This window comes from Carassius carassius, chromosome 2, assembly GCF_963082965.1.
Source record: "Carassius carassius chromosome 2, fCarCar2.1, whole genome shotgun sequence".
Classification (NCBI taxonomy): Eukaryota; Metazoa; Chordata; class Actinopteri; order Cypriniformes; family Cyprinidae; genus Carassius; species Carassius carassius.
In genome coordinates, this window is record NC_081756.1 from 772,425 (window position 1) to 844,513 (window position 72,089).

General features: G+C 40.3%; 1 protein-coding gene, 1 long non-coding RNA gene and 1 pseudogene across 2 annotated transcripts; all 3 read left to right on the forward strand.

Moving 5' to 3' along the window:
- The first annotated feature begins 5,206 nt into the window (after window positions 1–5,206).
- Window positions 5,207–24,025, forward strand: LOC132095519 (butyrophilin subfamily 1 member A1-like). The gene is made up of 9 exons (XM_059500602.1): window positions 5,207–5,279; window positions 6,715–6,768; window positions 18,089–18,451; window positions 19,993–20,286; window positions 20,731–20,823; window positions 20,915–20,935; window positions 21,066–21,206; window positions 23,136–23,177; window positions 23,287–24,025. The coding sequence occupies exons 2-9, from the start codon at window positions 6,717–6,719 to the stop codon at window positions 23,973–23,975; spliced, it is 1,695 nt and encodes a 564-aa protein (XP_059356585.1). The 5' UTR covers window positions 5,207–5,279; window positions 6,715–6,716; the 3' UTR covers window positions 23,976–24,025.
- A 9,362-nt stretch (window positions 24,026–33,387) lies between these two features.
- Window positions 33,388–38,077, forward strand: LOC132096219 (uncharacterized). Its single transcript, XR_009422564.1, has 3 exons — window positions 33,388–33,465; window positions 37,118–37,228; window positions 37,946–38,077. It is a non-coding gene; the product is annotated as an uncharacterized LOC132096219 (long non-coding RNA).
- Window positions 38,078–47,455: 9,378 nt separating this feature from the next.
- LOC132095526 (butyrophilin subfamily 3 member A3-like) lies at window positions 47,456–60,405 on the forward strand (annotated as a pseudogene).
- The last annotated feature ends 11,684 nt before the right edge of the window (window positions 60,406–72,089 follow it).

Below are 72,089 nucleotides of genomic sequence, written 5' to 3' on the forward strand. Positions count from 1 at the left end.
CACCTGTTACTAATCCCCCCAGCAGAGAGCGCCATTGAGTCACATTCACACCGCTGTCCTAAAATTACTCGCTTGATTTCTGCTAGGTACAGTATATTCAGATTATATGCAGAGTATATTCAAAGTATCCAACACACTGGTTGTGAAGTATCCTTTCCAGAGAAATATAAAAGGAAATGACTGTGTAAGTTACATTCTTTTTAATGCATTGATTTATCTCTATCAAAATAATCACACACGATACTGTAGTGACAATATATTGTAATCTGTATTTGCTGGAGAATGAGAATCGGTCAAATCAGTGTTTTTAGCACACGTGACGCATCCCTAAACCGGAAATGTAAAGCAGAACAAAGCAGGTTTGTGACAAAAGACAGCTATAGCAGATGCCATATGCATCATGTATTTTTGCTCTGTTAATCAGTTTGACATTATCACTTAGTGCAGTTCAATGTAAGGAAGATACTGTACTACAGACATTAACATGTTTTCTTTTTGCATGTACACCACTTTTTCACTGCCTGACCATCATCCTCAATGTTGTTGTTATATCTAAAGCACCTTGCTCAGTAAGTATTGAGATGTTTCTCCTATCTGTCTCAGTCTAAGCATGATCTGTTTCTGTTGTTCTGATGAAGGAAGCTTGTGTTGGGGAGGATTCAGTGTCTGCTGAGGATCAGGTGAATGTGTTATAAAGTGAGCATCAGAAACACATCCAGACACATGGACTGTTAAAGACCACACGACAGGAACATGCTCCTGGAGACGCTGAGAAAGCACGGAAGGAAAGTCTGTGGAGGATGGACTCAAAAACACCTGCTGGAGTCAGTATAAAAAAGATCATCGACTGTAATATATCTCGAACGACATGGTTAGTTGGCATCAGTTCTTCCCACTAGAGCCTCGCTTTCAATAAAACAAAATCTGATGAAAAAAGAGATGCGTATCTACTCCCCAAGTGATTTTTATTGGTGAGATCTGGAAGTTTAGTAACTGACTGTGATCGTGGATGAGATAATTTCTTGGTAAGAAAGATGAAGGCAAGAGTCGGAAATTCAAGGAGGAAGCTACAAAAACCCAGACCAATGGAAACTGAGGGGGAAAGGATTAAAACATATAAAAATTAGCAAAATAAAACAATAAATAAAAAAAAAACCCTGCTTAACGAGGAGGAATTAATAAATCTTCATGATTTAAAAGATAATCTTGATAAACTCTGTATGAAAAGAGCAAGAGGAGTCTTTATAAGATCAAGAGCCAAACGGCTTGAACATGGTGAAACAAATTACAGTTAATGTTTTAATTTAGAGAAAGATTGTGGTCTTTCCAAAAAATTCTAAATCTTTTTGTAAACAACAATCTTACTTCTGACAACCAAATTATACATACAATATACAATTTTTATAAAACCTTTACTCCTCATCATTCAGTGATAGTGAATGTGAATCATATTTCCATAGAGTCCATCAGTTTATACCTAAAATATCTTCCCTTAGTTTTAATAGCTGTGAAAATCCTATAACTTTAGAAGAGTTAGACTGTATTTTATCCAAAACTCCTTTAAAGTAAAGTCCTGGTCCTGATGGCTTGCCATTGGCATTGTATAGAGCTTTTAGGAGAGACTTAACAACTGATTATCACTGTATTTAAAGATTGGTTAGGTTCTGGTGCATTAATAGAAACTATGAAGCAAGGTGTTATTACACTTCTGCCGAAACCTCTTTGTTTGCAAAAAGATTAAAACCTTGTTCAGAAGATATTATTTCAATAACACAGTCAGGCTTTATTAAGGGTAGACATATTTCTAATAATAGAATATGTTGAACTATTCTGATCTTATTGAAGAAGGTGCCATTATTCTGTTGCTATACTTCTATAAGAACTATATATAGAGGTATAAACAGCAGTGTTTCTCTAGCAGAAGGTACATCTAAGCGTTTCGTACTTAGTAGAGGTATTCAACAAGGTTGTTACCTGCAGCAGAGTTATTAAATCTTTATACTGTTAACTGTTTCAATGTTGAGGCTATAAGAATAGGTGATGATGCTATTTTAACATCTCAGTTAGCAGACGACACTGCAGTTTTTCTTAGAGATGATGTGGACAAAAGAACAGCAAGTGACTCTCTCTTATTTCAGTTTATTTGGAGAAGCAAGACTGAATGTATCCGCGCTGAGGGAGGCTTTACTGCTATTGATTTCCCATCTCTCAGTCAGGTGTTTAAGATCGACTGGATCCAGCAGTGTATGCTTGGAGGAAATGCTCCCTGGTTATTCATCCCTAATTTATCATTTAACCGCTGTGGTGCTTTAAAGTTTTCAAATGCTCTCACCTCACAAAGGCATTGTATGGAATAATCAATATATCATATATAAAAACAGGACGATATTAAATAAAGAATGTGTAGAAAAGAATCTGATATCTATTTCTAAATGTATAAATACGGATGGGACTCTGATTTGTTATGAAGAATTTAGTAAGGAAAAGCGTATTAATACAGTATTACTCAGACCATTCAGTGATACCTGGCCTAAACTTCTCCAGTCTATCAAATCAACCTTACAACCCTCTCCTTTAAAGGAAGACATTCCTCGATTAATGATAGAACATTTTACAGCTTTTTGCTCTCTTGCTTTCTTCATCATTGCTAAAAGCTAACTTTTGTTGGAATATACCACTATGTTTGTATATGTCAGTTGTTACTGGCAAATCTTCCACGTTACCTTTCTGCACGAACACTGCTATATTAGAGATATACATTGCTTATGTTAATGTAGGTTTTCCTCACATAAAGCACATGCACTGAATACTTCACGTGAGTGTATCAACACTCAATAATGCTGTGTTTCCATCTAGTGTTCATCAGAGGAACACATCAGAACATCATAAACATCCTGAATTGGCCCAAACCTGTAGGATCAGCTGAACCCAGTCAGCCTTCACTGTAAGAGCACAACACACTCATCTTCAGCCAGGGTCAAGGTCATGGGTTTGATTCTCAGTCTTTATATGATCTATCTCGGGTATTTGGTCAAGTGTGTGTGTGTCCTGCAGAGTTTAGCTCTTCAGGGTTACTAGAGAATTACAGGCAGGTGTGTTTGATCAACATTCATCTTCTGTCTACAGAGAGGAAAGGTTTTTACAGTCTTTCTCAAGCGCTTATCTAAGACACAAACATAAAGAAGCTTACTGTAACTATTAAAGTATTTTCAATAATATGACACTAGTTTGGTCTTTTGCTAGTAAGAAAACTCAAATTTTGATTTCAGAGTCCACTTTTATTAATAGAAAAGAAAGAATGAATAATATTCTAATGCTATTAGAGGATCAAACGAAACACAGACCTTAAATTCCCTCACAGGAACAGAATTATTAAACTAATTCTAGCTGGCTTCAATCCATATTGTCTTATTACTGATCTACTGTATCCTGTACATCACACACTGCAGGCGTTTTCCTCTTGAAATAGTCATTATAACAGCCAAAAATGGGAAATATGTATATAGCCCTCACATCATCAAAGCTGAAATGAACGCACGTGAATATAATCAAACACCAAAACTGCTCGTGTCTGGAGAATTCAGATGATTTCATCAGATATTCTGTCTCTCTCTCTGAAAGGGTTAAAGTGTAATGCGGTTTATAAAGTCTGGAGAATGGGTGAAACACCTGCCACTGATATTTTCTCTCATTTAGACAGTGAGGAGGAAACAGAGAAACGTTTGTTACAGGAACTGTAGCTGCTGAAGTGACTCGTGCGCTGAAGAAGAAGAACACATGGACAGAACGAGTCTGAACTGGCCTCAGTTCTACTCAAGCTGTGAGGTGTAGAAGAGAACAGAAGTCTGTTAAACTGAACTAGTTCTACCAATCAAGCAACATTCTAATGCTCTGGAGATTCTATCATTTATATGCTTACAGAAGACTGTACTGTAGGGGTTTTGTACTGTTTAAACACAGTATAATTGCAGAATACAGTACATTCACTCTTCTGTGTACAGGAGTATTGTTCTATGTGCTGTATTTGTGCAGAACCGAGAGGTGACTGCCTATGGAGGGCAGATAAAGTCTTTCATCAGAGGACCAAGAAACTGCTAGAATACTGTAAATACAGTCATTGCCAATGCAGTTCAGCTATCGGTTTATTTATTGATCCATCTGTGTGTATTGTGTTACATACCAAACTTTTCAAGTGCTTTTCATCCACTCTACGCTCACTTTACAGTAGTGTAAGGAAAATACACTTTTCTTATAGCTCACGGTGTGTTAGAAGTTAGAGAATCGTTTTGATGTGCAAGTTTAAGGTTTGACACGTGACTCGTGTGCTTTCTTCTACGTGTTCTGAAGTCACTGATCAGGAGGATGTGAGATACCTTTCAAAGACGCTGTTCAACAGGTTGGTCTACATCTTTGTCCTCGTTTGACGGCTGGTTTCCAGAAACATCAGCTGATTGGCTGGATGTGATGCTGTCAGAAGAAACTCCGTGAATGAAGTTTCTGTTTCATGCAACACTGTTTCCTAACCAGGAAGGGTTTGACACATTTGAAGATGAAAATATAAGAGAACAAAGAAATGTCATGATGCTCGTAACTTGTCATGATTAAAGTTGATGAGGACAAAAAATCATTAAAGGGTTGTGAGCAAACCATCAGATTCCTAACAGAGCAGAGCAGTGATTTCTCAGTTATTAATCCTGAGCTGTCTGTAGGTGGCGCTCTCTCTGTCTGTCAGTAAGAGACTATCAGTGTTCAGATCTACATAAATGTGATAATATAGTAGAGCTGGGAATAATGCCATGAATTAACACGCACAAACATTTAAGTTATATCAAGCGTTTTCCTTAATCCTGACACTCTTTTGGTCTTTTGCTTGTTAATATGAACTCTGAACTCCAGTATAACACTGTTATAAAACCCCCGAATATCTCAAATGTAAAATTTCCCACAGCTGTTGATCATCGAAGGCAGGAATGAGGATCTTCTCATAATCTAACGCTCAGCATACAGTATTTCGGTCTTTCCTCTCATGTGATTATCTGCAGGGAAATGAACAAGTCATTATGTGGATCACGCGCCTCACACACACACACACACACGCACATCGTAAAAATCATCGTTCACAATCATATCGCATATAAAGCTATTCATCATCTGACCGAGTAGAAAAGCAAGTAAGACGAAAGGAGCACGCTTGGTTTGGTGTAGCTTACCGTTTATATTCACACTTCTTCTACTTTTGACTTCTGTGATTTACTGTCACGGAGGAGTCGTTGTCTCCGGTGAGTTTGTGTTTCTCATTGCACAGTCTGATCAGGTATGTCTCTGTTAACACGTTTTATTGAGCATCACTATAACTCAGTGGCTGTTTGTGCGTGAGCTCTGAAACTTTCAGATATAAAACAAATAAAACTCATGGAAGCCCCTTTCCGACACGGAATAATAATAATAATTATTTAGTTAAAAAAAAGAAAGAAAGAGCTTATTGCTACTTTTTATCTCCGTTGTTACAAACTATCCTCTACTGGGGTGAGCTGTTACACGGGACAGATTCATTAAGACCCGCACTTTCAATTTATGCAAAGAAAATGAAGAACAAATAATGATTAGCTTTGAAAGGATTAATGATTTAAAGTGACAAAATTAATACAATTAAGTTTTTTAGAAACATTGTCTATTCTTCTCAACCAGTTTCTTATATGACCAAATTGTTAGGTGTGATCGGGTTCCTTCTCATGTGACTCGGTCTGTGGATGATGCCTGATGATGTTACCCCGCCCGAAATCAAATGCTTTAAAGAGAACTGTTATTTATCGTGCCAGCAATCATTGGGATAATTGCCCATTGAATATACAGAAAATGTATGGCAAAGACTCTTTTAGGTACCATCTGAGAAAGCACTATTTCAAATTGTGAGTAAGGAAAGGACATATTTATTTTATGAATGTAATACTGTAATCATTTATTCAGACTAATTTGTGATGATGATGTGTATTGATGTATATAATGTTATAGTGCTATACTGTTTTTATATTAACATTGTGATTTATTTTTGTTTTGGACCCCAGGAAGACTAGCTCGTTCACTTTAGTGACAGCTAATGGGGATCCATTTTACAATAAACAATAAACATTTTATTTTTTAGGACTTTTATCACAAAAATAATTGCCATATGGTTGTTTGAGAGAGACAGAGAGAGAGAGATGTACTGTAGTCCTATCACAGGGCTCTTTCACTATCTGTGTTGCTCTCCACCCATTTTTATGTACATTTTGGAATATCACGTAAAAAACAAAATGCCGGATGAAGATGCCAAGATGTACATAAATTCTAAAAACTTACCTCATTTATTACATAAATCCCTTGATGCACAAGAAAAACCTGACATGGCTTTGCCACAACGAAGGGTGTGTTTGGATAACTGGACTCACTGGGGGTTTTAACTATACAGCTACAGCATAGCAAACTGTTATAGCATGTGAAGTGAAGTAGAGAATTAAACTAGAGATCTTAATCAAAAATACCTTTTTAAAATCCTTTTTTTTTTTGGTCTTAAAATCTACAATGTTGCTCTCAGTCACATGACACTTCCACTGTAAGCTCAAAAATGTGATGGGAGTGTATGATATACATGACAGTGTTAGATCACTTCCAGATCTACACTATCCTGGAATCTCCCTCAGAGTTTGTTCTAATGGAGTCTGTGTATTTTCACAGGCATGTTGTCGATAATTGTCATTTTACTGGTGAATCTCCTCATAGAGACTTCAGGTAAGAACATGCTTAGATTTAATTCATCTTAATTGCCTCTGAGTAATTCATACACATGATCAATTTCTATTGGATATCATGGTTACAATAACATATAGGCTGTACTTATGTTAGGGTAATGTGACCAGATAGTATTTTGGGAGCGCTTTTTTGATGATATCCTCTTTGTTTGGTCTGGGATTGAGAAAGAACTTTTGCAGTTTCATGAGTACATCAATACAATTAACCCTAATATAAAACTATCAATTAAACATCTATTAATTTTTTGGACTTGACTATCTCCATAGATGACAACAATCTTTTGCACACAACAATATATAGGAAAAGCACAGACAGAAACACTTTATTGAGGGCTGACAGCTTCCATCTAAGGAGCCTGAAAGATAACATTCCTTTTGGACAATTTCAGACACATTTGCAATAATGACTCTGATTTCGAAATGCAGGCTCAAGACATGACATTAAGGTTCAGGGCTAGGGGCTACTCACCAATGATAATAGAAAAAGCAATAATAAAAGCACGCTCCACAACACGCTCTGATCTACTAAAGAAAAAAAAGCGGAGGAAAGACATGGCTAATAACAACTCTAGACCTGTCTTTGTTACCCAATATAGTAGTAGTGCCTCTGAAATGAAACAAATAATTAAGTCCAATTGGGGGTTAATTCAAAGTGATTCTATTCTGAAAGACGTTTTTCCAGAGCCGCCGATGACTGTGTTCAAGAAGGCACCATCCATAAGGGACAAACTTGTAAGAAGTTACCTTCCAGGTCCTAGACAAAAAACATGGCTAGAAAAAGGGTTGTGGGGAACCTATAGGTGTGGATCTTGCAGTCATTGTGAGGGTGTCATTCAAAGTAATACTTTTTGTGATCTGAGAACGCAGAGAGAATTTAAGACTAATGGTTTTATTAACTGCAACTCTGAATATGTGGTCTACCGCCTACAATGCCCATGTGGGTGTTTCTATGTGGGCAGAACTAAAAGAAAACTAAAAGAGCGGTTTTATGAACACAAATACGCAATTAGAGTCAATAACGAAGATTACCCTATGGCCAAACATTATAAAGAAATACACCATAGTGACCCTTCATCTTTGAGAATTCAGGGAATTGAAATTATTTTAAAACAGTTATTGCAACGTGAAACCTTTTGGATATGGAGTTTCAAAGCAATGGACTATCCAGGATTAAATGAGGAGATAGATTATAGACCTTTTCTGTGATTTTGTAATATTGTTCTTTCCTGTAACTACTCTTTTCATATATTGTATATGTATATGTGTATGCATATGTATGCATGAAGGTGTATGCATGAATATATGCATGCTACCTGTTGCTTGTGTTTTTTGCTTACATTGTGACCAACAGCTTTATTGCTGAGAATCATGTGAGAGGTGTGCCCTAGCAATATATGCATGAATGTATGTGCATGCTATCTGTTGCTTCATTGTTTATTGTTGTGACCAGCAGCTTCGGTGTTGAGAATCATGTGAGAGGTGTGCCCTAGCAATGTATGCATGAATATATATGCATGCTATCTGTTGCCTGTGTTTCTGTTTATTATTGTGACTAATAGCTTTAGTGCTGAGAACGTGTGAGAGGCGTGTCCTAGTAATTACCTGCAGACCTTCAATACTGATTGTCAGCACCTGTGTGTTTGCTTCTACCTGTGTGTCTTTGTCATTTTAATATCAGTTTTTTATCTGCTTCACTATGCCCTGAATCAGAAGAATCAGAATCAGAATCAGAATGAGCTTTATTGCCAGGTATGTTCACACATACGAGGAATTTGTTTTCGTGACAGAGCTCCGCAGTGCAACATAACAGCGACAGAACAAAAAACACAATAAGGAATAAAAAATACAAAAAAATACAAATAGGTGGGTAAGGATTGACAATATACAAATTGACAATGTAGAAGGAAGAAGGCCCCATGCAGCTACGCGTGGGCATTTTAAAGTTGTCCATTTAGGACATGTCATTTTTGCAATAAAGACATTTTAATTATGGAGTGCCTCGGCTATCAGAGATTTCTTTTTCTCTACACTGCCTCTTAAGATGTTCTACTTTGGACCGAAGAGCACCCAAATCAAACTTAAAAGGGATTGAGCACGCCATTCATCTTGAATCTAAACAGTAAACAACTATGGTTGTAATCACACCAGGCGTTCTGAACCACACTTGAGCATGTTTGACCCCCGGAGCCCAGTTCATTTGACTAGTGTGTATGTGTGCGTGCTCTGTGCCACGATTGGGCGCGGTTCGTTTTAGCCTGCCCTAGCCCGGTTGGAAAAGGTGGGCTGGGGCACGGTACATTTGTGCTCAGTCGTGGTACGCATGCAGTGTAAGCACTAATCACCTGTGAGCATGGAACATATAATGTTTTGTGTGCTCTACTGTTACCATTACAACGCAATCATATTCTATTACAACCACTACACTACACTACAGTTTTCAATACATTTAATTCAATCAAGTATTTTTGGGTTTGTAATATATCTGGTTCTTACCTTGTTGATGAACAGGAAATGTAGTTTGTGAGTAAATTATTTCATTAACCTCAGAAGCCTCCGTGATAATTTTCTGATACATACAAGTAAAAATCAATGCACGGCATAAATTATGAATTAATCATTATTAATTATTCAGTAGAATATTAGTGAAAGTGGTTTTCTCTGGTATTTCATACATGACATATGCGTGCTCTGGCCAGGAAAGTTTAGTGCAAGTGTGAGTGTAGGACATTGGGGAGGGGGGATAATGGTTAGAGAGTTGCACTTGTAACCTGAAGGTCGCAGATTCGAGTCTTGGTGCTGGCAGGAGTTGAAGTAGGGGGAATTAATGAACAGCGCGCTCTTCCACTCCCAATACCCATGACTGAAGAGTCCTTGAGCAAGGCACTGAACCCCTTGTGCTGGATATATAGCTAGCTACTGCTCCGGGGGTGTGTTCACTTCTCACTGCCGTGTGTGTGCATTTGGATGGGTTAAATGCAGAGCACCACTTCCAAGTATAGGTTACCATACTTGGCATATGTCATGACTTTCATTTTCAGAATCATGTTCAGGCTTAGTTCAGTGCAGCCATGCCTATTGTGACTACACCCTCTACTCACATCTCTACTCGTCGCATGTCTATGACAAACAAGACATGTCACATTTATTTATATAGCACTTTTAACAATACAGATTCTGAAAAAACAACTGAACAGCATTAAATAGGAAAAAGAGTGTGTCATTGAATTCAGTGATGTCATCATTCAGCTCAGTTCAAATAGTATCAAGGTAATCATTTGCAATCAAGTCAACGATATCGCTGTAGATGAAGTGACCCCAACTAAGCAAGCCAGAGGCGACAGCGGCAAGGAACCGAAACTCCATCGGTGACAGAATGGAGAAAAAAACCTTGGGAGAAACCAGGCTCAGTTGGGGGCCAGTTCTCCTCTGACCAGACGAAACCAGTAGTTCAATTCCAGACTGCAGCAAAGTCAGATTGTGCAGAAGAATCATCTGTTTCCTGTGGTCTTGTCCTGGTGCTCCTCTGAGACAAGGTCTTTACAGGGGATCTGTATCTGGGGCTCATCTAGTTGTCCTGGTCTCCGCTGTCTTTCAGGGATGTAGAGGTCCTTTCTAGGTGCTGATCCACCATCTGGTCTGGATACGTACTGGATGTTATGTGTAAGCCAGGTTAAAGAGATGCAACAGTATATCTGCCTCCCGAACAATGTTAGGTAGGTTATTCCAGAGTTTAGGCGCCAAATAAGAAAATGATCTGCCGCCCGCAGATGATTTTGATATTCTAGGTTTTATCAAATTGCCAGGTTTTATGAAAGCAGAGGACGTGGAGGACTATTATGTAACAAGAGCTTGTTCAAATACTGAGGTGCTAAACCATTCAGGGCTTTATAAGTAAAAAAAAAGATTTAAAAATCTTTACTAAAACTAAACGTTTTGACGAAGCATTGACAGAGCAGCCATCAAGTCTTAGACAGCGTTCTAGGTTATTACATGCAGAGTTTTTGGTCATATTATTAACACCTCTTTTTCTTCAGAAATTAGCTGTAAGAAATTACTTGTTATCCAGTTTTTTATATCAACTTTGCATTCTAATAATTTTTCAAATTGGTATGTTTCTTCGGGCCACTAAAGAAATATAGAGCTGAGTATTATCAGCAAAACAGTGAAAGCTAACATGGTGTTTCCTGATGATATCTCCCAAGGGTAACATATAAAGCATGAAGAGTAGCGGCCCTAGCACTGAGCATTAAGGTTCTCCATACTGCACTTGTGATTGATATGATACATCTTCCTTCACTGCTACAAATTGATGGCGGTCAGATTAGTACGATTTGAACCATGCTAATGCACTTTCATTAATGACAACAACGTTTTCTAGTTTATTCAAGAGAAAGTGGCTGTCAATATTGTCGAACGCAGCACTAAGATCCAGTAGCATTAATACTGATAGAACCATGATCAGATTATAAAAGCAGGTCATTTGTAGCTCTAATTAGAGCAGTCTCAGTACTAGTGATGTTTGGATCGATACTAATGTATCGATATTTATGATCCCAACGTCTCCTGCTCTAGTATCGATTCTCATATAAAAAGATCGATATTTAAACTTAGTCATTTGGAGTGAGTGTTTATGTTATTATAAGTAACTTGCTGTCACCAGAAAAGTCTAATTATATCTGGTTAGGGGAAGGAACTACTTCTCCTTCCGCTGGTCAGTTGTGTGTGCACTGCGGCTCTGTGACGGAGCTGGCCGCTGCAGCCCTTTCATTTCCTGCAACAAAGACTGCAGACTGCAGAGTGACTATGGCTGACCACAAAAGAAGTCATGTCTGGCTGTATTTTAGCTGTAAAGACAGCAGTGACGCTGTGTGTGATGTGTTTGGAAAGACAAACCTAGCTAAACATCTGAGGATAAGTAGCGGCAGTCTGAGGAGGAGGTCCAGGGCGAGAAGACACAAGGTGCTAGGGCAAGACAAACTTCAATCAGTGAGTCATTTGGCAGCAGTGGCAGATGTTATCCAGGTACAGAGAGATAACGTGATAGTTGCATTATCACTGACTGTGGGAAAGTTATTCACGTCTGTTAAGGCCTTAGTTTTTAATGTTCAAGAGTTCCCTGGAATCCCAGCATTCTTACAACAAGCTAACAGAAAGCAGTTTGTTCGAATAGGTAATTCTAGCTATCCTAATGAAATAAATGCAACAATGAGTAGCTTTCCCGAGATCAGTGATAAGAAAAGTGTATTGAGAGAGGCTGCAGATAGCCCATAGTCAAAGCATAGAGGACAATAGACAAAATAACAATTTCTACCTCCATCTGTATTCTTTACTTGTGTACAAATTATTGGTTTGGTACTATTATTGGTATTACTCTCTAAATCCTGACTGGAAATCCTCACATATACAATTTTTCTCTAAGAAGGAAAATAATTGTGGGATACTAACTTTTCTAGTAAGATTTGAGATCGGTCTGTAATTAACTAGTTCTTTGGGATCTAGTATTTATTTTTTATTTTTTGGCTTAATAACAGCCAGTTTGAAGGTTTTTGGGGACATATCCTAATAACAATGAGAAATTAATAATAGTCAGAAGAGGATCTATGACTTCTGGAAGCACCTCTTTTAGGAGCTTAGATGGAATAGGGTCTAACATAAAGGTTTATACAATTCTTCCTATCCTAAAGTTGAGAATGAGATACTGTAGTTGAGACTCGGACCCACAACCTTAGGGTTAGGAGTCAAACTCTCTTTAGCCATTGTATTGAATAAATACCTGTGGTTGTATTTGTTTTCTTCTGAAAGAGAATAATCTTCAGATCTAGCTGTTTTTTAATGCTTTTCTGTAGGATATGTTACTTTCCCGCCAAGCAATACGAAATACCTCTAGTTTTGTTTTCCTCCAGCTGCGCTCCATTTTTCGGGCTGCTCTCTTTAGGGTGCGAGTATGCTCATTATACCATGGTGTCAAACAGTTTTCCTTAACCTTCCTTAAGCGTAAAGGAGCAACTGTATTTAAAGTGCTAGAAAAGAGAGAGACCATAGTTTCTGTTACATCATCAAGTTGTTCTGAGGTTTTGGATATGCTAAGGAATTTGGATACATCAGGAAGATAACTTAAAAAGCAGTCTTTTGTGGTAGAAGTGATGGTTCTTCCATACTTGTAACAAGAAGTAGAATTTACAATTTTGGCTATATGAAGTTTGCACAGAACTAAATAATGATCTGAGATATCACTTGGCTGAATAATTTCAACACCATCAACATCAATTCCATGTGACAGTATTAAATCTAGAGTATGATTTCGACAATGAGTAGGTCGTGAAACGTGTTTTATCATTAACATTTGTTTCTCTGGATAATGTTATATGAAGCACCATTACTTTAAACAAGTTATACTTAAAGACCACACTTTTGTTTGATGAACATCAGTTAAATTGGTTTGGATGTTTTTTGTATTTTCTAATTCAGGTAACAGACACAGTCTCTATAGTGTGATATCTAAGTGAAAGAGTCTATGTGCTGATAATTAACTAATTTCTGTGGCTTGAGGTGTCTAGCAGATGGTCGGTTTAGCCAGTCTGTCTGCTTTCAGTCCTGGTCAATTATAAATTCTAAGAGAGAAGAGCGGCACCACCCCAGGAGGGATAAAGACCATCTCTTTTTTAAGCAGGTCAGGTCTGCCCCAAAAACTTTTCCAATTGTCTATGAAACCTACAATATTCTGCAGGCACCACTCAGACATCCAGCCATTGAGTGATGACAGTCTTCTATGTATCTTATCACCACGGTAAGCAGGGAGAGGACCCAAGCATAAGTCAAAATGCAAGCAGATTTCTTCCTTAAAGAAATAGCCAGCCAAATAACAGTAATATGAGTAAAGAGCATCTCTTAAACGATGCTTAAAAGCTTGTGCAGTGGAACCAGCATCAGGAATGAAGTAATCGCTCACAGGCATGCCAGAAGTGTGGCACTAAGTCACAGCATCTCATTCTCTCTAGGAAGTAGAGATTTTCTCATTCAGGAACTTGAGCTGGTCAAAACGCCATGGGAACAATGCCACCAGACTTACAAATCCCTCCATAGTGTGGCAGAGCACAGCTAAAGTAAAAGAAAGGAGCCAAAAGTGGCACACAATGCAGGTAGGGAAGTCGTGGCCTAATGGTTAGAGAGTCGGACTCCCAATCGAAAGGTTGTGAGTTCGAGTCCCGGGCCGGCAGGAATTGTGGGTGGGGGGAGTGCATGTACAGTTCTCTCTCCACCCTCAATACCACGACTTAGGTGCCCTTGAGCAAGGCATCGAACCCCCAACTGCTCCCCGGGCGCCGCAGCATAAATGATGCCCACTGCTCCGGGTGTGTGCTCACAGTGTGTGTGTGTGTTCACTGCTCTGTGTGTGTGCGTTTCGGATGGGTTAAATGCAGAGCACAAATTCTGAGTATGGGTCACTATACTTGGCTGAATGTCACTTCACTTTCAGACTTCACACTTTAGGAAACTGTGCCTTGGTAGTAAAAAAACGGCATAGTTTTGTAGTGTACAGTGTCACAAACAGAATGAGACCACCCATTACAAAAAGTGAAAGATAGGCAGAAGATTTCATTTTTTTTTTTAATATATGTGTGTTTTATGTTGAATGTGCCTGTATCTGCATGATTTGAGCGCAAATTAGCATGCCGTTACTGTGTAATCACAGCTATGAATGTGTATGCCAGCCAAATGAATAGAGTGGGATGATTTACTTTATGGTGCATTTATATGATTACCATCTCTATAACTGCCATCTTCACATCAGCACATGATAGTTGACTATATGACCAGAATTCATTGTAAATACTGCATTTCTAGCAATCTCAGGATGTTCTGTAATTGGCATACAAAGTTAAATCTTTTTTATTTTTCTTACTCAAATTATTCCTATTATATTTTTCTAGTGCTCAAATAAATCACTTATATGATATTTCTGTCTATTGTTTTATAATTGAAAAAAGTGGTATGTTTAATATCTAAAATAGTTTGTAGAATCCTTCAATACAGTTAGTAAATATTTTTTATATTTTGTGGTGGGGAGGTGGGGGGGACTTGACATAGCATCAGAAAAATGTTTGCAGTAATCACATTTTTCATGGAATCTTCTTCAGATTTGAAATATAAACTCATGAGACATTTGACTTTCAACCCATTACTTTTCTAGATTGGTCCAGGACTTAATTTATGTATTTTTATATCATATGAAAAACAATCAGTGTGTAAATTTTTTTTTTCTCTTTTGATGTGTATAACATACTGAAGTAAGAAACTGTTACAGTTTTAAGTTAGGTAGGGCACTTTCTGCTGTGAGTCCCATAATGGGGGGCCTGGTTAACAGGTTAACTGGGTTGAGTTGGCGGTCTCCGCACCAAGAATTGGAAAGCTTCTACTTCAAGGTATACATTTTCCATGTAGAGGGAGCTCTGGATTGGAGGATGGTCTCAACAAACTTGGTTGAGAGAACAGAAGCTACGAGTTGTGCCCCCTCAGAGGCCACACCTATGTCTTCCACAGCTCTCACTGGCGTTGAGAGATCTTATCCTCCACCAGTGAGAGGAGATCCCTCCTGATGGAAATCTCCCATGGAGAGCCATCAAAAAGTTAAATCAGGTCAGAGAACCATACTTGGCCCAGCCAGACTGGGGCTATTAGCAGCAGATGGACCCTGTCATGGAATGTCATCTGCATTGCAAACAGGTCCACCTGAGCCTGGCCAAAAACTCTCCGTATCTACTTCACCACCATGAGGTGAAGCCTCCATTTCCAGGGCTTCGGCCCCTGCCTCGACAGGATGTCTACTCTTATATTGAGATGCCCAGAGATGTGAACTGCTCTCAGCAAGAGGAGTTTGCCCTGGGACCACAGAAGGATCTGATGTGCCAGCTTGTAGGCACAAACACAGACCTCCCTGGTGATTAATATAGGAGATCATCACTTGTGTTGTCGGTGTGCACCAACACATGATGATATCTTAGGCCGGTGACACACCGGCTGCGTGGCGTGAGCATGGCGTTTCTGCTGCGTGTCAGTTGCGTGGCGGCTGCTTCGCGTTTTCTGTGTCTTTACACACCAGAATCGTGCCTGACGCGGCGCTGGCACGCTGCTGCTGCTGTAGGTGACATGTAGGGAGGCGCCGACAGACCAGGATCTTGTCTTCATGACAACAATTTCCACTGTTTTTTTACACACCTACCCTACACCTTCATGTTAAGCATAAATATAAAGCCTATTGATAAAGGACACCGTCAACAGTCTTGATTGCAAAATAGACTATGTTTGACAGGTACAATATTTAAAAATCGATAATTATTATTATTTTTTTAAAATTACATTTATATCTGAATTTATGTCAACCTATAGACTTTCAAACATCAAAATGTCATGAATTAATATGTATTTGTGTACAAAATGACAATGATATAAACATATTTTCCTATTCTTTTTACCTGGAAACGCTTCCAACACGCTTGCATGTCGCGTTAAAAATAGGCGTCGGTTCTATTTCTAGCATGCACATGTTTTCTGCGCATCTCACACAGGCAGTCTGCAAGCTCTAACCTGTTAACATGGGAGCCGAATTAAAAACGGACACGCCACGCAGCTGAGACGCTTACGCCACGCATCCAGTGTGTCACCGGCCTTAGATCTTGGAGAAAGTATTTCAATGATAGAAACACGGCCAGCATTTCCAGCCGGTTGGTGTGCCACATGAGATGGCAACTGGTCCACAAACTGTGGGCTGAGTGTCCACTCAAGGTCGCTAGCGTTATTCAGGGATAAGGAGCTCCCAGCACTGGGCAATTAGCCAAGGTTTCCTCCAGGTCTATGGCACGAAGGCAGGGCAGCGTGACACTGAGCATGAAAAGTGGGTTTCCCCTTGGGAAACTTCTCTTACTTTCGTGACTGCAGTGAGGATTGACTCGATCTGAGCAGGAGTAAGACATGCCTGCATCATGGTAAAATCCCACAACACGCCCAGATAAGTGGTCTTCTGTAATGGAGAAAGCACAATTTTCTTGGCTTTATGTCTTAACCTCAGCTCAACTCAGAACACCTTCTTAGTGCTGAACTGCCATCTGTTCAGATTGAGCTAATATCAACCAATCAATCATCGATGTGGTTGAGTATGCAGATGCCCTGGAGTCACAGAGGAGCCAGTGCAGCATCCACACACTAGATAAAAGTGCAGGGTGAGAGTGTAAGGCCGAAGAGAAGAACCCCTTTTTGACCCCTAAAGCCAATCTATGGAACCTCCTGTGATGGGGAAGGATGGAGATGAGCTCTAGGAATGGAGGCCTCGGCATAATGACTCTCTAAAGTGAGAGAAGGCCTCTACACCCCACGCTAACCTGCCTAGTGGAGCTCTGGCAAGTGGAGGCCTCAGAAACTCCCTGACAACACTCAGAAAAATGGCCACTCTTGGAGTAGAGACCTCAGCTTGACAAAACTCTAAAGCGAGTGGAGGCCTCTCGCAATGCAACCTTCCATTCTTATTTGGAACAGTGAAGTACTTGCTGTAGAACTCGGACTCCCTGTTGAGAGGAGGGACCACCTCTTGAGACTGAACTCTGTTATAATCAAAGTGGATAGATTGGTGCCCTGAAGCGGCGAAGCGGCAGGGGATGGCTGAACTAGACGAAGACTATCCAGTGAGAATGGTGGTCTGCACAAATGTCTTCCACTATAAGCCTTTGACCTGGGAACGCAACTCTGACTCTTAATTCAGGGGAGTATAAAAAGTGATGCTCCCTGATCAGAAGCTTGAAGACAGTAGGTTGGGACTGCTCTTGCCCAGCAGAAGAAGAAAGTCACATACACCTAGTGATGCTCCGAGAGTGAGTAGGAGATGAACCAATTTTAATTCTCGGGTGAACTAACCCTTTAATAAGACTCACAACAAATAGTGAATGACACACACATAGAGCCCTTGCTGAATGACAGAAAGCTAATGCTGGCTCCACCGCACATGCTTTTAAGCATCCTGGTCATTAAGTAACCCCGGCCGTGATGTCTCACCGATCCATTGGACTGATAACACACGTGATTCAGAGCGTGGTCACACTGAAGGCATTTCCATAGCTTTTCATCACAGTTCGAGTTCCTGAAGGCAATACTAAACTCTACACAATCTGTACTACTCATTGCATGTCTATAACCACTAAGTCAAAATATAAGCAAATAAAAAAAAAACTAGCCAGTTTTGCACATTTGTAAATGCGACTGCACCTTAAATATTTGTTGTAAATGATTAATTAATTCTCTGTCTCTCTCAGTGTCGTTGACTGTGGTGGTTCCTCCTGATCCTATAGAGGCTCATGTGGGATCCACAGTGATTCTTCCCTGCTGGATCTCTCCTCCTGAGAACGCGGAAGCTCTGGAGATCCGCTGGTACCGTCCAAATCAGTTCAGCAACCCTGTTCTGCTCTATAATCATGGGAAGATCCAGGACGTCCAGGAGGAATCGTACAGGAACCGAAGCTCTTTGAGTCTGCGGTCAGATCAGTCTGGTGGACTGAAGGACGGAGATGTCTCTCTACGGCTGGAGAAACTCACTTTTCATGATGAAGGTTCATTTCACTGTTATGTGAGTGGAGAACATTCATATGACAGTAAAGAGGTGGTTCTCAAAATCACAGGTGAGGAAGCATCTATACTGGATTAAAGCCATAGTCAGTCAAACATTAAAATTCTCTCCTGCATAATGAGGACTATGATTGAGGACACTTGTAATGACACTCACTGGGGATGCCTGCTGGTCAAAACTGTGTAGACGCAATAAAACCTCAGGCCAAAACATGCTTAAAAACAGCCTTTAAAACTAAATGCAAATGTTTTATTGAAAGTATAATATATATAAATGCAATTAACAATTCATCAAATACCATTAAATATGAAGTGTCTGTAAAATGTGTTCTTGTATTAATTTGCAGTTTAGTTTGTTTTATGCATGGCCAATTATGAGACTAAAAACATCTCTACAAATTACAAAACTGATTTGAGATCAGGTAAAAACCACTGGTCCTAGTTTAATGGTTCGCCATTTGATTCCCTGAACAAAAAATGTATAAAAAAAAACTCAAGGAAAATAAATGATGAATCTGATCCAAGTAATTTTTATAAAAATTAAATTCAATATTAATTAAATATTGTGGCCACATTAATCATATAGCGAAAAATCTGATATTGTGACAGTCCAAAGGTCCCATACATAATGATTGCTGCAATGTCTGTAAATAAAAATAATTATAATAAAAAAATAAAAAAAAAATCTTTTTCTATTTTAGACACAGATGGAATTTAGAAGTCTGTTCCTGACGTGTGCTTTACCTTGAATAAATCAAATCATTGTCCATAATAAAGTCGGATATGCCGATCCATTTTGTTTTCCACTTGGCATTGCAAATAACAAAATAAAATAAAATAAAGTAAAAAATACAACTTAAACATAAGTTTGTTTCTTCATTAATAAAAAATATATTTCATTCAAACAAACTGTTAAAGTACGATCATAATTTCCTGTACCTTCAACACAATACGCACAGCACGGTCAAAGAGTTTGTTTGACCTTCCATTGCACACCTGTAACTCATCAGCGGTTGGCTTAAATGTACTCAAAAATTCTCATATGTCCTCTAGTGTCACAAACACAAATTACAATTAAATGGCTCCAACAAACTTGAAATAACTATATGTCAACTAGCAGTCTGTCTGCTTATCTGTGAACACTTTATTTTGATGAACATTCTGCTGACTATTTAAGTAACATTTTGCAAGTGCATGTCTACTTATTTCACTAACCCTAACCTAACCTACAGTCTACTAACAAGAGCCACAATTTGTTTTCCACAGAACTGAGCTACTTTTAAACTGTTGTCTCAATCTCAATGCAACCCTGTTTCAAGTCCCTGGACAGACATTCAAAGCACAGAACACAATTATTGTGTAAGACAATATACTTGCATTTTAGAAGACGCTTTTATCCAAAGCAACTTACATTGCATTCAGGCTAACAATTTTCTCCTAACATGTGTCCCCCTAAAATGTGGATTTGAACCCCCCCAACTTTGCGCTTGCTAATGCATTTCTTTACCACTTGAGCTACAGGAACATACTAACTGTATGTAAGCTAGTCTTTGTATCAGGAGAAGATCTGAAGATCTGTCTCTCCTCTCTTCAGCTTTAGGATCCGCTCCTGTCCTGTCTCCAAAGTCTCTAGATGATGGGCGTGTGAACATCAGCTGCAGGTCCAGTGGCTGGTATCCAGAGCCCAGCGTCTCATGGACGTCAGATGAAGGAAGGGTTCTCCGTCCTGGAGGAACGTCTCTCACTCGTGGAGAAGATGAGATGATATCTACCCACAGCTGGACGGCCGTCTCTCTCTCAGACGCTCAACTGGTCTCATGTTCAGTCTCTCTCAGAACTGGAGAATTAAAAGAAGGAAGACTGGACATACAGGGCATTGTGTCTCCAGGTTAGAGAACATGGATATTTGTAGAAACCACAAACAAAGTGATCAAATTAGCTTAAATGCTAGGCCTGTGATCGTTTCCATTAGGTTTTTTCCCCTGTGACCTTAACTGAAGGTTTTTTGTCATTAAGTTACATTTTAAGCAAATATAATTGATTTATAAATATAATTATTTAAAATAAATCAGCATACATTCTGCATGTGACTTTTTATTCTGCTCCACCAATGAATTTTTTTTTTTTAAAGTCATCAGTTTCTCTTACTTTACCATCCAATCAATAAAATCAAACCAGATCCCATACATTGTGTTCTCAGTCCTGTTTCAGAAGAAAAATGGGTTGCGAATAGCATTTTAATTATGCAAAAGTTTCAAAAATATTTTCTACTTACTGTAATTGATTTATATTTTTGAAGGTGTTTAGATTCGTCTGGTTTCTGTTTTTTTAGGTCCATGGAAGATTCTCTTCCTCACGTTTCTCATCGGTGCTCTTCTGGGTTTGGTTGTGTTCATTCTTTACAAATACAGACACAAACTAACAGGTACAATCTAGTTCAAACAACTGGCATGATTATATCTTCAGATGTTTTTATGCAGGTATTTTATGCTTAAGTGTTGATTTTTTTTTTTCAGGGAAGAAACCAGACAAAGAAAGTAAGTAAACTACATGTGCATCACTTTAACATCCCAAAATTAATTAAACATATGAATATTCTTCTATTGTTCTTATTTGTAAGTCGCTTTGGATAAAAGCTTCTGCTAAATGATTATATGTAAATGTAAATGAATCAGCTTCACATCAGAATTTTATTGCGGTTGATTAAGTGGAGTATTTGTGTAAATAAATTGGTAATTAAACCCTCAAAACGAAATTCTCTTATTTCAGTTTGTGAGGAGGGAACTACGGAGAGACTGACAAAAGAAGGTATTTAAAGAAATTTATCTTTGCAGTACTTTTATAACGGCAGCTGCTGAAGTGACCCACTACATGTCAAATAAACTCTGAAATCTTGCTTTCACATAATGTGAATATAATCACTTTATAAAAGAAATGCCCTTCCAATACATGCTAATAAATGTAGATGTTCACAATTACAGCTGTAGTGTTCTTTCTCTAAAACCTTACATTATTTGTTTTTGTTTTTAGCAACAAATTCAGAAGAACTACAGAAAGAACCAGGTATGACATCATCTCAGTTATATATTCATATACAGTATTTGTAAAGCTTGTTCATTCCACCCTGTACATCTCTTTCACTTTGCTTCTTGAAAACACACACAAAAAAGAAGACCCCCCCCCCCCCACAAAACTAAAGTATAATTTTGCTTGATAGTTTAAAGTCAATATACTCCAATTATGCAGAGCAACGATCTACTGAATAATAACATGATAACATAATAAACAGCTTTAATATTCTAAGGTGAAATGGGATGGTTTTGCATTTAAGCCGTGAAAAATGCTGCATACAAGAGTAACAGAAAACCACTGCTTTTTGTTTCTTATTTATAGAAGATTAGAAGATGCAACTGATAATCAAGAACATTTGCCATTATCTGATCTGACTGTTTTGAAAGTCTGACACAACTAAAGACATTTCTATTTTATGCCAGTTAATGCACAAAATAGATGAACATTACGAGCAGTGTGATGGTTGTATCAGACAAACCCAAAATTTAAACAAGTTACTGGATTGGCAGAATGACCTGACACAAATGAGCTGGAGTGCAGGGGTTATTGATGAAACCCTGAGTCCATTGAAATTTAACCCAAGATAATGGTTAACATCTAAATGACAGGGTTACACTTATTGTGCTTTACAGAGTTTACAGAGTCGGGAGTATTTATGAAGCAGATTAATAATTAACTTTTCCTTTGAAATGTTCTCTCGTTTTAGACTGTGAGGAGGGATCTCTGGAGAAACAGAGAAAAGAAGGTATTTGAAGATATTTAGTTCTTTGCTATACTTACAGGAACTGTAACTGCTGAAGTTGCCATGCTCTTGAGGAAGGAAGCTGCACAAAGACAAAGATACTACAATATAGCATTTAAATAAAAGAAGAAGAAGATCCATACAAAACACAGGGAAACACAAGAAGAATGCACAAAGACAATACAATAACCACCAAAGATTAAACAGAAACAGGGAGTACTTATACAAAAGCAAGAGAGGGACTAATGACTAAATTAACATGGCATAGGTGAACAGAATGAACTAATCAAGGGAACTAAGGAAAACTAGATCACGAAACAGGAGAACAGACACAAGGTCCATATGGTTGTGCCATAACAAAACAAGAATGGAGGGACAGAGGGACTTAGAAGAGAACAAAGAAGTGAAGTTGGGATGGTAAGCGCAGAGAGCACAGAGGATAGGGGAACAACCTCCATGGTCGTGTCTGGGCAGGCAGACAGTTCAGGGCAGGCATACAGTTCAGATGATGAAAAACATAAAGCTGAGCATTGTAAATATCGATGTTATATACTTCAAATAAAACAATTATAATGATCAAAAATAACAATTATAATCAAAATGCTTTCGTGTTGCATTTTTATAAATTCATATTATTATTTTATCAACAAAAATAGAATTTTTTGCAAAAATAGGTTTTTTCTTTTTTTTTTAAGATTTCCGAGTGTAGAATTTTATATCCCAGATATTCAAGGTCTTAGACTTTTGGGCTCCATTGTATTTGTGCAGTGTGTTGTATACCAGAACTAATGTGAATATTACTAAATATGGGGTAATTAACAATGCATAAATGTTTATGTAATATATTGATGTCATTTGTAGATGTCCTCAATTATAGCTTTTAGTTTTTCTTTCTCTAAAATCTTGAATTGCTTTTATTGTAGTTGTGGAAGACATCAATATAGAGGAACTGAAGAAACATGCAGGTGTGGCAATATCTCATTTTTATGTCCATAGATTATACAGTATATACATGTACATCTACATAGAGTTTAAGAGCATAAATAACTGTTGCTCATGTGTTTTTCCCCACAGTTGAGATCACTATTGACCGTGAGCGTTCACATCCAGGTCTGATTGTTTCTAGAGACTGTAAAATGGTGAAGGATCGTCCAGAATATAAACACACTGGAGAGGGATTTCCATTTGAATTATGTGCTTTTGGAGCCCAAATATTCACCTCTGGTCGTCACTATTGGGATGTACAGCTGGCAGTAGAAAATACACCTCCCAAAAACTTCTGGATAATTGGTGTGGTAAAAGAGGGAAACCTTCCTAAAAAAGACAGTTCTGCTTTTACTGTGTCATCTGGTTTCTGGTTCTTGTGTTCAGACGGTCCATATGGCTTTTACACCAACACTGATCCATTGATTAGATTCTCTCTGACACCGAGACCTGAACGACTGGGAGTTCTGTTCGATTATGATGACGGTCAGCTGTCCTTTTACAACGTCACAGAGAAAAAACATCTCCTGACCATCAGCAGCAGATTCTCTGGATCAGTCGTTCCTCTCTTCAATCCTGGTGTTGGTGATCAGAGTCCGATTACCATCTTGGATTGTACAAAACCTGTAGAATCAGCTGAACCCAGTCAGCCTTTACTGAGTAACATGGTAGCTGTAGAATCAGCTGTAGAATTAGTTGTAAAGCCCAGTGATAATCCAGAAACTGTAGAATCGGCTGCAGAGTCCAGACAGTCTTTAACAATAGCTCAGAAAGCCTGACTGACTAATGCAGTTTAAACAAATGGGTGAATGTACAATAAAATAACATCTTACATCAACAAACTACTAAAATGTATTAAGATGTAGCATGGTGCTGGGAACATCAAGCTCATGGGATTGTTTCCTATAAATCATGTGTTCTTATAAAACATACAACTTGAACAGCATCATCATTTCAACCAAGAGTCAATTTATGACAACTTCAGATGATGTCATCCAATCTTACAACATCACAAGCACATTTGAATCCTCCTTGACCACATCAACATACACACTATATTCTGTGGGGAAGTTGTGGTCTAGTGGTTAGAGAGTTTGACTCCTAACCCTAGGATTGTAGGTTTGAGTCTCAGGCCTGTAATACCATGACTGAGGTGTCCTTGAGCAAGACACTGAACCCCCAACTGCTGCCTGAGCACCGCAGCATAAATGATGCCCACTGCTCCATGTGTGTGTGTGTGTGTGTGTGTGTGTGTGTGCACTTTGGATGGGTAAAATGTAGAGCACTAATTCTGAGTATGGGCTACCATACTTGGCTGAATGTCACTTTCACCCTATAATAAATAAAAGTGGACTTCAAATAAAGTTTTAAGATACACTTATTTGTAGCATCTGGACCAATCAGAAACACCATTTTAAATGTGATTTAACAACTCAATTATTCATTAGATCTCTCAGCCAATAAATGTACTAGGTGCCAGGATGTCTGCGAATGACTCCAGACCACTGGTTAACATGGCAACCACGACCCCTCAGCAAGACTTTCATGACCTGAAAGTATGTGGAGAGGATCTTCCTCCTAAGTTCTCTCTGAAACATACTGCTATAAACATTGACTCTTCTCTAATTAATTCATAGAAAAACCTTTCTTTGAATGAACACACATATACTTCAGGTCATTCTGTATGTTGTTACTGTACTTGTATATTGTATTTTTGTCTTGTATCCTGTTTTATGCATACTTGTGATAGAACTACTGATTCATGTACTTTTACCTATAAGTAAACTTACCATGTTTAGTATCTATGAATTCATCTTCTGATGATCTAAACGAGAGTGTATATTATATGTTGATACTTATATATACATAATATATACATATTAGTGTTCTAAGAATCCTTACTAGTTTGTATATCAACTTCCGATCCAGTTACATATGCAAGTTACCAGGCTTACACACAAAAGGGTTGTTAAATTCCCCAGTATTTCCCGGAATTTCTGCCTTTTTCTTGGATCGGCTCCCCTTACTTCTGTTAGGAGTATGTGATCTAGAACTCTCTTGGACCTCTAAGTCTGTGTAGGCCTCGCACCTTGATTTTTCCATTCACCAAAGATCTTAGGATCTCAGCTGATGTCTCTCTTAGTCCTATTCACTTTCCACTGGGAAGAAACTCCCAATCACCATCGATTTAGGACACCTTTGGAATTCATTCCTCTTCAAAACCAGAAGAGCGTGATCTCGACTCCTACACCACCGAACCTCCAAACCATCAAGACATTGCATCCAGACGCTTGTTCCAGGGCAAGGAAATGCAAGCATCATACATTTAACTAAACGGAACAGAGGTTTAGTATAAGCAATAGTCCCCGTTATAAATATCTCTGATGGTTTTACTCAGGTGGTTAACTGACTCATTTCATAGCTTTGTTCTCTGGTTTTTCTGATGGTATCATCCATCAAATCTAATTAGCCCTTTCCCCTGTATAACTGATTGTATGTTTGTTTGTTCATTTGTTAGACTAGTTTGCATTAGTGTTTAGTTAATAAAACTCTTGTGAAAAAATTTAATGAGTTACTGATTCTGCCTTGCAAATCAATGTCCCTTTATGATTCCATAGAAATACAGTATACTTTCTTAAAGATTCAGTTAATATGAATTCGCGATATGGGTTCGCTGGACGAACAGATTAGTTGATGGCAATTTAATTCTGCTACAGTTACTACTGGCAGTTCATTTAAATAATTGTAATTGATTATAATTGTATTTATATCCATTTCCCTTTTGAGCTTAATTTACAACATATTCATTTTAAAACAGAATCTTGGTAAGAAAAATACAGTCTCACAGTAACACAAGACGCCAACACAAAACTGCAGGAAAAAACATGAACTAACACTATCAACTGTGATTTTAAAGACAAGTTTAAGTGTAGACTTTCACCCTCTGCGTCCTTTAGCTCTTTTGAATCTCAGTTAATTATGCTGAATTCTTTTAAATCTGTGTTATGTGTTTTGATTTATAGTCGCCCAAACTCTCATGGGGATTTTATACAGGAGTTTTCAGAGTTCTTATCTGGTATTGTCCCTTCTTTTGACAATATTTTAATTTTGGGATATTTTAGTAATATACATGTGTGCTGTCCTTCAAAACCCCTGGTCAAATGAATTTTTAAATTTATTAGAGTCGTTTGATTTTTTGCAATGTGTTTCTGGTTCAACTCATGAACGCGGTAATATGCTTGACCTTGTATTATCTTTGGGATTTTCTATTGATAGCGTGAAGATTGTTGATACTGTTTTTTCTGACCATAAGACTGTTATTTTAAATTCTCACTTTCCTTGTGTTGCGCCGGGTAATACTGTTTCTGCCTTGATTTCGTCTCGCATACTCAATCCATGTACAGTGAGTAGTTTTTCAGCTGTTTTTAATGTCTCTCCTTTATTTTCATTGATCGAGTCACACTCTCCCTGTATGGGTTTAATAGAGTTGGTGGATCAGTTTAACTCTTCTTGCTTAGAGATTTTAGATGCTGTGGCTCCTGTCAAAGTCAGGGGAAGAAAAGTCAAATCGCAGCCCTGGTTGAACAGTACTACCAGTGCTCTTAGGCAGGAGTGTAGGAGGGCTGAACGTAAATGGGTTAAAGATAAATTACCGTATTTTTCGGACTATAAGTCGCACCTGGGTATAAGTCGCATCAGTCCAAAAATACGTCATGATGAGGAAAAAAACATATATAAGTCGCACTGGACTATAAGTCGCATTTATTTAGAACCAAGAACCAAGAGAAAACATTACCGTCTACAGCCGTGAGAGGGCGCTCTGTTTTCAGTGGTAGACGACAGGAGCACTGAGCAGCATAGAGCGCCCTCTGGCAGCTGTAGACGGTAATGTTTTCTCTTAGTTCATTTCTCTTGGTTCATGTCAAATTAATTTTGATAAATAAGTCGCACCTGACTATAAGTCGCAGGACCAGCCAAACTATGAAAAAAAGTGTGACTTATAGTCCGGAATATACGCTACTAAACCTTACTCATAAGATAAAGTCCCAGTAAAATGAGATTTTGAAGAACCGTTTGAATGAGTATCAAAGAGCTGTTAAATTGGCTAGATCAAATTATTTCTCTGTCATCATCTCCAGAAACTGCAATAATTCTAGAGTACTTTTCTCTACTGTAAATGCTGTTCTTCATCCTACTGCTACTCCTGCATTCACTCCTTCTGCTGACATGTGTGAAGAGTTTTTAAACTTTTTTTATTGGTAAGGTTGATGGAATTAGATCTCTAATTTCATTAATTTCATCTGTTGGCAATGATTTTATTGTTTCTGTTACCCCTCAGAACCAACTGACCAGTTTCATGCCTGTTTCTTTGCAGGAGCTTAAGGATATAACTGCTAATATGAAGTTCACCAGGTCTCCTGGTGATGTGCTCCCTTCTTCTCTGTTTAAGCAGGTACTTGATTCAATTGGCCCAAGTATTCTGTCGATTATAAATAATAGTTTGTTATCTGGTGTTGTTCCGGTTAGTTTTAAGCACACAGTTATTCAGCCCCTTTTAAAAAAAACAGCTTAGACCCATTTGACATGAGTAGTTTTCATCCGATTTCAAAATTGCCTTTTATTTATTAAGTACTTGCCACACACAAGATGGCGGTGCGTCCACACGCAGCGGCTTCTCTTTGTTCCGACAGAACGATGTTTTCGTGTTTTATGTTTTGTGAGTCGCAGTGTTTTTGTACGTCGTCATTGCGTCTACCTGTCTGTAAACGCGCATACAGTCGCGAGTTTCTGCTCGATGTCGGCAGAACCGCATTTTTACAGTTAAACTCCGCGCACGCGGAACAGCTATGGGATCTCGGTCTGCTACGGAGGCCTTCACCATCACCGACCCCCACTACTGCATCTCGCCCACAGCGGAGGCGCCACAAGCGGTGTGAGAGGAAGCAGAAGAGGAGGAAGCGCGGAGGTATCCGGGCTAGGCTAACGGCTAACCCACACAAGCCATCTATCCCCACCATCGTACTGGCTAACGTACGCTCGTTGGACAATAAACTGTACTACATTTGATTACTACGCTCAACTCAGACGACTGTAAGAGACTGTTGCGTTTTTGTGTTCACGAAAACATGGCTCAGCAACAGCGTTCCAGACGGCGCTATTCAGCTCGACCAGCTGACGTGCTATCGAGCGGACAGAGCTCTCGTCGCGGGAGGAAATACCTGCGGCGGCAGCCTTTGTGTTTACCTCAATGACGAGTGGTGCCGCGATACTGTTTTGATCAGCAAACACTGCTCACCCCTGGTGGAGTTTATGATTATTAAGTGCCGGCCGTTCTATCTGCCGAGGGAATATACTGCTATACTGCTCATTTCGGTGTACATTCCCCTGTTCAACATTATCAGCAACAGGAACGACACACTAAATGAACTGTACCAGCACATCAGTGAGCAGCAGACAGCACACCCCGATGCTTTTCTCATCATAGCTGGGGATTTCAACCATGCTGACTTAAAGAGTATGTTTCCAAAAATACACCAATACATTAACTTTCCAACACGAGGTAATAACATTTTGGACTTTGTTTACACCACACAGAGAGGAGCTTACAAAGCCTTCCCCCTCCCCCACCTCGGAGCCTCAGACCACATCACTGTCATGCTAATGCCTGCATACAGACCACTCATTAAAGTCCCCAAACCAGTTCACAAACAGATTAAAGTGTGGCCAGAAGGATCATCAGAGGTTCTTCAAGACTGCTTCAACACAACTGACTGGGACATGTTTAAGCAGGCTGCCACATTCAATAACACCACTGACCTCCAGGAGTACTCAGAGACTGTCACTGCCTACATCAACAAGTGTATTGATGATGTAACGGTCACAAAAACCATCACTGTCCGGGCCAACCAGAAGCCGTGGATGACAGGGGAGGTCTACAGACTTCTGAAGAGACGGAACGCTGCCTTCAGAGCTGGAGATGAGGTGAGCCTGAGAACAGCCAAGACCAACCTGTCCCGCGGCATCAGAGAGGCTAAGAGACAACACTCCAGGAGGATAGCTCATCAATTCAGCGACAGCAGAGACACTAGGAACCTGTGGCAGGGGATACAGACCATTACAGACTACAAGCCCCCACCATGGACCTGTGACAACAACATCTCTCTGCTAAATGAGCTGAACACCTTCTTCGCTCGCTTAGAGCAACAAAACAGCCCTTTGCATATCGGTCCAACCGCTCAACCGATGATGCTATCGCCACTACCCTCCACTCAGCACTCACACATCTGGACAAAAAGGACTCATATGTCAGAATGCTGTTCATTGACTTCAGTTCAGCATTCAACACAATCATCCCTCAACAGCTCATTTACAAACTGATCCACCTGGGGCTCAACACTTCGCTGTGCAACTGGCTGTTGGACTTTCTGACTGGAAGACCTCAGGCAGTACGGGTTGGCCACAACACATCCAGCACCATCACACTGAACACTGGGGCCCCCCTAAGGATGTGTGCTGAGCCCCCTCCTCTTCACTCTGCTGACCCATGACTGCACACCTTCACACAACTCCAACCTTTTTATTAAGTTTGCAGATGACACAACTGTGGTGGGTCTCATTAGCAACAAAGATGAGACAAACTACAGGAGCGAGGTGAGCTGCCTGGCCGGGTGGTGCAGTGACAACAATCTCTCTCTGAACGTGGAGAAGACGAAGGAGATTGTTGTAGACTTCAGGAGAGCACACACTCAGCACGTTCCTCTGACCATCAACGGTGCGACTGTGGAGAGAGTGAGCAGCACCAAGTTCCTGGGTGTCCACATCACAGAGGACCTCTCCTGGACTGAAAACACAGCAGCACTGGCCAAGAAATCAATTCAGCGTCTCTACTTCCTCCACAAAATGAGGAGAGCCAGAGCCCCGCCCCCCATTATGTACACCTTCTACAGAGGCACCATCGAGAGCATCCTGTCAAGCTGCATCACTGTGTGGTATGGCGCCTGCAACGCGTCCTGCCTAAAGACTCTGCAACGCATAGTGAGAGCAGCTGAGAAGATCATTGGTGTCTCTCTCCCCTCCCTCCAGGACATTTATGGAACCCGTCTCACCCGCAAAGCCCTCTGCATCGCAGGTGATCCCACCCACCCATCACACACGTTCTTCAGCCTGCTGCCATCAGGGAGGAGACTGCGGAGTCTCCAGGCCAGGACCAGCAGACTGAAGGACAGCTTCATCCACCAGGCTGTCAGGAAGCTGAACTCACTCCCAAACTTGCCCCCCTCCCCTCTTCTGCCCCAGGCACCACTGAACTTTGACCCCCCCCCCAGATCCCCCCCCCCCCACTAATATACGATGACATGCACCAGTCACTTTGTGCAGCATTGATTTGCTCACTACCTCATTCTCCATGGAACTGACGTCATTCCACTACCTCATCAGTCAGTTAAATAAAATAACTGCTCTTGAGCCCTTTGCCACTTTAATCAGACTTAATAAGCTTTTGTTTTTGCACTAAATAATCTTTTATCTGCACTGTTGTTCACTTTATTGATTTGCATTCTATCTGCCTTTTGCCTTGTGCTGCTTTATTTAACTTTATTTTTAATTTTATTATATGTATTTTTTTAACATTCCTTTATTGTGTAGTTGTATCTACATTTTATATTTTGATCTAGATTTTTAGGCTTTATTGTTAATGTTATCTGTGTGCACCGGGGGTCTGAGAGTAACGCAATTTCGATTCTCTGTATGTATGTACTGTACATTTGGAAGAATTGAAAATAAAGCAGACTTGAACTTGAAGTTGAACTTGATTTGAAAGATACAAGAAAAAATTGTGCACGCACAGCTCAATGTCAATGTCAATGTCACCTTTATTTATATAGCGCTTTAAACAAAATACATTGCGTCAAAGCAACTGAACAACATTCATTAGGAAAACAGTGTCAATAATGCAAAAATGAGAGTTAAAGGCAGTTCATCATTGGATTCAGTTATGTCATCTCTGTTCAGTTAAATAGTGTCTGTGCATTTATTTGCAATCAAGTCAACGAAGTCAATGACTTTTTAATTAGGAATAACATCTGCAATAGATTCCAGTCTAGTTCCATATAGTTAGAATACTAACTTTCAACACCTTTTTGTTTTTAAAATGACTGAGAGATGACTGAAAATTTTATAAATCTGTTAAAAAATTTGTTGGTATCGGTTATTAAAAACGCAATATCGTCAATCTCTCTGTAATATATTCATGTGATGGCATGTTGTGAAAACCATGATGCGGTTTTATTTTATTTTTTCAGGATTTGTTGGCATACATTTTGAACTTTTGTAACATTATAAGTGTCTTTACTGTCGTCCTTGATGTGTTCTTTCTGAATCAAAGTATTAATTACTTAAAAAAATGCACTGAAGCTATTGAGTGGAAGTGAATGTGCGTCCTTTTAGCAACTAATACATGTAAGCAAATTTAGATTCAGTAGCTCTGTTTGTCTCTTTCTGAGCATTTATTTGCAATCAAGTCAACGAAGTCAATGACTTTTTAATTAGGAATAACATCTGCAATAGATTCCAGTCAGGTTTTAGAGTTGGTCATAGTACAGAATCAGCTCTTTTGAGGGTGTCTAATGATATCCTACGAGGTGTTGATTCTGGAAACCACGTTGTCTAGCTGTTGTTAGATCTTACAGCGCATTTGATATATAACATTTGATCATAACTTTTCATCGATCGTCTTAGGGATCAGGTTGGTATTCAAATGGTTCTCTTCCTATTTGAAGGATAGGACTCTTTCAGTCAATTTAGGGGATTATTTATTTTCCATTGCCGCCCTTGTGTGTGGGGTTCCACAGGGCTCAATACTGGGACCAATTTTATTTTCCCCTTTATATGCTTCCTCTAGGTTCTATTTTTGAAAAATTTGGGATACAAATTTGATTTGGGGAAGTCGTGGCCTAATGGTTAGAGAGTCGGACTCCCAATCGAAAGGTTGTGAGTTCAAGTCCCGGGCCGGCAGGAATTGTGGGTGGGGGGAGTGCATGTACAGTTCTCTCTCCACCTTCAATAACATGACTTAGGTGCCCTTGAGCAAGGCATTGAACCCCCAACTGCTCCCCGGGCGCCGCAGCATAAATGGCTGCCCACTGCTCCGGGTGTGTGCTCACAGTGTGTGTGTGTGTTCACTGCTCTGTGTGTGTGCACTTTGGATGGGTTAAACGCAGAGCACAAATTTCGAGTATGGGTCACCATACTTGGCTGAATGTCACTTCACTTTCACTTTCAGTATCATTTTAATGCAGATGATTCTTAAATTTATGTACCACTGAAACATGGGAATAAAAGTGCCATTCAGTCTCTTCATGCATGTTTGGCAGAAGTTAAGTGCTGGCTTGCAAATAACTTTCTCCAATTAAATGAGGATAAGACTGGGCTCATTTTATTCGGAAATAAGTTGTGTGTGGATGATGACTGCCTGGGGTTGTTTCCTGGGGAAAAAATGTCTAGCGTGAGGAACCTTGGAGTCCTTTTTGACTCTGAGCTTAAATTGAGAACAATATCTAAATTTAAATTTATTCTTACTTTTAATGATATGGAGAAGGTTGTTCATGCCTCTTAGTCTTCACGTTTGGATTATTGTAATGTATTGTATCTCGGTGTGAGTCAGGCTTCTCCCTCCCGTTTGCAGCTCGTTCATAACTCAGCTGCAAGACTTTTAATGGGTACTAAGAAGAGAGAACACATTACTCCAGTTTTAATTAAACTACATTGGTTACCCATACAATTCGGAATTCAATACAAAGCTTTGTACGTTGTTAAGTCTCTGCATGTTCTAGCCCCGAGTATGTTACTGATTTAATCAGCTGCTGTCAATCCAGCAGATCTCTGCGCTCGAATGATCAGTTGCTTCTTGTAGTTCCACAAATGCGTTTAAAATGTAAAGGTGATCGGGCATTTTATGTTGGAGCTCCTAGGCTTTGGAATGACTTTCCTCTGTCTGTTAAAACTTGTCCTTCATTGGGTGTTTTTCAGAGTGCGCTTAAAACTTTTTTTTTCTTTAGCTTTGACAATGCTTTGTAAGTGTGTATGTCATATGTCTGTTTTTGTTTTTATGTTTCTCTTTTATACTTTCTGTACAGCACTTTGGTTCCACTTGTGGTGTTGAAAGTGCTTTATAAATAAAGTTGAGTTGAGTTGAGTTATGAAGTTAGAGAGGACTCAAAAGCGAGAGTGACAATTACAGTTCTTTAATAGAATCAGAAAGTCTGACCACAGGTAATCCAAACTGAAGTTTCAATATTGAACATCAAACGAAGAAACCAGTAGACTGGTAAAATAACGTGAACATAAATCGTCTCAGGTTAAGAATGTAACCATGGTTCCCTGAAAGGGAACGAGACACTGCGTCCTCTTAGGGGACACTATGGGGGAACACCTCGTCATGACCCATGTCTGAAGCTCCTTTGAAAAACGCCAACATGTTGGCCGCCAACAGCTTCTGGCATCACTACCGGCGCGACAATAAATACGCACCCGTTGGACCCGTCACTTATCTTCTATGTGAAGCTTGCGTCCAAAGCATTGGAGGGAGCTAGAGGACGCAGTGTCTCGTTCCCTCTCAGGGAACCATGGTTACATTCGTAACCTGAGATGTTCGAACTGTGTCCTCTTAGGGGACACTAAGGGGAACAGTATACCAACGCCGCCATGCTGAGGGGAGTGCAGGCCAGAATCATGTCAAACACAAAGTACCAACTCTACCATTTCACCGAGAGTTGCCGGTGGGACGGTTAGACGGCTCATAGGCGACCCTTTTTCTTTTGGAAAAGGGAAACGCTGCTAAATTACCACGAGAATTGAGCCGAGCCAGGGCGCAGGCTCACCTTCAGTAGCTGCCTGATAAGGACTGCTAAACTGAAAGTAAGCGGCCACTAGCTTACAAAACCCAGCAGCACTTTGAAACTACTCTCAGGGAGACCTGGAGAGGCCTACTACCTGACAACCACAGTATGTGGGAGCTCACCTTCAGAGAGGCCTGGTGAAGCCTACTACCTGATAACCACAATATGTGGGAGTTCACCTACAGAGAGGCCTAGAGAGGCATACTACCTGTTACCAGATAACCACCTTAAGTGTTAACTGAAAGTAATTTGGAACTCAACTCCAGGGAGGCCTGGTGAGGCCTACTACCTGACCACCACAGTATGTGGGAGCTCAACTTCAGGGAAGCCTAGTGAGGCCTACTACCTGATAAACACAGTGCATGGGCCAAACCATGGGCAGAATCTTGCGTGCACACTTACCACTTACGTGGATTTCAGAAATTGTGCAGAGTCTTGCATGCACACTTACAACTTACGTGGATTTCAGACAGTGCGCAAAGTGTTCACGTGCACACTGACCACCATGTGGTTTTGAGAAAGTACACAGGCTTAGCGTGTGTACTGAAAGGTTCCTAAGCATCGCAGAGGCACTGGATCGCACGGGAGAGGCCAGCTCCAATTTTCCAAACCTCAAGTGAGGGGAGCATCACCTGAGTCAGTACATACAGAAAGACTTCCGTAACTACCACCTCCACCTTCCCATTGGACATCACTAAGCGGCCAGGAGACCCCCCAGGGTGACCTGGGCGGACATCCTGCCGGATGCACCAAGCGGCCAGGTGGCCCCTCAGGGTGACCTGGCCGGACATCCATGAAATTCCCTGCAGTGCTGTGCCAGTTCTGACGACCAGCCAGGCTCCTCGGGAGGGGGTGTAGGATGGACAACCGCAGAGCGCTTGCTTCCCACGCGCAGGTCTCACTCCTCGACCGCCTGCCGAAAGCCTGTGATCTTGGCCACCTAATACCAGAGCACGAGGCCGGAACTGAGCACTGTAAAGAAAACTTTTGTTTGTTAGAAGACATATAACCACCAGCAACATAACACCCATAAGCAGATAAAGAAAGGGTTACATACTCACCCACCCTCCTGTACTGGAGTCCTGCTTACGGGGCGCCCCCTTTTGGTCCAGACCGTCAGTAAGGTGGTTACTATGAATATACGACCAACTAGAAACATCATAGGTCCAGGATAGGGGACTGTTATGTCAGAAACTTTCCACCTAACCTCGATCAGGTGGAGAGCTGGTGGCTTCAGGGGAATTAGGCAGGGGAGAATAAAAACAGAAGTTAAAAACATCCAAAAGAAGTGAGTAGCTCCGATCCGGACGAGGACGCTGCCTCGTCTGAATCACATCCCTCAGACCCTGCTTACCTCTTCGTGACCCGTGATTCCTCTTGCCCCCGCCCTTAGGCGGGGGAGAAGCGCGAGCCGTGACTCTAGCCTTCTGCGCCCGTCTTCGATCCTCAGATCGAGATGTGCCAGGACCCCTTTGTTGTTCAGGCTCGGACCTGGGCCTTCGTGGAATGAAGGATTTAAAGGCCCCTCGTGCCCTTGCCTCCCTGAACTTTTTGACCACCATCTCAACGGAGGTACCGAAAAGTTCAGAGGGTGAGACCCGAGCATCAAGAAGAAACCCCTTTTCTTCCCTCCCGATGTCTGCCAGGTTCACCCACAGATGTCTCTCCATTACCACCATGGCCGCCATAGACCTACCCATGGTGGAGGAGGCCTGCTTGGTAGCCCGGAGAGAGAGGTCTGTGGTGCGGCGCAGCTCAGCTACCTGGTCAGCTGAAAGACCCTTGCCTGTATCCAGGCCCTTCAGCAGGTCAGTCTGGTAAGCCTGAAGCACTGCCATTGTATGCAACGAAGCCACAGCCTGACCTGCTGCTGCGTATGGTTTACCATTTAAGCGGGATGTATCCTGGAGGGGCTTAGATGGCAAAGAGGGAGATTTAAGAGAGGATATTTCCCCCACAGAGAGATAGCCAGCGTCTCTTCTACAGGGGGCATCCTCTCATAGCCATTTTCGTGCATGCCCTCGATATTAGCATAACTCGTATGCTGAAACCGATGGATGCGAGAGGAAAACGGCCTCTTCCATTCCTTTTCGACTTCTGCATGTAAGTCAGACAAGAATGGAAGGCTCACCTAGGCTGGAGGGCTATGGTCAGACAAATAACGCTCATCGAGGTGACCTCGCGATGTTACCTTTCTGGCATGCTTCCATGGCAAGTCTAATTTTGCCGTGGCGCGATCCATAACCTCTAACAGCTCCCCATACGCAGGGCAGGAGGATTGAGAAGGCTCAGCCTCAGCTTCTTCGCCACTCTCAGACATCTCCTGCTCTTTCTGGGTAGAACCCAGCAGAGCAATAACTTCAGTATCAGAAAGGATTAATGACAACGCATCTTCCTCCTGAAGTTCACTCTCATTTGCCGCCGGAGAGTGTGAAAGGAAAAGTCCCTCTCTACACTCCTCAGCGAGATCCACCTGTGATCCCCACGAGCTCATTCTCCTCCGTGCCTCAGCAACGGCGGGACCTGAGCCGCGAGAACCAGATGGCTGTCCCTCTTTCCTCGAAAAGAGAGACAAACGAAAGCGGAGCTTCTTCACAGAGAAACGCTCGCAGTGCACGCAGATTGCCCCCTCAAGTACATTGCGCGCGTGCTCTTCGTCCAAACAAGAGACGGAAAGACTGTGTGTGTCATCAGGTGTCAAATAACGCTGACATGGATGCACAAACTGTTTAAACACCTTGCTAGTGGATGCCATGATAACAGTGATAGATCGCTCTTACCATTTTGGTCGTTTCTCAGATGCACACTTCAAACAAAAGTCAATGAAGACGAAGAAGATAAGTGACGGGTCCTAAGGGCGCGTATTTATAGTCACGCCGATAGTGACGTCAGAAGCTGTCGCCAGCCAACACGTTGGCGTTTTTCAAAGTATGCTTCAGACACGGGTCACGACGAGGTGTTCCCCATAGTGTCCGCTAAGAGGATGCAGTTCGAAGTTCCCTTGACAGGGAACTCCTCTGTGTGAGGGATGACCAGAAGGCTGGGGAGGCAGCAGCTCTCATAGCTCACGGAGAGACGGATGGAACTGGATATGGACGGAGAGCACAGAGCTGGTAATTAGCTGCAGTCTTTAGCAGGTAAGGTTCTGTGGATGTACAATGACAAGCACAGAGTCCAGCAGTGAAAGTTATTCAGTAGAACACACCGACAGGACTGAGAAAAAACACTGGTCAATGAACATCTGAGACATCAAACAATCTGACAACAAGACAGGGAAAGAGAGGGTAGAAGAAGCCAAGATAATGAGAGGGGATAAGGAACAGGTGGGGAGGAATGAGCCTAATGGAAAGAGAAAACAGCTGTCAGTAATGAAAAAGAGGTGATGGTAAATAATGTGTGTGTGTGACCAGCAGAGGGAGACAGAGAAAGAGACAGGATCATGACATCAACCATAAAAACATCATGGAAACAAATAATCATGGACGCAAACAAATAAAAATCACATAGTTTCGGTCATAGCACAACTTATTATAGACATAAACCAGGTATTTGAGGCCACAGCTTCTTTCACGTCTCATATCACACCGCTTCGCTCTCACTCTTGTCATTCAAATGCAACTGCTGTCGTCTTGACCTCAGTTATTGACTGTATTTACTGTAAAATGACTCAAGAGGACTGTTAATAGCAATATTGATTAAGTGTTTGTCCTGTTGCTAGGACAACTGTTTTGTATACTGCCAGGGATTTAAAATTATGAAAATAAGATTTTAAAACATTTTCTTGTCAAATAATATTTTATTTCCTCATCTTTACATTGTTTCTTTCTCTGTTGTTTTTTTTTCTTCAATAGGAGATGGAGGGGCTTAAAATCCTGGACTTTTGGGGCTTCACAAGATACCTGCACCATCGTGGTCAATGGGATACACCGGCCACACCCATCTCTCCAGACACGATGGCCGACTCTACGCATGTGTCTCCAGACAAGATGGCCAACTCTACACCTGTGTGTCCAGACAAGATGGCCGACTCTACGCCTGTGTCTCCAGACAAGATGGCCTCCAGCCCAGCGCCACTGCACAAGATGGCCGCCAGCCCAGCGCCACTGCACAAGATGGCCGGTCTTCCAGAGTTAAGTCAGATCCCCGACGACCTCCCAGAGTCAAGTTAGGTCCCCGTTGATCAGGTCCCCATTGATTTCCCAGAGTCAAGTCAGGTCCCCATTGATCAGGTCCCTGTTGATTTCCCAGAGTCAAGTCAGGTCCCCATTGATCACGTCCCCGTTGATTTCCCAGAGTCAAGTCAGGTCCCCGTTGATTTCCCTGAGTCAAGTCAAGTCACCATTGACCGTCCAGAGTCAGGTCAAGTCACCACTAACACCCAGGCGTCAAGTAAAACCACAGTTAAACTTCATGAGTCAAGCCAGAGTTGATCTTTATGAGCCCAGTCGAAGCACTACCGTTCTTCCAGAACTTCATCACGTCTCAGTAGATCTTCCTGAGCTTTGTCATACCACAACAGATCATCTAGAGCCTTGTCACATCTCAGCTGAACTTCCAGAGCCTCGTCACATCCTGTCTGTTGCACCCAGCAATGTTCTCTCAGCCTGTTGTGTTGCTGTCAAGGAGACTGTTACTGCTGTGGAACCTCCAGAGGTGGCAGCAACTGCTGCAGAACCTTCGGAGGCATCAGTAGTATCCATCTATGAACTCACCGCCTGCCCCGTCATGGCCACGGAGGAGGCCATCTACCATCTCATCACAGCCACGGAGGCCGCCATTATTCTGTTCATGTTCTCTGTTTCAGTCCTACCTGAGCAGACCTGCTCTCCTGTGCCATCGATTCCACTTTGGTGGTCCTCTGCTCCATCCTGGAGGGCTTCTGTCCTGTCTGCTAGGCTGTGATGGTCCTCTGCTCTTCCCTGGTGGGCTTCTGTCTCGTCTGCATGGCTGTGGTGGTCCTCTGCTCCACCCTGGTGGGCTTCTGTCTCATCTGCATGGCTGTGGTGGTCCTCTGCTCCGCCCCGGTGGGCTTCAGTCTTGTCTGCTCGGCTGTGGTGGTCCTCTGCTCCACCCCGGTGGGCTTCTGTCTCGTCTGCTCGGCTGTGGTGGTCCTCTCAACGATATCACTGTAGATGAAGTGACCCCAACTACGCAAGCCAGAGGCGAATGAAGTAGCAAGTACATCGGGTGTTATGGGAAGTGTTCCCGGTTCCGGTTTATCTAGTTAATGCAGCCTAAAAATCCTTTATCAGATTTGGATATTAAAAGCATATTAGTATGTTATGTGTAAGCCAGGTTAAAGAGATGGGTCTTTAATCTAGATTTAAACTGCAAGAGTGTGTCTGCCTCCCGAACAATGTTAGGTAGGTTATTCCAGAGTTTAGGTGCCAAATAGGAAAAGGATCTGCCGCCTGCAGTTGATTTTGATATTCTAGGTATTATCAAATTGCCTGAGTTTTGAGAACATAGCGGACGTAGAGGATTATAATGTAAAAGGAGCTCATTGAAATACTGAGGTGCTAAACCATTCAGGGCTGAACAGACAGGATGTGACGAGGCTCTGGAAGTTCAGCTGAGATGTGACAAGGCTCTAGATGATCTGTTGTGGTATGACAAAGCTCAGGAAGATCTACTGAGACGTGATGAAGTTCTGGAAGAACGGTAGTGCTTCGACTGGGCTCATAAAGATCAACTGTGGCTTGACTCATGAAGTTTATCTGTGGTTTTACTTGACTCCTGGGTGTTAATGGTGACTTGACCTGACTCTGGACGGTCAATGGTGACTTGACTTGACTCAGGGAAATCAACGGGGACCTGACTTGACTCTATATAAGTATATAAGCAATATTTAATCAACGGGGACCTGACTTGACTCTATATAAGTAATAAGCAATATTTTAAAATCTATACGATGTTTGATAGGGAGCCAGTGCAGTGTTGACAGGACCGGGCTAATATGGTCATACTTCCCGGTTCTAGTAAGAACTCTTGCTGCTGCATTTTGGACTAGCTGTAGTTTGTTTACTAAGCGTGCAGAACAACCACCCAATAAAGCATTACAATAATCTAACCTTGAGGTCATAAATGCATGGATTAACATTTCTGCATTTGACATTGAGAGCATAGGCCGTAATTTAGATATATTTTTGAGATGGAAAAATGCAGTTTTACAAATGCTAGAAACATGGCTTTCTAAGGAAAGATTGCGATCATATAGCACACCTAGGTTCCTAACAGATGACGAAGAATTGACAGAACAGCCATCAAGTCTTAGACAGTGTTCTAGGTTATTACATGCAGAGTTTTTAGGTCCTATAATTAACACCTCTGTTTTTTCAGAATTTAGCAGTAAGAAATTACTCGTCATCCAGTTTTTTATATTGACTATGCATTCCATTAGTTTTTCAAATTGGTGTGTTTCACCAGGCCGCGAAGAAATATAGAGCTGAGTATCATCAGCATAACAGTGAAAGCTAACACCATGTTTCCTGATGATATCTCCCAATGGTAACATATAAAGCGTGAAGCGTAGCGGCCCTAGTACTGAGCCTTGAGGTACTCCATACTGCACTTGTGATCGATATGATACATCTTCATTCACTGCTACAAACTGATGGCGGTCATATAAGTACGATTTAAACCATGCTAATGCACTTCCATTAATGCTAACAAAGTGTTCAAGTCAAGACAGGTGTTCAAGTGCTGTGGTGGTCCTCTGCTCCGCCCTTGTGGGCTTCTGTCTCGTCTGCATGGGTGTGGTGGTCATCTGCTCTGCCCTGGTGGGCTTCTGTCTCGTCTGCTCGGCTGTGGTGGTCCTCTGCTCTGCCCCGGTGGGCTTCTTGTTTCTTGTTTTGGACTGCTTACCTGGATTTTGACCTTTGTCTGGCTGGATTGATGACTTTGGATTACCTTAAGGAAAATATTGAGTCCGCTGGTCTCACATGGTCCAGACGTAAGTTGCTGCTGTGAAAGCAACTTTACGGTGGCAAACTGTGTTTCTGGAGTTCAGTTCCACTCAGTCCTGTTTGCTTCCCATTTATCCTATGTCTTGATTCTAGTCTGGTGTTACGTCCCCTAACCATTTTAAGACCCGTTAATTCAGACAATTAAATAAAGGACACAGGCAGAACATATTAAAATAATCACAACACCTGATGTGAATTTCAAGATGCCTCTATTTAAGTAATCTAAAAAGTTAAACTCAAACAACAATTCTCAAAGATTATTAATTAACATTCAAATGGATAATAAAAAATAAACAAAATCTGAACTAATAAAAAAATACACTACCCGCTACTAAAAAGTAAGAAAGTATATCACATCTCAAAACACAAATTTACAAGTTAAACCTAAGCATTAAGAGAAAAAAACAAAACAGCCTCAAAGGATCAATGAGAGAGAAGCTTTCGAGAAAAATGGGAAGCAGAGCAACAGAGAGAGAGAGAGAGAGAGAGAGAGAGAGAGAGAGAGAGAGCCATTGCCATCTCTGAGCCTTTTATCCAGAATCCCTGATGACGTCTCATGATTCTCACATAGTAAGAATTCCCCCACAACGCCACATACAGAGTCATTCAATAAATGTCATACAGGTATAACACCTTCACCCTTAAGTGAATACATTTTAATGCCCATGATCTTAACCTTTTATTTTTTATTGTCTTTTCCCTTTCTGTTAAAACAAGAGAGGGTAAAGAATCAATTTATTCCTATTCAAAACGCGTTAAAGCGTCAGCTATAACATTATCTTTACCACAACTATGCCGAATATCCAGTTCAAACGTCTTTAAAAACAAAATCCAACGCATTAAACATGGGTTTTTGTTTTTCATTCGGGTCAGGAAGACTAAGGGGTTGTGATCAGTGTAGATAATCAATGAATAAGAAACAGAACCCACATAAACGTCAACATTTTGAAGAGCAAGGACAAGAGCTAGTGCCTCTGTAACGATGGTTGTCCCCGATGTGGCCTCCCACACAAACGTCACAAATTTTGAATGGATGACACACACAAGACTTTGGTTGTCTGTTCTTTCTTTTATTCTCCGCAGCAATGATATTTGTGTCTGAGAAATACATCGAAATGTATTATTAGACTGGGTGATAACACTGCAGACATAAACCACTGAAATAAGAAAAACATAAAATGAGGATAACTGTGTACATTAATTTCACTGCATGAGACACAATGATAAGTACTCAACAAAGTATCCATCGGACATATAAACCCATTCAACTCACTGCACATTTGTTGATGTAATCACAACAAACGTTTACTTCTGAAAAACTCTTATTTAACACTCTTTTATCACTTTTTAAAACACCATAAACAGGAGAGGAGAGAAACACACTTACCCGCAGCAGTGTGAACCATTTTCTGCTGAACTATGGTAAGCATGCAAGGACAAAATAAAGAATGTCTGCAATGCATTAACCACTAGGGGGCACCAAAATACCTTTAGATTTAAATTTACCCTCTAATTTCATGGAATTCAACATCCATTAATATCATTATAATTAATGTTCTTTTTAACTCCGTTACAGCTCCTTCTCACTGGTGGAGTAACATTGCTGATGTTTATTAAATTTTCGTGAAAAATAGCATACCAGATGCTCAATACCAGAAGTACAGCTCCCGCACCACTTGCATCAACAGCAAGTAAGAAAGGAGAGGAAAAATCAGGAGCAACAAGAATAGAAGAATTGATCAGAAGCGCTTTGATCTTTTCAAAACTTACTAGACACGATCCTGACGAACCCGTCTGACTTTTTTAACTAACAAACAGGGTTGTCATCGGTCACCGCCCGAGCGTATGACCAGGGTGTAATCTGGAGCCCGGTCACAATCATATCATTTATCCGGGTGTACTGCTCCAGCACCGCCACTCGACTCCAGGTACACTAGACGCCGGTCCTTCTCCGTGTTCTGGATCCTGAGTGCCTTTACCTCCTCCACCAGGTCCATGATGGCTTTCTGCTGCAGTTTCACAACAGAAATCTCCTCAGACAAGAAGTCCAAAGATTTTTTATGTCGTCACCCTCCTCGGCTGTCAATGCCTTCCTCGGACCCATGTTACTAGGTTACACGAGGTAGCCTCGCTAGCTAGTTTGTCAACTAGCCGCTTTGCTCCGTTCCTTCAGTCTGTGTTTCAAAATCAGCATCGTTAAATCAGGCAGAATTCAAACCAAGGGTGTCGGCAGATAGTCCAGTGTCCATAATCCAAGTCAGTATCCAATAAACACAGAATAAACACAGATTTGTCCAAAACCGAGCAGCACCAAAAAACCGTCAGCGTCAGCTGTTATCTTAAACCGTGGTTCCAGTATTCAGGACAACTTGAAGAGCGCATGTAAGACCGCGAACTCCAAGGGCTAAACTTGGCTCAGCTACTGTATGCTATTTTCAAGCATAAAGATTACTTATTTTTGCAACTGGGCTTGCTTCTCAGGATTCACCCTATATGTGTCACAGCACATATATATACTTTTTCACACATCCCATAATTTTTTTAATATTGGCCTCTACTAAATGGTTGAGATATCACTTAAAGGTAAAAATATCGGAATTCATACACATACTATAAAGATCAGAAAATATGAACTATAATACTAATTTATATATATATAAAAACAAACAAACAAAAAAAAAACTTTTGTATATTGAATCTTCTTTATTTATTGAAGTATGCTATAAAATATTTCAGGTTTTCATTTAAACACAGGAAATAAGTTTTCTTGTTTTTTTAACAATAAACAAAAATTACAGAAATAACTAAAAGTAACAAAGCCAAAAGGCATTACTAAACATCGCAAAAGTAATATAATATGTAATAATGTAATATAATGGCATTTTAAGCTTTTATGATCAAGAAACACGTTGTCAAGTGTGGAAGTGCAACAGGATTTTCTTTCTTTCTTTTTGTAGATAAATAAACATTTCTATGTAAACCAGAAATGCTGTGTAGTGTATGTCTTGAGCCAGGAGTATCCTCCGGCTCCTTCAAGGAAACTGTTTTTAGAGTGTGTTTGCATTTTCTTCTCTTCTAACATCGAAGCTTAGTAGAGGATGTGCTTGAGGGAGCATCATGAATGAGCTGATGAGTTGAATCAGGTGTGATAGATGAGGGAGACGTACTAAATGTGCAGGGCTGAGGGTACTCCAGGACAGATTATAGAACTTTATTGGGTCATCAAGATAACTGAGATCAGCATCATCGTCCTTGGGTTTTCTGGTGCATGGGCCTGGAGTTCTTGTACCATAGAAACTGTTGAAATCAATCTAGTAATTGCAAAAAAAAACATTTTAACTTACATTTTACATTTTACAAACTTACATTTTAAGAAATTATCTCAGTATTTTAATGGAGAAATAACAAGAGCAGTTTAATTTTCATAGCTATGAATAATCAGAAGTTTATATTTCTCAGCAAATTGTACATTCTGACTCCAGAAATGGATGATCTGAAAACATTAGCATTGCTTTTCTATGTTTACCATTAAGTGACAAATCAACCGTATGGTTGAGCACGTTTTTGAAAAATTATTAAAATCATACTAAAGTATTTTTCATGGCACCAAGTAACATAATTTTGTAAAGTAAGGGCTCTTGCAGTGTAATAGGTTAAACAACGTTGCTTACCTTGCAAAATTTCACCAAAAAGGGTTCACATGGAAGGGGTGATTTCTTTGTGTCTGACATCCATGTAAGAAGAAGGATTGTGACAATGGCTGTTGATTGACACTCTGACATCTAGTGATTCTTTTTGGCATAACATACATCAACCAGATGGTAGAGATGGCTCAATCAGCTTGAGTCAAATTAGGTACTCCTCATAATAAAATATAGTGTCTCAAAATGTGCTCAACCATTTGTTCGAGCAGGCAGTTATGAACAAAACGGCCAACAATGCAAAACAGAACGGGTTCAAACTATTCACAATTCACAACTAACAATTAATCCAGCCAGACAGAGTGGTAAGTGAGAGGAGAATATATGGGCAATGGGCACCAGGTGTGTGTGTGTGTGTGTGTGTGAGTGACCAGGTGTGTAGAGTTTGGGTAAATGAGTCCGGGAGAAGGGGAAATGGCGCCCTCTCGTGGTGACAGGGAGAAACACCGGGTCCGGACTCATGACAATATGGGTGCTGTTTTATAGGCAATGAATCTTCAGCATCAATATCATGTTCTATCAGAGAAGTACGAGAAGGAACGTCAGAAAACAAATACCATATGTCTGAACTACATTGATCATGTCAGCACGTTAACAGTCAAATAAGAAAGATTTTGACTTATCTCAGAATTTTTCAATCATCCCGCCAACTCAGTAGAGGGAAAATCAACCTCCTCCTCCTCAAATGTAGTCAAAACAGCAGCACTCTCAGAAACAACAGAGGACAATGGACAGGTCAAAGGTTCAGCACTGGACAGCGCCCCATCAGCAGGTAAATCAGCACTGGACAGCACCTGCTCTTTAATCACCGGAGAATCTGTAGGTGACTAACTTCTGGCAAATCTGGCTGTCTCTCAAAGTACAGCTTAAGCATTGTAAGATTTCTATCTGATGTCATTACCACATAACAGTGGAGAAGTCGTGGCATAATGGTAAGAGAGTTTGCCCCCAACTGCTCCCCAGGCGCCTCAGTATAAATGATGCCCTCTGTTGAAGGTGTGTGTATTTTCCTGTGTTTTGACCATGTCAGTCAATAAAAGCTTGCATATGGATCTCATCTTGTTTTCCCTGTTACAGAATAGTCGACCACAGAAGGAGCCAGCAGCTTTTCCAAGGAACACTGCTAGGTATGGACACGGCAAGAATATTGTTAGTGCTTAGAGAAGGCCCGTGAATGCTGGGGAACTATATTCACAAATATTTTGTCATCTTGAACTATTCTGATCTACTGACTGACTTTTGATAGAGTTTTATGTGATGGCCTTAATCAACCTCTACGATCTGATCTTAGACGTGAGGGTGCGTGTTCCTCACTCGCTCAGTTTATACTTTGACACTCACAAACACGCACGCTTTTTTCTGTTTCTTCTTTTGCTATTTAAAATGATCCATGTTTTGATTTCAAACTCAGACGAGCGTAAGTAGACTATAGCATTTATATTTACAAGAAACACAGAATAAATGCCTCCCTAACCCTATATGAGGATGAGATCCACCAGATAAACATCAAAAATTTCATTTTTGGGTGAACTATACTTTTAAGTATAAACCGTATAGAACTGTTATTTATAATGATTCATTATTAATTATCATTGTAACAATATTATAATAGTTTTTTTTTTTAATAAAAGGAATGATTATTCCTCATTGATTATTTTTGCCCCAGGGCCCCCCCTTACTGTAGGTTTGTCTTCTCTTCCCCATCAGTTTTCACAGCGTGTGATGCCGGGGACATTACTGTCGACTTGATTGCAGACACTATAGGAAGAAAGCTGAACTGAGCTGGATGATGATATCACTGAAACGATGGACTGCCATTAAAAGAAACATTTACTGTTTCCTATTGTCCTGTTTTTACAGCTGTTTTACAGCTAAATGTATTTTTGTTTGAACTACTGACACACTTTTTTCCTGCTTTTAAAGCTGCTTTGACACAATCTGTGTTGTATGACGTGCTATTTAAATAAAGGTGACTTAACTTGATTTGTGAGATGCCTCTCCAAAGATGCTGTTCAGCTGGTTGATCTACTACACATTGTTCAGTGCCTTGGTTTCCTGCTTTTCCTCGTTTTGGTCACAAGGATTGGTTTACTGTGATATATTTCAAGATCTCTCTCTCTCTAAACAAGAAATGAACTAAATGTCATGATGCTTATAACTTGTCACGAGGTTGATTAGAACAAAAACATTAAAGGGTAGTAGAGATCAAGTTAGAGATCAAACTCAACAAAAAAACTGCTGTGATTCATTGGTTATGAATGGCCTGATCGTTCCCTAACTTGACTGCTCTCTCCGCTTTCTGTGCCCTTTAGTGTTGGGAATATCAACATAAATGTAACATGCTATTTAGTTCATTGAATAACCTAATCTGAAAAATGCTGACTATGTATAAAAGGTACGTACTCCCTAGACGCGTCACGTGCATTATCACATTGAATCATCTGATCGCCTCGCGCGCTCGTCACAGAGATCACACACTGCGTGTATCGCAGATTTCATTAAACAAAATCACATCTAACATCTTCCGTGTGTTTAATCGTTAATATTTGACGCTGTTATTGTGTTGAACGCGCTAAGGCTCAGATTGACTTAAATCCGATTAAATCAGACGAGTCTCCAGTGAGTTTTTTATTTTAGGCTATTTATTTATTTTTCATTAAACAAAACGGCCCGATCGATGATGTCTCTCATGTGATTTATTCCGGAAGAATCTCCTTCAGAGCTTGTTTTAACGGAGTCTGTGTATTTTCGCAGGAATGTTGTGGATTATTATCGTTTTACTGAATCTCCTCATAGACACTTCAGGTAAGAGCAACACAAACACACTCGAATCTTTACTAACTTTATGGAGAAATATTCCATTCCAATATTTATATTTATCGAGTGATTCACATATATAATCAATTTCGATTGGATATCACGGTCTAGATTACACTGAGGATGTGCTTATGTAACATGGATTTAGTTTAATGGGACAATAAACTCTACTATCCCATACGAAAATTAACCATAGTTTATTATGGTAAAGGTGTAGTTACCTTTTTTTTTGGTGCATATTGATAACCATCTGTAGGGGTGCCACTATGGTTTCTGGGCACCCTGAACTTGGGCGTTTTTGGCGTACGACACATGTACCGGGATATGCAGGGGTGTCATGCACTAATTATTTTTGAGGGGCCACAATTCATAAATTCTCATTATAAATCACAGAACTATTTAGACTGTGAAATGCATCTCTTACTCTGCACACAAATCTGAATTTCATAGTTTCTCATGGAAGAGTTAATTCGCCAGATTCAGCTGCATTCACCCACAATCTGTTGCGTCAGGTCCCATGGGTCTCGCAATAGTCCCCCTGGATGTCAGTTTTCTACATGAAGGATTATTCTTTGAAAACCATGAGTGACTCCTGACATAAAATTAGTGAGTTGAGTAAAGCATGACAGCACCACCTGCCTCTCAATGTTGTTATTGTCACAGATTAATATTTAAACATGCACGGGCCACATGAAACTTATGACCTACTGGTAAGTTTGTTAGTGGGCCTGATTAAATGTTGAGGCTGGCCATGTTTGGCCCGCAGACAGTTAAAGATCATTTGAACTTTGTGTCAGTACATCGCAAATAGAACACAGCATTAGTTTATTAGGAGCTTGAATGAAATGAAGCTTCATAGGCTTTGAAATAAATGTTGTTTAAAGTGAATGCCCCTATTTTATTTTATATTTTTACAATTTAGTTTGAATCCAAGTGATTCGTCTGCTAATTAAGCAAACAGCAATCAAGATCATGCAACAGAAGTTTGCATGTTCTCCCTCACTCTAGTGGTTATTTAATTGAGTGTCTCTCTCTCTCTCTCTCTGTCTCTCTCTCTGTGTGTCTCTCTCTCTCTGTCTCTGTCTCTCTCTCTCTCTCTCTCTCTCTCTCTCTCTCTCTGTCTCTCTCTCTCTCTATCTGTCTCTGTATGTCTCTCTCTCTCTCTCTCTCTCTCTCTGTCTCTCTCTCTCTGTCTCTCTCTCTCTCTCTCTCTCTCTCTCTCTCTCTCTCTCTCTCTGTCTCTCTCTCTCTCTCTCTCTCTCTGTGTCTCTCTCTCTCTGTCTCTCTCTCTCTCTCTCTCTCTCTGTCTCTCTCTCTCTCTCTCTGTCTCTCTCTCTCTGTCTCTCTCTCTCTCTCTCTCTCTCTCTCTCTCTCTCTCTCTCTGTCTCTCTCTCTCTCTATCTGTCTCTGTATGTCTCTCTCTCTCTCTCTCTCTCTGTCTCTCTCTGTCTCTCTCTCTCTCTCTCTCTCTCTCTCTCTCTGTCTCTCTCTCTCTCTCTCTGTCTCTGTCTCTCTCTGTCTCTCTCTCTCTGTCTCTCTCTCTCTCTATCTGTCTCTGTATGTCTCTCTCTCTCTCTCTCTCTCTCTCTGTCTCTCTCTGTCTCTCTCTCTCTCTGTCTCTCTCTCTCTGTCTCTCTCTCTCTCTATCTGTCTCTGTATGTCTCTCTCTCTCTCTCTCTCTCTCTGTCTCTCTCTCTCTCTCTCTCTCTGTCTCTCTCTCTCTCTCTCTCTCTGTCTCTGTCTCTCTCTCTCTCTCTCTCTCTCTCTCTGTCTCTCTCTCTCTCTATCTGTCTCTGTATGTCTCTCTCTCTCTCTCTCTCTCTCTCTGTCTCTCTCTCTCTCTCTCTCTCTCTCTCTCTCTCTCTCTCTCTGTCTCTCTCTCTCTCTCTCTCTGTCTCTCTCTGTCTCTCTCTCTCTCTCTCTCTCTCTGTCTCTCTCTCTCTCTCTCTCTCTCTCTGTCTCTCTCTCTCTGTCTCTCTCTCTCTCTCTCTCTCTCTCTCAAATTCAAATTCAAATTCAAATGAGCTTTATTAGCATGACTGTGAAACACAATGTTGCCAAAGCATCAACATATTATATATAAGTAATAAAACAAACAAACAAAACATATATGTACAGATCATGTCATAAATAAACACAATTTATCCTAATAAATGAATAAATCCAGTCGGTATCTCTAGAGAATTAGCTGACTCTGGCGTTGTGAATAGCTAACACATATTTAGCCGCTAGTGCAGCTGTACTATCATCTTCTCCCAGTAAGAAGAACATTTTGTCAGTGTCGCTCAGTTCAGAGAATGATGGAATTAAGATTTCAAACCTGGGCAGAAAGGTTTCTCTTATACTGGTGTATTTAGAGCAGAAGAGCAGAAAGTGTTCCTCATCCTCGATGTGCTGTAGGTCACAGTGTCTACAGATCCTCTGCTCTCTCTCTGTCCATGTTTGTCTATGTCTTCCTCTCTCTATCTCTAGATCATGGTCACTTAATCTGTATTTGGAGAGGATTTGTCTTTCTTTAAAATCTTTAATAAAGAGATAACTGGCCAATTTAGTGGTTCTATTGAGGGCCGAGTAACATTGCAGTTTATTCTGGAGGGCAAAATGTGCTTTTAGTGCTTGATCATGAGTGACTTTTAGATGTTTATGGATATGGTTAATAAAAGGTTTGGGGTTGATGGGGAGTATATTCTGATGGACGAGTTGAAGAGCGAGTGAGTTCAGAGGATGAGGTTCTGCTGAGCTTTCATTGGCGAGGAGAGCTTTATATTGCACTGACTCTGGGTCAGACTGATGGAGGTGATGCCAGAACTGAACACATCTCTTCTGGATCTCCATGTTCAGCGGGTACAGGCCCAGCTCAGCCCTGCAGGCCGCAGTGGACGTGTTTCTGTGAACCCCCAGAATATTTTTGCCAATTTCCAATTGTAATTTTTCTACTGATGTTTTATCCCAATTTTTAAAATTTAGTACTGGTCCCCAAATTTCACATCCATATAAAAGAATTGGTTTTATTATTGAATTATATAATTTTATCCAGGTTTTAATGGGTAATTTTAAGTGTGCACATCGTGACTTTATAGCATAGAAAGCCCTCCGAGCCTTTTCAGCGAGTGTTTTCACAGCCAGACCGAAGCGTCCCGAAGCGCTGATGTCGATGCCCAGATAGCTGTAGCTAGAGCTGTGCTGCAGGACCTGGCCTTTATACAGGAACTGGTGTTTGTGTCCCTGAGATCTGGCTTTCTTCTGGAACACCATGACTCTGGTTTTGTCCAGATTGACGGTCAGGGCCCAGTCGTGACAGTATTGTTCCAGCAGGGACAGGCTCTGCTGAAGGCCCTCAGGTGTGCGGGACAGCAGGACCAGGTCATCCGCATACAGCAGACATCTGACCTCTGACCCCTGTAGAGTGAGGCCGGGCGCAGTAGAGCTCTCCAGCGCTGACGCCAGGTCATTGATGTAGATGTTGAATAGAGTTGGGCTCAGACTGCAGCCCTGCCTCACTCCACGGCCCTGCTGGAAGAACGCGGTTCTGCGATTACCGATCTTCACCGCACTTTTGCTGTTGGTGTACAGAGATTTAATAATGTCAAATGTTTTTCCGCCAATGCCAATTTGTAGGATTTTGTACAGTAGACCATCATGCCAAATTGAATCAAATGCTTTTTTAAAGTCTACAAAACATGCAAATATTTTCCTTTGTTTGTGGTTGATGTTCTTGTTGATTAGAGTGTGGAGAGAGTAGATGTGGTCGGATGTGCGATGTTTTGGTAAAAAGCCAATCTGTGCTTTATTTAAGATGTTGTGTGCTCTCTCTCTCTCTCTCTCTCTCTCTCTCAGTGTCGTTGACTGTGGTGGTTCCTCCTGATCCTATAGAGGCTCATGTGGGATCCACAGTGATTCTTCCCTGCTGGATCTCTCCTCCTGAGAACGCTGAAGCTCTGGAGATCCGCTGGTACCGTCCGAATCAGTTCAACAACCCTGTTCTCCTCTATAATCATGGGAAGATCCAGGAGGTCCAGGAGGAATCATACAGGAACTGAAGCTCTCTGACTCTGCGGTCAGATCAGTCTGGTGGACTGAAGGACGGAGATGTCTCTCTACGGCTGGAGAAACTCACTTTTCAGGATGAAGGTTCATTTCACTGTTATGTGAGCGGAGAACATTCATATGGGAGTGAAGAGGTGGTTCTCAAAATCACTGGTGAGTGGCCATTTTCTAAAGATTTACATCTCATTAATACCCACATAGCAAACAGACTTGGCCCACATGTGGCCTCAAGGTAGCACTGCTGGCCTCCTGTCGGCAATGGCATGTACCCTTTCAGTCAGATCTGGGCCATGTGTGGCAATGACAGAACGGTGGGGATCCAGCAAACAACATGAGGGCCGATTGTGATGGGAGGAGTGTGGCCCAGATCAGTCCAGTGATATGTGGCCCAAATCAGGCTAAGATCTGGCAGCATATTATGTGACCCATGATAAACAAGATAAATACAATATTGCATGATAATGGTTACATGATCACATACATTTTAATGAAGTGTAGTATTGTTTAAATGTAGTCTTTGAAATGACAAGTGAAAACAGAATGAATAAAATAAATAATAAAAGAATAAAAAAAACAGCCGAAAACGTAAACCGAAAATGAATGTCACCCGCCCCTCCCATCCGTGAGCAAGCGCTTAGGTTTCACTCACGGTCGAGCTGTTATCACGCGTCTGCCTATCAAAGTTTAAGCATGGCAAAGGGCTGTCACAATCAAAAAAAGCTTGTCACAAAAGCTGCACAATCGATCGGACCAACCAACACAAGTTTCGAAAACGAAAATAGGGAATCGATTTTAACGGCCTTCTCTCGGAGCGCGTCCAGCTCGCCACTATAGGTTCTGACACACACACACACACACACACACACACACAGAGAGTCTATTAGTGCATAATATCAATGTAGCCTTCAGTAATGTTTTTCATTGATGTTATGGCAGTCCACATTGCTGACTTGTGCGCGTCTCAAGCGCCCTCTTTACGTTCGCCCTAATGCCTGTTTAGTTGTCGGTGGATTTGCCTATATTTGGCGTTGAAAAACGGATCAACGCCAAATATAGGCAATTTACTAACGATTCAATGAACACTTTGCCTATGTTTCAAAAATCAAACAGGATTTTTTTTTCACAAAAGTGACAGCCCTATACAAGAGGACACCAAAGTTGCAATATGTAGTATTTGTTCTGCAAAAATCTCCAAAATTGTCGATTTTTTTTTGCACAATTTTTAAAAAACTATTTTATTTGATGGAACATAAAACTTGAAGAATAATTATTATTTATATTTATTGTTAAAAATATTTTATGTTTTGTTATGTAACTGTTAATAAAAGTTTGATTATTATATTGTGATTTTTCAATTCAAATCCATTAAATCCAAGCAATATATATATACGTTTTTAAAAGAAGCCATTTTCGGCTTCAGTTTCGGTTTTCGGCCGAGTGCATCCTAAATTTTCGGTTTCGGTTTCGGCGCAGAATTTTCATTTCGGTGCATCACTAATTCATTGGCGATATGTATCTCCTTCCTCTGTAGCTATAATAACTATTTAAAACTGTGCCGTTAAGAAGTTTTACAAAAAGTTTTACGGCAGCGATATCAAACGCTCATTGGCTCTCGCCAGTTTCGTCAGAGATTGCGACATGCCGTGTTTCCGGTGATGCCTTGAGGGACTGGATCGGTATAGTATTTTCAGCTTTTAACAACTTAAATTATGCCCTGCTCCTCACAATACTATTATATTCTGCCTGAGAGGACTACTTTGCACTACTATGGTACTGCTCTGTCACATCTGTAATAAATCATTATGATTAAGTTACATGTGTCCATCTGTTATGTTTCGCTTATAGCCACTATACTTTATACACTCACTCTTTATTGGTTGATTTGTTCTTTATAAAAATAAATTGAAAAACCGATGCAATATGTTTTTGTTACACAGTATTACACAATAGTGCACAATATGTTACATGATGTGTGTGTTTTAAGTCAGATTTTCTATTCAGTTTAATGTACTTTATAGGGCATTGTTTCTGTTTACATTCTCAGACAGCAAAATAGTGTCGGCGCAGATCTGGCCCACATGTGGCCCGTGTGAAATCCATGCGGGCCAGATGTGGGCCAGATCTGGGCCAACACTATGTTGATGTCTGGATTACCAAAGCATGCACAAGGCAATAATATGACATATTAAGATTCTTAATGAATAGATAAAGAAAAAGATAAAGAAAGAACTTTTTAAAAGCACACATATAAAAAGATAAAGAAATATGATGGTGTGCTATAGATGGAATTGAATAGAGCAAGATGTAGGGATAGACTAAGATTGTTGGTCTCAAATAAAAATAAGCGGTACTGCACATTAGGGAGAGCATTTAACTATTCATGAGGTTCATTGCCTAGAAGAAGAAACTTTTCTTGTGCCTGGCAGTCCTGGTGTTCGGTGATCTGCAGCACCGACCTAAAGTTCAAGAAGCAAACGCCTTGGATGTGAGGGATCCAGAGAGATTTTCTGAGCTCTTTTCCTCCCCCTGGATACATACAGTTTTTGAAGGGTCGGCAGGAGAGCACCAACTGACCTCTTAGTAGTCCGAATCATCCTCTGTAGTCTTCAGCGTGTCTTCTCCACTATAATTCATCTTTACTCTCCGCCATCGCACCAACTAATTTCAAAATGTATAACGCGTATGTATTTGATCCCTGCGCGTATAGTATATGTCATAGTAATTTAAGGCTTCGAGGCAGAGTTTTTGCCTGGATGAATTTTTGTAATCAAGTTAATTGAGTAACTCGATGAATCGTTTCAGCCCTAGACTCAATGATGTCTGAGAACTATGTGAGCATCTCCTGTGGCAGGTTGAATTTCCTCAGCTGGCAAACAAGTACAACTTCTGCTGTGCCTTTTTGACAATGGAGTCAATGTGATTGTGGTGAGACATGGTTCCCAGGAATCTGAATGACTCCACTGCAGTCACAGTGCTGTTCATGATGGTGAGTGGGGGGAGAGCAGGGGGGTTTCTCCTAAAGTCCACGATCATCTCCGCAGTTTTGAGCGTGTTCAGCTCCAGGTTGTTAAGACTGCACCAGACAGCCAGATGCTCAACCTCTTGTCTGTAAGCAGACTCGTCACCATCCTGGATGAGGCCGATGACTGTAGTGTCGTCTGCAAACTTCAGGACCTTGACAGAGGGGTCTTTAGATGAGCAGTCGTTGGTGTACAGGGAGAATAGCAGAGGGGAGAGAACACAGCCCTGAGGGGCACCAGATATTTTTCATAGCTCTTCTTAGCCACTCTGACCTCCTTTGTCAGTGTGTTTCTGGCCTGGTTGTACAAGACTCCACTCCACTCCATGTAGGCATCATCTTTGGCCTGACGAAGCTGAGTTTTGCTGTTAACCATGCATGTATCTTAAACAAGTCCTGATAGGAATGCACATATCCTCACTGAAATTTATATACGATGTTACAGAATCTGTGAGCTCATCCTAATAAGTGAAGTGACATTCAGCCAAGTATGGTGACCCATACTCAGAATTTGTGCTCTGCATTTAACCCATCCAAAGTGCACACACACACAGCAGTGAACACACACACGGAGCAGTGGGCATCATTTATGCTGCGGCGCCCGGGGAGCAGTTGGGGGTTCGGTGCCTTGCTCAAGGGCACCTAAGTCGTGGTATTGAAGGTGGAGAGAGAACTGTACATGCACTCCCCCCACCCACAAATTCCTGCCGGCCCGGGACTCAAACTCACAACCTTTCGATTGGGAGTCCGACTCTCTAACCCTTAGGCCACGACTTCCCCGTGGCCTAATCAGTGGCTGCGGCTTCAAAAACACTTTAATCAGTGCTGTTGAAACAGGCTTGTAATACAAACTCTGTTTATTGTGGTGTAACAGTGGTCCAGTATAGTACTGTCACTGGTAGGACATGTAACTGGCTGTCTATATTTTGGCTGTTCACAGGATAGATTTGCTTTATTAAAGTCAGCCAGCTTTTGTAGCACTGCGTTCACGTGTACTTGCGCTGGAATGTAATGTAATTTAATTTAACATATACATATAGAAAATATATGGAATAGGACTTATTCTAAATAGCTTTGTATCTGGAGAAGATCTGAAGATCTGTCTCTCCTCTCTTCAGCTTTAGGATCCGCTCCTGTCCTGTCTCCAAAGCCTCTAGATGATGGGCGTGTGAACATCAGCTGCAGGTCCAGTGGCTGGTATCCAGAGCCCAGCGTCTCGTGGACGTCAGATGAAGGAAGGGTTCTCCGTCCTGGAGGAACGTCTCACACTCGTGGAGAAGATGAGATGATCTCTGTCCACAGCTGGACGGCCGTCTCTCTCTCAGACGCTCAACTGGTCTCATGTTCACTGTCCCTAAGAAGTGGAGAGTTGAAGGAAAGTAGGATTCACATACAGGCCATTTTTTCAGGTTAGTGAACATTTTCACTTACACTTGAGCCTCAAACAAGAATATTTGTAGTTATCACATACAAAGTGAACAAGCTTGCTTGAACTTTATCCCTGTGAACGTTTATCATCTGCAAATGTTTTTCCTGTAAACTTAACTTCAGTATGTATATCCCAGTCCCCCTTATTTATCAACCACCCTTCACAGAGAGATGTTTCACCATGCAATCAAATCCATGCAAATCACATTCATTATATAATTCTCTACGGTTATCTTCTTTCAAATGCAAGAAGTGTTGTGAATGTTAACAACAATTTTCTTAAACTTCAAATTACTGTAAATGATTCATATTTTTTGAAGGTGTTTAGATTCATCTGGTTTCTATTTCTCAGATTCATCAGGTCCATGGATGGCTATTTCCATTTTCCTCATTGTTCTCATTTGTGTTCTTCTGGGCTTGTTTGGGCTGCTTCTCTACAAATACAGACACAAACGAACAGGTACAGTTTTGCACATAATCCATGATGCAAATAATAAAGTGGTTAAACACAGAACTTAGAGTACATAACAGAGTAACACCAAATCACATGGCAGGTATGATGGAAATCATTCTGCGTTTGTGACTGTAGAATTCATAGCCAAAACAAACACTGATAAATGAGTTACGTGATAAAGATACATTGTTTCAAACCAATCTTATCTGTATGTCACCTGATCTGGAAGAAATTTGTGTTTTTATGGCAACTAATACACACAAAATGGATTGATACTGTTTACTGGATTGATAGAATAAACTAACAAAATACTTTTACACATATGAGTTGGACTCTCATAATGTGTAATGCCAACCTCAGAAATGACCTTTGACCCCAAGCCAAAAAAAACCAATGGATAGTTTGTTACACATTCATGGCAATAGAAGTAAATAAATGAATTAAAATCTGTATCTGTCTGAACGGGTTAAGTGTCATGTTTTTTTTTATTGTTTTGCAGTTCAAAGTCCTTGTAGTATTTGTAAAGTAGATTGATAATTAACCTCTCCAACGATATTTTCTGTTATTTCAGGTCATGAGTCAAACCCTCAGGGTCAGGGTCAAACCATGGCGGAACTGGAAAACAGAGGTATTTGGAGAAGTTGTTTGTTCTTGTGACTGTATTTGCTGAGGTCAACCAGTAATTGTTACTAACCACAAACACATTAAAAATGAATTAGCACCTTAGCTTAATTCACTTTTATACAACAGTGCAGTGAAGTCTGAGTGCACCAGTGAAAATTATTCTGTTTTGTATTTTTTTTTATTCCCAACTAGACATCATAGAGCATCTTGTTCTTTAATGGAAGAAAAAAAAAAGATAATCTGTACAAAGATTCCATTGTATTTCATATAATTTTTCTTGTTTTAAAGTTACAAATTATTGAATTTTTATATATAGAAGCATACATTTTATATACAAGTTTGTATCCCAGAATTTCAAAGGTGTCAACCTTTTGCGCTGCTAACCCAATGCTCTACAACTGAGCCACAGGAAACTATGAATGTGTCAGGTGGGGAAAATAAGGAGATATTTTTTTATTTATTTATAAACAAGTGTTTTCTGAGTCAATGACTGCTGCAAAGATAGAGTTGATGATGCTATCACGCAATCTCCTCAGTACAGTGAAGCAACTTTCATACAGATTACACAATCAGAGGGCATTTATTTTTGGTTTGGTTCATTTCAAAGTAGATATTTCAGTATCTCTGTATAGCCTATTTGTTTTTAAACACCATTGTGAGCTGCTGAACAGCCTTTTTACTGTGGTGGTGATAAACGTATAAATTAACATTGTGTAAATTAACAAGTGTTTTATTTCTATGGATTCTATTGTATGCAAGTCAAGCGTAGATTTGAGAGGCTAAATTGTCCTCTGGCCACTTGGTCGTCACTTTAAAACAAAAACTTGAATCTAACAAACAAAAAATGCTCTAATCATTTTAGGCCCATGCAGGGCTTTAGTAGGGTCTCCATGGATGGGATTAGTTGCTCAGTTGACCTATCGGTTAGCCCCTCCCCTCGAATGCAGATGAGCCAATGGCAGTTGAGTATAGTTGTGCACGGACCGGATCTCAGACATCTTTAGGTTTCAGCGACATAGAGAAACATTGGAAGATGAGAAGCTCTCAAAAATAATGTGCCTGTGGTACTTATAACACTGATTCCAGGTATCATGAGAGGATGGGCAATGGAATAATGGCTAAAACTAGCTCACATTAAAATGAGTGAGTCTATGGTAACATACGGACCTAAATAGTTAACTCTTCTCATGTCTTGTACAGTGTAGATCAAAACACATAAAAAAAGGGAAAGTGACATACAGCCAAGTATGGTGACCCATACTTAAGTGCTCTGCATTTAACCCATCCAAAGTGCACACACACACAGTAGTGAACACACACACACACTGTGAACACACACCCGGAGCAGTGGGCAGCCATTTATGCTAAAGGTAATGAGGCTTCTCCCGCTTGCATTGTGATCTGTAAACCCTCACTTCCAAATTCATCTTGTTACCCACCATATTTATTTTAAAATCTTTTATAAATCCCTCATATTTAAGTCCTACTTGAATGGTGGTCCTTCTGTGTACAAAATCAATCAATAACATTTTGGGACAAGGTTTTTATACAGTTAGCAACTAAGGGTGGCAGAGCTTACAGATAGGTCAACTGGACTGAGATCTGTGGAATTTGAAGGGAAAGGCTCTTTAAATCTCTTCACAATGTTGCTCAAACCATTCCTGAACAGTTTTGCAGTGTGTCAGGTGCATAATCCTGCTGAAAGAGAATACTGCCATCAGGGAACACCACTGCCATCAGGGGGTACGTGGTCCCACACTATATTTAGGTAGGGGGTACGTGTCAAAGTAATATGCACATGTATGCCAGGACCCAAGGTTTCCCAGCAGAACTTTGACCAGAGCATAACAGTGCCTACTCCTGCATGCTTTCTTCTTCCCTAGGTAAATGACGATTAAATATCTGTCCATCCACTTGATCTAAAAGAAAATGTGAACACTGCGTGTTCTGACACCTTTGAATTATTGACACCATTGAGTTTTTCAGCCATTTGAGCTCCAGTAGCTCTTCTGTGCATTGTACACCCATGACCCTGACTCTGGTTCACTGGTTGTCTTTCCTTGTAACGCTTTCGGTAGGATCAAACCACTGCATACCAGGAACAGCCCACAACACTCTCTGGCCATCACCATCATCAGTCATCTGTAAAACCATTTGGCCCTTGTCAAAAAATATAATCAGTGTTATTCACTTCAGCTGTCAGGGGTTTTTATATTGTGTCAGATCAGTGTATGTTCTCAGTTACAGCTGTAGTTGTCTTTCTCTAAAATTGTCTGTTCTCATTTTAGTTGTGGGAGACGCAAATATAGAAGAACTGAGGAAACATGCAGGTAAGCCATCATTTCAGTTAAATATGAAGATATGTGTACATATAATCTTAACCACGCAAAACTAGGAGGGAAAACTTTTATTTTTTTCCCCACAGTTGAGATCACTATCGACCGTGAGCGTTCACATCCAGATCTGATTGTTTCTAAAGACTGTAAAATCCTGAGAGACAATAAAGAATATAAACCCACTGGAGAGGGATTTCCATATGAATTATGTGCTTATGGAGCCCAAATATTCACCTCTGGTCGTCAATATTGGGAAGTAGAGCTGAAACAAATAAATAGACCTCCCAAAGACTTCTGGATGATTGGTGTGGTGAAACATGGAAACTTTATTATAAGAGACAGTTCTGCTTTAACTCCATCAAGGGGTTTCTGGTTCTTGTGTTCAGACGGTCCTCGTGGCTTTTACACCAACACTGATCCACCAGTTAAACTCTCTCTGACACCGAGACCTGAACGACTGGGAGTTCTGTTCGATTATGATGACGGTCAGCTGTCCTTTTACAACGTCACAGAGAGAAAACATCTCCTGACCATCAGCAGCAGATTCTCTGGATCAGTCGTTCCTCTCTTCAATCCTGGAGCAGGGGATCTGAGCACGATTAAAATCCTGGATCTTCCTAAACCTGTAGAACCAGCTGAACCCAGTCATGCTTCACAGAATAACATGGTAACTGTAGAATTAGATGTAAAGGCCAGTGATAATCCAGAAACTGAAGAACAAGCTGAACCCAGTCAGCCTTCACAGAATAACATGGTAACTGTAGAATTAGATGTAAAGGCCAGTGATAATCCAGAAACTGAAGAACCAGCTGAACCCAGTCAGCCTTTACTGAGTAACAACAGTTCAGACGCCTGACTGACTAATGCAGTTTAATCAGAAACAAATACCTACACAGAAACCTTTCTCTCTAATGCCCTGAGCAAAGCATAAATACTAAAAAGAAAGACTAAAAGAAAACAAAGTGTCTCAGTTCTAGAATGATCAAACATCTCTGCTGAATTCACCTCATTTCTATTCAGTTTGTGAAATGTAAAATGACACTAATAGAAGTCTATTCAGTGTAACATTCTACTGAATGAGGACAATTTTGAGTAAGTCCAGATATAAGTTCATTTATCTTGTGTCTGTAAACACACAGTTGATGAGGTGAATTATCTGTACAGTTCTCAGTACATATTAAAGGGTTCCTTCATCCTCTCTGTTACATCCTCCATATGATTTAACATCTCTTCTCAAGCATTTAACTAAAACACAACCATAAACAGAGGAACTTACTGGAACTGCTGTTTTACTTGTGTGCATTTATTTATTTTTTTGTGTACTAATCTATACTTTAAACTTGGCATTGTGTATTAGGAATATTTTAGCTCTAATGACAAATTTTTCACATTTGTAAGTCAATCTGAATTTTGGGGGGGGGGGGGTACAAAAATTGATGTTTACAAATATTTGTATTTCTTTTTGCTGTATATTTGATGGAGCAACATGATATGTCAAATATCTGATGAAATCTTTAATTAAATTAATAGTTGGATGTGCCAGAACTTTCTTCAGTTAAACAAGGAAAAAACTGAAGTCATTGCATTTGGAAACAAAGATGAAGTGTTCAAGGTGAATGCATACCTTGACTCTAGGGGTCAAACAACTAAAAATCAAGTCAGGAATCTTGGTGTGATTCTGGAGACAGACCTTAGTTTCAGTAGTCATGTCAAAGCAGTAACTAAATCAGCATACTATCATCTAAAAAACATTGCAAGAATTAGATCTTTTGTTTCCAGCCAAGACTTGGAGAAACTTGTTCATGCCTTCATCACCAGCAGGGTGGACTATTGTAATGGGCTCCTCACCGGCCTTCCCAAAAAGACCATTAGACAGCTGCAGCTCATCCAGAACGCTGCTGCCAGGATTCTGACTAGAACCAGAAAATCTGAGCATATCACACCAGTCCTCAGGTCCTTACACTGGCTTCCAGTTACATAGGATTGATTTTAAATTACTTTTACTTGTATATAAGTCACTAAATGACCTAGGACCGAAATATATTGCAGATATGCTCACAGAATATAAACCTAACAGGCCACTCAAATCACTAGGATCAAGTCAGTTAAAAATACCAAGGGTTCACACAAAACAAGGGGAGTCCTCCTTTAGTTACTATGCCGCCCGCAGCTGGAATCAGCTTCCAGAAGAGATCAGATGTGCTAAAACACTGGTCACATTTAAATCTAGACTTAAAACTCATCTGTTTAGCTGTGCATTTACTGAATGAGCACTGTGCAATGTCCGAACTGATTGCACTGTATTTTACGTATTAACTGTATTTTATGTAAAATCATTTTCTATTTTTAACTGTTTTAAATTCATTTTAAGTAAGTTTTAAAATTGCTTGTTTTTTTATTTATTTTTCTTCATAATTATTTTACTTTCTTTTATGTTGAGTACTTTGAATTACCATTGTGTACGAAATGTGCTGTATGAATCAACTTGCCTTGCCTTAAATATTGTTACAATTATTAATGGGTGATCATTGTACTTTTGGGACTTTGGAATATAGTTCTTTTATAAATCATTATATTTGATATTTAATTGCACATTGATTCTGTGTTAATTTAATAAATAAAGTAAATTAAAATGAGAGGAAACATATATCATATAGTCATATATCATATAAAGACAGTCCCAGTGTCCACTATGGAAATAATGAAGACTGGGACTGCCTTAAATAACTCTTTTAATATGCTTTACAGTTCTTTTTCTCAATGGCTGACACACTAGAACTGATTCATTGGTCCAATTTACCAAACTAAGTTATCGAAACATTGACATTTTTTTATTTTCACATTTTAGCACATTTCACATTTATTCAATTTTTTTTTATTTTTTTCAATGTTTTCTGCAAAATGTTACATACAAATGTCCTAATTTTGGACTGGTTTAACTCAAGCCATCACAGTGTGAACACACTTTTAACCACAAGTAAACGTTAATTAGCCAAACTAATGACACAACAATCAGAAACCCAGGATAATACAGATATGAGCCACAGGTGATTATGTGCTGTGTGCAGAGGAAGAGGAGGAACATGAATAAGAAGAGGCCAAAGAACATTTGTTCCTGATGAAATACTGTATGTAGCAGTTAATTACCTATTCTAGTGCATTGAATGACCACGATGAAGACTGGAAAACTGTGTTTAAATGGATGAGAGCCATCTCATAGTTCTATCATTAGTGCGTTTAGACAAGAAAACAGTAACTAAATGTCAGAGCTGTGATTTCTCTGTTATCTTCAGACTGAATGTCTCCTGACCTGCCTGTAGGTGGCGCTCTCTCTGTGCCATTCTCTGTCTGTCAGTAAGAGACTATCAGTGTTGAGATCCACATAAATGTCACATAATAGTTTTAACCAGTTCCATGAATAACATATTATAAAACACTCACAAACACAAATTATATCAAGCATCTTCCTTAATGTCACTATTTTGGTCTCTTGCTAGTTAAAATGAAGCTTATTTTAATTTTAAACTGCAAAGTGCTGCAATATAACACTTCTATTAATATAAAAGAGAGTTAAGCCTCCCTAAGCCTATTAGAGGATCAGAACAAACCCTTAAACCAAAGTAAAGCACCAACTGTTCAATTAAATGAGTTGAACATTGAAATGTGTTTTTGCATGAAGTGACATCTATATGGCAGTAAAAGATAAGAGAACGGGTCAAAGTTCCAGCCATGTGTGAAGGAGGGAGCTGAAATAAAGAGATTTCTGATCAGCAGTCACCGTGTGAATACATTACCAGGAGAAATCATGTAAAAATGATGAAGTGGACTGGCCGATCAATGAAAACTGGAAATCCTTCAATCAAAGGCTGCGTTCACACTGTCAGTGTTTGGGATTGAGAAACGCATTTACTCACATGTTTGAGTCTCAGATACTGTCTGTATGACATGAAACGGGTGTTAAACCTGTACTCTTTTCCAGTTACCATAGAGACAGTGACCAAAGTCAATGTTCATAAAACTGACTTATCGCTTTCTGACACGACAAGTGTCCAATCGAGCTGTGAGTTCATCTGTCAAATCTTCAATAACTGACAGCAGCTTTTATATTTGGGTGGAGAGGTACGGGGCATGGTACAGCTCAGTACGGCTCACTTTTGGGGGGTTTTCCACTGGGTACAGTACCTGCTACTTCTTCAGTACCACCTCGGTTGAGATTCAAAGTGAACCGTACCGTTACCAAAATGTGACGCGTAAACCCTGCTGATCACTGATTGGCCGGAGAGAGTCATCACTACCTGCGTCATTGAACTTGTGATGAACAATCTGATGAACATTAGCTGCTTTCAGAACTGTCTGTGTTTTTTCTCCTGTGACGTCTGTTCTGACTCTGTTCTGACAGTGGAAGATCATTCACCTCTGGTGAGGAGGAGTGCTTGTGTGTACTTGTGTACAGTGGCTGCTTATTTGACATCTTTGCTTATGCTTATGCTGAACACCCTTTGCAGTACAACTGTGTGAAGTTACACGTTCCCCAAAGCGATCATCTTATGCTTTATGCAACAACAAGAGATCCTCTCGAAAGGGAACGTCTCAGTTGACATGACCTTGTTTCTTTGAGAAGAGAACGAAACATTGCGTTCATGCCGTGTTACATATCGTATACTAATTTCTTTCATAAGCTCTCTTAGTCAGTCGAAAGATTCTGATGAAATGTAGTTTGGCGCCGCTTATATTCCGTATTTTCACAGCCATGCTGTGGAATATTATCGTTTTACTGAATCTCCTCAGAGACTTCAGGTGAGAACATGACTGCATTTCATTCAGTTTTGTTTAAATATTCCATACAGACCCGATTAGATAAATATTTATATTTAGGCCTATTGAGTAATTCACATAATTGATACATTTCTATTATTGCAGTAGAATACATATGGATTGTGCCTATGGAATATGATTATATGATAGTATCACCACAAACTCAAAAATAGCAAGTACAACCACCCCAATATTTATACCATGGTTAATGGAAACCTAGAATCTTGCAGCAGCAGTAACATATATTAAAATATTTTTAAACTACTCATGACCATCTTTACTAGAATTTATCACATTTTATTGAAGGCTTACTTATTGTGGTATTTTGGTTGAATTTATTTTATAATTTAAAATATATAATTTGTTAAGGGATTAGAGTTTCCCCTACAGATTTGGCTGTGGCACATTATAACTGTTGTTTCTTATTGTGCAGACTTTTGTTTTTCATAGCAAATGCTACTCTAACGCAAGGAGGCGTGACAACAAAGTTGAGGATTCAAATGCAGGCTTTATTTATAGACGTGATTAGACAGGCAGGGTCCAGTACCAGCAAACAATAATATCCCAGGCAAAGACAAAGAGGTATCCGTGAACAGGCAATATCGCGTTCATTATCCCAGATGAATCGCCTTCGATAATGAATGCAATATTGCGTAGCTTGTCAGTGATCAACGGCTCTGTCTATTAAGTGCCGCTCCATTTTAAAGTAGGTAATGGCGATTTAGCACTAATCATGCAACCAGATTTACTGACTAGATGCACATGGTCATATCATTAGATATATCGCCCTGCCCTATCTGTTATTAACACCTCTGTTCTTTTGGAATTTAGCAGTAAGAAATTACTCATCATCCAGCTATGCATTCCGTTTAAATTGGTGTTTCGCCGGGCCACAAATAAATATAGAGCTAAGTATCATCAGCATAACAGTGAAAGCTAACACTGTGTTTCCTGATGAAGTATCCTAAGGGTAACATGTAAAGTATGAAGAGTAATGGCCCTAGTACTGAGCCTTGAGGTACTCCATACTGCACTTGTGATCGATAGGATACATCTTCATTCTCTGCTACGAATTGATGGCAGTCATATAAGTATGATTTAAACCATGCTAATGCACTTCCATTGATACCAACAAAGTGTTCTAGTCTATGCAAAAGAATGTTTTGGTTAATAGTGTTGAACGCAGCACTAAGATCCAATAGAACTAATAGAGAGATACAACCAGATGATAAGAGCAGATCATTTGTAACTCTAAGTAGAGCAGTCTCAGTACTATGATACGGTCTAAATCCTGGCTGGAAATCCTCACATATACCATTTTTCTCTAAGAAGGAATATAATTGTGAGGATACTACCTTTTCTAGTATCTTGGACAGAAAAGGGAGATTTGAGATCGGTCTATAATTAACTAGTTCTTTGGGGTCAAGTTGTGGTTTTTTGACAATGACAATGAGGAATTAATAATAGTCAGAAGAGGATCTATGACTTCTGGAAGCAGCTCTTTTAGGAGCTTAGATGGTATAGGGTCTAACATACATGTTGTAGGTTTAGATGATTTAACAAGTTTATACAATTCTTCCTCTCCTATAGTAGAGAATGAGTGGAACTGTTCCTCAGGGGGTCTATAGTGCACTGTCTGATGTGATACTGTAGCTGTCGGCTGAATGGTTGCAATTTTATCTCTAATAGTATCAATTTTAGAAGTAAAGTAGTTCATAAAGTCATTACTGCTGTGATGTTGGGAAATTTCAACACTTGTTGATGCTTTATTTTTTGTTAATTTAGCCACTGTATTGAATAAATACCTGGGGTTATGTTTGTTTTCTTCTAAAAGAGACAAAGTAATCGGATCTAGCAGTTTTTAATGCTTTTCTGTAGGATAGGTTACTTTCCCACCAAGCAATACGAAATACCTCTAGTTTTGTTTTCCTCCAGCTTCGCTCCATTTTTCGGGCTGCTCTCTTTAGGGCAGGGATAGGCAACTCCGGTCCTGGAGGGCCACTATCCTGCAGAGTTTAGCTTCAGCCCTCATAAAAACTCACCTGCCTGTATCTATCTAGTAATCCCGAAAACACTGACTGCCTTTTTCAGGTGTGTTTAATTAGGGTTGAAGCCAAACTCTGCAGGATAGTGGCCCTCCAGGACCGGAGTTGCCTATCCCTGCTTTAGGGTGTGAGTATGCTCATTATACCATGGTGTCATACTGATTTCCTTAACCTTCCTTAAGCGTAAAGGAGCAACTGTATTTAAAATGCTAGAAAAGAGAGAGTCCATAGTTTCTGTTACATCATCAAGTTGTTCTGAGGTTTTGGATATGCTAAGGAATTGGGATACATCAGGAAGATAACTTAAAAAACACTTTTTTTGTGATAGAAGTGATGGTCCTACCATACTTGTAACAAGAAGTAGAATTTACAGTTTAAGCTATATGAAGTTTGCACAAATCTAAATAATGATCTGAGATATCATCACTTGGCTGAATAATTTCAACACTATCAACATCAATTCCATGTGACAGTATTAAATCTAGAGTACGATTTCGACAATGAGTAGGTCCTGAAACGTGTTGTCTAACCCCAATAGAGTTCAGAATGTCTATAAATGCTGACCCCAATGCATCTTTTTCATTATTATCAACATGGATATTAAAATCACCAACTATTAAAACTTTATCTGCAGCCAGAACTAACTCGGATGTAAAATCACCAAACTCTTGTCTGTATGGTGTCCTGGTTGCCTGTATACAGTAGCCAGTACAAACATGAACATTTGTTTCTGGATAATGTTATATGAAGCACCATTACTTCAAACGAGTTATACTTGAAGCCTGCCCTATGAGAAATCCTTAAAACATTGTTATAAATTGAAGTCTCTATAGTGTGATATCTAGGTGAAAAAGTCTCTATGTGCTGAGAATGAACTTACTTCTGTGACTTGTTTGTGTCTGAGTGCATCTTTTATAGTCCTTCTAATGTCAGGCAGCTGTGAACTGATCTGAACTGAACTGATCTGGTGAACTGACAAAGGATTGTGGGAAATGGAGTCCTGTGTGAATGGTAAAAGACAGGGATTGAGTGCCCTCTGGTGAAGCTCATGGGCACTCCAGTGGGTAATGTGACACCTGCCTTGTTGATTTTGCACCACCACAGGTATAATGAATATTAAATCTTTTTTTTTTTTACTTTTATTTATCAATTGCAAAAGACAGACATGAAGTGTCTACAAGAATACAATGTCTTTTTTCCTTTTTATGAACTTAACAACCTCCCCCCTTCCCAAACCCATAATTCACTTACACATTAAAAACAATAATTAAATAAATAATAAAAAAAGAAAAAAAAAGAAAAATACAAATAAAATAAAACACAAAAAATATATAAAAACCTTTATATGTACTCATATATACACATATACCTGTACAGTAATAATTCAAGATATCAATGTAAGTTGCTAGTGATAATCATTAACTGTACAAAGTAAATATCAAACACTTGCTGCCTACTCCTCGGACATCAAATCGCGTTATCTGTTATGTTGGAGTGTCTCAGGGTGAACAGATCAAAAGCAGGGGACTATCTGCCGCTGGCGGACCGGGACGGAAGGAACAGTACCTATATAACCATATAACAGGATTTTACAAAGAGACTTCTTGAACTGGCAGCTTATCTAGATAGTTAAGTAGTGGTCTTCACTGAGTATAGAACCCGCCAGTTGACCCCCTAAGTGAGAATTTGATTTTCTCCAGTTTCAAAAGGCCTAAAATGTCATGTAGCCAAACTTTGATTAATGGCGGTTGAGGGGACTTCCACAATAACAAAATTCTCTTGCGAGCAATAAGTGAGGCGAAGGCAATTATGTTATTTTGAGTGGTTGTGGTATGGATGTTGTCTGGGGGCTTGCCAAAAATAGCGATATGTGGGGTTGGAGTTAAATTTATGCCTAATATATTTGAAATTGTTTTAAAGAATAGTCGCCAGAATTCAGACAACTTGGGGCATGTCCAAAACAGGTGGGTAAGATTGCATGGGACCTGCGAGCATCTGCTACAATTATCATCAAATTTGTCTGGATAGAGCTTTGACAATTTGTCCTTACTATAGTGTAATCTGTGAAAGACTTTAAATTGTATTAGTGACAGTCTAGCGCAGCTGGATGACGAGTTAACAACCCCCATGGCTTCCTCCCCAAATTTTTCCGAAAAATTCAATTGGAGTTCTGACTCCCAGTTCATCTTGGTCTTATGTAAAATAGATTCATTGTTGGAGGACAATAAATTATAAAAAAAGGAAATATGGCCCCTTGATAAAGTTTTGGCCTTAAGAGCCAGGTCCATCCCACTGGGTGTTGGAATCTGTGGGAATGACGTGGAATGTGTTTTTGCAAAGTCCCGCAACGGGAAGTATCGGAAAAAGTCTGATTTATGTAGATTGAAGGTAGAATCTAGTTGGTTAAAACTCGCAAACACACCATCAATGTACAGGTCCCCCAGACTACGCAACCCTTTGTTTTCTAAAATTGAAAATCATGAGTCCGTCTTTGCTGGAATGAACAGGTGATTGTTGCAAATAGGAGTTGCTAGAGGGGGGGGTGAGCCATCCGAAGTGGCGTCTTATTTGCGTCCAAATTTTTAGAGTTCCAACTACCACCGGATTAGAAGTAAAGCTTGTTGGGAAAAGGGCAAGGTATTACATGTTAAAGCTAGCAGCGTTGAGGAGCAGGAGGCTGATTCACTCTGGCACCAACTAGATTAAGGGGAAGTAAACCAAAATATTATCTTATGCACATTGGCTGCCCAGTAGTAGCCAATAAGATTGGGTAGACCCAGTCCCCCAGCCGATCTATGCCTACAAAGCAGTGTACGGCTTGCCCTTGGCCGTTTACCAGCCCAAATGAATGATGAGATAATATTGTTTATAGCTGTAAAATAGGACTTGGGGAGGAAGATGGGGAGGCATTGAAAAACATACAAGTATCTTGGTAATACATTCATTTTTATGATTTGTATCCTTCCGGCTAAGGACAACGGAAGGTAATTCCATCTTTGTAAATCGGACTTGACCGTCGTTGTTAATGAAGTAAGATTTTGCTCTCGGATTGTTCGCAAGGATTGTGTAATTGTAATGCCAAGGTATTTAAATCCTGTGTTGGCAATTTTGAGGGGAATAGTTGATGGCGATATGGCTACGGCTATTTGGTTTATTGGGAAGTATTCGCTTTTAGAGATATTTAGCTTATATCCCGACAGACGACCAAAAAAGTTAAACAAAGTCAGGATACGTGGGATGCTTGCCAAAGGGTTACTTACGTAAAGAAGCAGATCATCTGCATAAAACGAAACTTGATGCTTTATGCCCCATCTTTCAATCCCCCCAAGTCCCCCCTCCATTTTTAAAGCAGCCGACAATGGTTCAATTGCCAGCGCAAATAACAATGGGGATAACGGGCCCCCCTGTCGTGTTCCCCGAAAAAGTGGGAATGGAATAGAACGTTGGTTATTTGTGCACACTGCGGCGCAGGGAGACGAGTAAAGTAATCTGATCCATGATATTAAGTTAGTATTAAAACCAAACTGTCTCAGGGAAAAGAAGAGGTAGTCCCATTCCACCCTGTTGAAGGCCTTCTCGGCGTCAAGAGATATTATTGCCTCTGGGATGTTAGAGGAAGCTGGACAGAGGATGACGCCGAGAAGCCGCCTTATGTTGGAGTATGAATGTCTTTCCCTTATAAATCCCGTCTGGTCCTCTGAAATGATTTTGGGCATGACAGATTCCAATCTCAGAGCTAAGATTTTTGCGAGTATTTTAACATCTACCGGGAGAAGTGATATTGGTCGATAAGAAGCACAGCTAAGTGGGTCCTTACCCCCCTTATAAATTAAAGAGATGGAAGCCTGCATAAGAGTGGGCGGCAGAGTGCCTCGATTAAATGAGTAGTTAAACATTTCAAGTAATAGAGGAGCTAACTGATCAGAGAATTTTTTATAGAATTTGACCGGGTATCAGTCGGGGCCTGGGGATTTGCCACTGTTCATTGAGTGTATTGCTTCTTTAATTTCTGAGAGAGTAAGAGCGGCGTCTAGTCTCAGATTGTCCTCGGGTGACACTTTGGGTAAGTCCAATTTTCCAAAAAAGTTATTTCGTTGGTTTTCATCTGTGAGGGACTCCGATGTGTATAGTTGGGAAAAAAATTATTTAAAAGTGTCATTTATTCTGTCCGGGTTAGCAGTTATTGAGCCTGACTCATCAATTATCTGAGTAATTTGATTTGATGCTGCTTTTGCCTTCAGCTGATGAGCTAAAAGACGTCCAGCTTTGTCACCATGTTCGTACACTAACCCCCGAGAGCGAAGGAGAAGCTGTTCAGCTTCAGAAGTGAGAAGGAGATCAAGTTCAGTTTGGAGTCTTATTCTTTCTTTATATAAATCCGGTGAATTTGCGGAGGATAGTAGGTTATCTAGATTTAGCTTCCTCCAGCTCCTTCTGCCGAGCTCTGTGCAATTTATTTGTATGTGATGTGAAAGAGATAATTTTACCCCTTATGTAGGCTTTGAGAGTTTCCCATAATATGGATGGGGAGGTTTCATCACTCTTATTAGTTTCACAGAAGAAAGTGATCGATTCAGAAATATGTTTGCAAAAGTTGTCATCTGCCAGCGAGAGAGGGTTTAGCCTCCAGTGTCGCAATCCCTTCGGCTTCATGCTAAAGTGAAGGTCCAAGACCACTGTGGCATGATCCGACACTGTTATGGGTAGATACTGGGTGGAGACGATCGCTGGAATAAGCTTTTTATCTATCACAAAATAGTCTATGCGTGAGAATGAGCGATGTGCGTGAGAGAAAAAAGAATATTGTCTTTCAGAGGGATGTAAAAATCGCCATGGGTCCACCAATCCATTTTGATTCATAAACGTGGAAAAAGCCTGGGACATTTTCATGACCGAGGTTGATCTCATACTAGATCTGTCCAATTTTGCATCTATCACACAGTTCATGTCTCCTCCCATTATCAGGAGGTGAGAATCTAAATTTGGAATGGTAGCAAACAATGAACTAACAAAATTATAGTCGTCCCAATTAGGAGTGTATACGGATACCAGGATTACCTGCTTTTCATATAATGTACCAGTAACAATAAAATAGCGACCGTTTGAACCTGTCATTATTTTATCTGAGGTGAAATTAACATTTTTCCGGATTAATATAGCCGTGCCTCTTGATTTTACATTAAATTGTGAGTGAAACATTTGGTCAATCCAAGGTTTATTTAATTTTCTATGGTCAGAGTTGCAGAAATGCGTCTCCTGTAGAAACATTATGTCCGCATTTAAGTTTTTGATATGTGTCATAACTTTTGTGCGTTTGATTGCAGCGTTAAGCCCACCAGTGTTTAGTGAGGTAATCCTCACAGCTCGTCCACCAGCGGCACTCCCCCTGGTTACACTAGCCATAGATCAGCTATCCGTGGTAAAATTGTCAGGTCAGTCTCAAGGATTAAGCAACAAACGGCGAGTGGGATCTTCTGTTCAGAAATAGCCAAATGTAACATGAATACACACAGAACACAAAATATACAAATTCAAGTGAAAACTTCCCTCCCCATCCCTTCTCCCCTGTCCCATTCATCAAAACTAAAACCAAGTAGTCATACTTCCCTTTCTGCGTCGTCTTTCCTCTTATCCTTAATTTGTCCCAGCTCCTGCAGTTTAAAGAGCCAGTTGGGACCCCCAAAGTAATGAATGTGAACATTAAATTTTTCATAACGGTTATATAGTACGAGTAGATATCAAGATAG

Bases quoted from the DNA above. Each gene is read 5' to 3' on its own strand.
- LOC132095519 (XM_059500602.1), top strand. From the start codon at position 6,717: ATGTTGTCGATAATTGTCATTTTACTGGTGAATCTCCTCATAGAGACT. The intron at 6,769-18,088 runs GTAAGAACATGC...TGTCTCTCTCAG, and splicing joins TCTCCTCATAGAGACTTCAG to TGTCGTTGACTGTGGTGGTT. The intron at 20,936-21,065 runs GTAAGTAAACTA...TGTAAATGTAAA, and splicing joins GAAGAAACCAGACAAAGAAA to TGAATCAGCTTCACATCAGA.